This window comes from Girardinichthys multiradiatus, chromosome 1 (assembly GCF_021462225.1).
Source record: "Girardinichthys multiradiatus isolate DD_20200921_A chromosome 1, DD_fGirMul_XY1, whole genome shotgun sequence".
Lineage (NCBI taxonomy): Eukaryota > Metazoa > Chordata > Actinopteri > Cyprinodontiformes > Goodeidae > Girardinichthys > Girardinichthys multiradiatus.
The window spans coordinates 814,232-886,320 of NC_061794.1; the positions used below are offsets into that span (position 1 = coordinate 814,232).

Below are 72,089 nucleotides of genomic sequence, written 5' to 3' on the forward strand. Positions count from 1 at the left end.
TGTATTCTTTATTCATCATTAGAGAACCGCTCTTCCTATTTAATTAGGTTATCTTTATCTTTGTTATATTTGAAATATTTAAGTGTCATGAAAAAATAAGTATATAAAGTGACAAATACTTTTTAATGTCAGTTTAAGTGTAAGCTCATCTACTAAGTTTTATAAAGCCTTATATTGACCTTTTCGTTTGGCCTTATGCTCCATTTTTTTCCCCATTTCTTTACCATCTGTTTCAGTTTAAACGCATTTACTGTCTTTGTTGCAGTAAACGGAGCAGCTGTCTCATTTCCAGATATGACAGACGAACCTTCAGAGTGGGTCACTACAATCGGAGGTGATCAGCCGCTTCTTTAATCCCACACAGAACCACCCCTCAGTAATAACACATATGTATCTGCCATGTCTCCAGAGGACTCTGTAGTGTTCTGGCGTGCAGTGAAGGAGGCAGGGCTGCTAGAGGAAGTGGTGGAGGACTTTCAGAAAAATGTGCAGGAGGTGTTGAAGGGGCTACAGGAGAGAGTATGTGAGCCACGGGTAGAGGTCAAAGGTCAGAAGCACACATACCTACTCTTTGATCTTCTGGAATACGATTTGTAAGATGTTTCACCCTTCTCTGCTTTGTTCATCAGATGCTGTTCTGCTTAACAACATAGTGCAGAACTTCGGCATGCTGGATCTGGTGAAGAAGGTTCTGGCCAGTCACAAGAGCCAGATGGACCGGTACAGAGAGCAGTACACTCGCAGCCTTGCTGGTTAGTTATCTCTGTCCCTCTGTCATTCACACCAATCAGCCATAGCTGATTATGACCACCAGCTTCCTAATGTTTAGACCTCTTTCTTTGCCACTGCAACACCTGTCGACAGATGGGCTGCATTAGGTCTGCTGTGATATGTGGATCCAAGCAGTCAGCAGCAAGTTCTTTAACAACTGGGAACTGGCAGGTGATACCTTCAGGGATTGGGCTAGTTTTTCCAGAACAACCCACATTTGTTTCACTGGATTTAGATCCAGGGAATTTGATGTCAACCCCTTAAACGGGTTTTGTTCCAAATTGTTTTTGAAGTATTGTTGCAGTATCTGTGTTTTTTTTGTAAGTGCACTTCTTTGCTGAGCTTCTGGGAAAACTACACCGTGGGGTTGACCACAGTGGGAAAAATCCGCTGCTGATTTTAAAAGAATAGTCTCTGCTTTTTATAGTGGTTTCATTTTAATGTGCAGAAACAGAATGCTAACTAAAAATTACAAAGAACGTCCTCACATGACATAAAAAAATCAAAACTGGTTTACATACCATTGAGTGAAACAAGTATTTAATCCAACAGCAAAACATAGCTTAGACGTTGGTAGAGAAGCCTTTAATCATGAGCAGAATGATAAGACATGTTCTGAAGACGTTCACCAGGTTTTAAGGAGGGTTTTTGTCGCACGTCTTTACAGAAACTTTATATTCTTTTTAGGTTTTCACTCAAATCTTCAGCTCCTTCCACAGATCTATTGAAGAAATGAGGCCTGGAGACTGACTGGGCCACACACCATCTTGGTTTAGAAGTACATTTGGATCTTTGTCATGTAAGATTTTAGTCAGTTATGGTATATGGTGTTACAATTGGTGTTTTTGATGACTGGTCCAACTGCCTTCAGATATTTAGCAAGCTCCAGCAGCAGCTGTCACCTTTTCACCAAATTCTTACTGGTGGTTATGAAGCTCATTCCAGTCTTCTGCAGATCTACAGCTCTTTGGTCTTTCTCAAGGGCCGTGGAAAAATTGGAAATGAAGAAAATGATTCTGTGAAATGGTTTTTATATACCTTGTAGGCCAAACAGGACTACCTGTAATTTTCTGATTTCTATGCGACATGGAACCATAACTAATCTTTGGAAGCCCCAATTCTGGCTGGGTTGTAGAAGTTCAAATATGTATTTCTCCCGTTTAATGACTAGAATTTGTTTTTTATTCCTTGCATGTCAAAACATTACATTAATGAGCAAAGAGGAAAAGAGTTTGACCATCTACAGCCTTCATATCATACATTTCACACATGCATCCATCCATTGTCTGTACCTGGTCACAGTGGGGCTGGTACCTATCTCATTAGGTCATTAGGTGAGAGGTGGGGTACACCCTGGACAGGTCACCATTCCATGACAGGGCAACACAGGACAAATAACCGCGCGCGTGCACACACACACACACACACACAGATTCATACTTAAGGACAATTTAGAGAACAGTTAACCTAACAGTCATGTTTTTGGACCAAGGGATGAAGTGACTCCATGCAAGCATGGAGAGAGCACGCTCACCGTCTCCAGGAGACTCCAGGATTGAAACCCAGGATTTTACTACTGTGACGCCACAGTGCTCACAACTGGCCCCCTATACAGCTCAAATGATTTATAGAACAGCATGTTTAAGATGGAAGCATGCAGACAAAAACTCCCACTGGTAATCACAGTTGTTAAGGTGATTTGCAGCTAGTTTTATGTTATTTATTTCAGTATGGTCTGTAGATTAAAAAAAAATCTGCTAAAATCTTTCCTGACTGTGGGTTAGCTGCATGGACCTCTGCAGACTAGGAACATTTGATATGTGCTGAACGTTTGGAGTGGTTCTGACTCTGCAGTCTAACATTGCAGCTTGTTGGAGTATATGGTGTCTGCACATTGCTCATTGTTCTCTTCTTGCCTGATGGCTTCCACCCACTGTCAGGTACTATTTAACAAATGAATCTTCAGCTGCTGGTGGTCATATTGTTTTGGCTTGTCAGGTTGGTTCAGGTGTGTGATGGTGGCTTGTTTACCTCTGCAGCTCTGGAGCAGCAGTGTGATGAGCACAGGAAGCGAGCCAGAGAGCTGAAGAGTAAATCGCAGCACCTTAATAATGTCCTGATGAACCTGACCCCAATACCATCTCCAACAGCACCCAAACGACCCCGGCTGACCCGTGCCGTCTCTGGCCCAGCCGCGGTGAATGCCACGTCCACTCAGATTGCTCTCCCACTCAACCAACTGGGCAGCCTGCCGCTCGGAAAGGTGCTGACGGTGGCAGGAGCCCAGGCTGGCAACAACCTCAGTGGCTACACCCTCCTGACTTCACCGCTCTCTGGGTCTGAGCTTGGAGCCAATGGCTCCAATGTGACTGTCTTTTCCACGGCAGCAGGTCAGGGGGCTGCGGCAGGGTCTGGCACCTCGGGAGCCTTTGTTAAGGTGGTTGGGCCACAGTTTCAACTGTTGACGCTGCCACTGGCTGGCACACAGAACCCCATCGTACCACAGCAGGTCAGCACCGTCACTGTGTTTGATGCCACGGTAACCCCAGCTGATGAGTCGCAGGAGGGAAGCCAGGCTGATGGTTATGAAGGTCAGCCAGGGCAGGTGGCTGAGGATGAAGAGGATCGGCAGTGAGAGGAAGGACAGCTGCTCTGCTCCCAGCTTTAGATTGGAACTGGTTTTAGTAAGTTGTGATGACTAACAGCTGGAGCTGACTTTAACTTTTCCACATCTGATCATCTTCCTCCATCAGAAGGAAGCACACATTTCTGCATAAGCTGTGCAGAGTGGGCTTCTCATGTCTTACTGTGCTGTAAATCTTTTTTTTTTAACTATGTTTTTTTCATGCTGTTTATGAAAGCACAAGAATGCTCCTTTATTTGGGATTAAATGCTTAGGGTGTAAACAGCATCTCATTGTGTTTGTGCATTTATTCCAGGACTGACAAAAGATGTACAGCTCAGCAACTACTACTTAGAATTTCTTGGAAAGACAAAGAAAAAGGAGAAATACTCTTCGAACAATGAACAACAGTGGATTGATAAAATGCTACAAGCTTGATGGTGCAGGGATCCACTACCTTAATAGCTAAGTAAAGGAGCACCTTAACTTCTATAGCAATCATACAATTATTAATATAGAAATATGATTCACTTTATCATCCTCCTGGGGGGAAATTAAATAGTTTCAGCATCAGGTCAGATTAAAGGTTCACCTCTAATAAGGTAATATTAGGAAGGATAAATAAATAATAGAAACAATAATTAATAACCATTAATAAAAATTTAACAAAATTACAAACAATATTCTACAGAAATATAAAAAAATATTTACAGACTGTTAAATGCTTTCAGAAAAATTGGAAAAAGTTGAAAAAACCCCCAACTATATACACACACATACATAAATACATACACGGTCCATATTAAGTAAAATAGTCTAAGCACTACATACATAAAAGGAAAATGTAAATTATGTAGGACCAGGAGAGTCACTGAAAAAGAAATACAACCATTTCAAATTTAACATTTAAATGATACAATTGGAAATCCAATTTGAAAAGCATTTTGTAATTGCACATTTTAAATTGAATTATTAAAGAGGAATTGTAAATTGCATTTATTACTCCATTATTAAATACTGCAATTTGAAAATGTATTTTCAAATTATATTTCTAAATGGAGATTTAAAACACTAAATTCATAAATCTGATTATAAATACCTTTCCTTATCAAACATTTAAAAAGGGTAATTCCTTTTTCACTTTACATTTCAAATCCTTTTTACAATTGCATTTTCTTTTTCTTTTAGCATTTCCATGACCCTTTTGGTCTCCGAGCACACTGAAAACCAAATTAAACCAATCACAGTTGCTCCTCGGATGTAACTGGCTCTCTCATTGGTTAGACAGCCACACTTGGATCATATGGTGCCAAGAGTGAATGGAGCAGTAATCAAAGCAAAAGGTGGCTACTTTGAAGAACCTAGAATATAAGACATATTTTCAGTTACTTTTTTGTTCAGTATATAATTCCACGTGTTAATTCATAGTTTTGATGCCTTCAAGTGTGAAGCTACAATATTCATAGTCATGAAAATAAAGACAACTCTTTGAATGAGAAGGTGTGTCCAAACCTTTGGTCTGTACTGTATGTCTATGCTAAAGATTGAATTAGAGAAGAGCAGAGTTGCTACTTTAGCTGAAATGAATGCGCCTATCAACTCGATCTTAGAAGTGGTCCGTAACAAACTTGATGCATATGAGCCGCGGATGACGGAGATGGAAACATGCTTATCGGAGCATAGCGACAGGCTTGACCGCATGGAGAAGCGGGTGGGTACTCTGGAAAAGACGAAAGAGGAGCTTCTGGCAAAGGTGGAGGACCTGGAAAACAGAATAATCTGCTAGTCATTGGCTCACCAGAAGGAAGAGAAGGTCAGGGGGTCACAGCTTTTATATCGCGGTTCTTTGTGGACCTGCTGCAAGACGAGGCATTCACTGACCCACCGGACCTGGACAGAGCGCGCAGAGCTTTATGGGTCAAACCCACCGGGGATCAGAACTTAAGACCAGTTATTGTCCGCTTCTTACGCTTTCAGCAAAGGGAGCAAGTTCTGGCCATTGCGAGGAGGAAACGGCAGCAGTTGTTGCATTAAGGCCACCGGATCTTTATTTTTCCAGACATCAGCTCTGCTCTTGCTAGGAAGCGTTAATCAAGGTTCTTCCTCCAGTATCCCGCTGTGCTCCATCTCACACATCAGAAAAAAGACTAGAGATTTGAGTTTGTAGATGCTGCAGAGAGCTTCTTCAATGAACATCTTTCATCTGACTGAAGTAACTTAACTCCGTACTGAAAAAATGTATTCCAATATGTGCTGCTTCAACACCACTGATTACGAGGAACCTTTCTTTATAACTTTAGACTTGGTTAGCGAGTGGACAAGAGAGAGGAAAAGAGAAGAAATAAAGGGAAAGAGAAGGAAGGAATATACGGGATATGGTCAATATATTTTGTTTTTTTCCACTTTCTTTGGCCCCTCCAGCAAAGAGCTGGGGTTCAGTGTTGGATTTGTGAGTGTTCGTGGGTGTGCTGAAGGTGGATGAAAGTAGTTGGCTATTTTAGGTGATTTAAGAGGGCATTGGGGGCTGTGCGCATTTGACTTTTTATTTAATTTTTTTCCGACTTACTCCCATCTCGGTTCGATGTTTTTCTTACATGGTTACGCAGGTAAAACCTCTCCTGACTAATTATAACAGGTTATAACAGAATGGAGGACAAGGGGAGGTCAATTTAGATTGTTTCTGGGAATGATTAATGGAGCTACAAAGATAGCAAGAGTTCCTTCTCACATTAAAGAACTAAAAGGTGATATCATTTTCCTGCAAGAAACGCACCTATTACTAGGGACCAACAGCATTTGGATCAATCTTGGATACACCTAATTTTTTACTCTTGATTTAATACAAAAACAAGGGGGGAAGCCATAATAATTAGGAGAAATACTCCATTTGAGGTGTCTGAAACTATTCTTGACAATAATGGCACATTTGTTATTGTAGTTGGAAGCCTTTGCAGGCAACCTGTCATACTGGTGAGTTTATATTGACCTAATCACAATGATGAGGATTTCTCCAAAAAACTAGCTTCTTCAATACCAAAATTAGACTCCCATTGTCTGATATTAGGTGGCGATATTAATACGGGTCTTAACCCAATCCTTGAGAAAACCAACCCGAAAGATCCCAAACCTTCTATGATGGCAAAGGTTCTTTTACAATTTATGTCCCAAAATTAAATTGTTTTACAGATGTGTGGCGTCATCTGTACACAATAATAAAACAGTTTTGTTTTTACTCCCATTTTCACAAAACACTTTCACGAAGTTGATAATTTCAATTCAACTTCAGTTTATTTTTATGGCGCCAATTCACAACACATGTTGTCTCAAGGTTCTTCACAACAGTCAGGTTCATACATTCCAATTAATCCTAACAATTGAACAGTTCAGTCAGATTCAGTTATTTATTCAAATTAGATAAAACGTTTTTCTATCTAAGGAAACCCAGCAGATTGCATCCAGTCAGTGACTTGCAGCATTCACTCCTCCTGGATGAGCATGTAGAGACAGTGGACAGTCACTGGCGTTGACTTTGCAGCAATCCCTCATACTGAGCATGCATGTAGCGACAGTGGAGAGGAAAAACTCCCTTTTAACAGGAAGAAACCTCCAGCAGAACCAGAACCAGGCTCAGTGTGAGCAGCCATCTGCCATGACGGACTGGAGGTTAGAGAGAACAGAGCAGAGACACAAAGAGAACAAAGAAGTACTGATCCAGGAGTACTTTCTATGGGAAGGAAAAGTAAATGTTAATGGATGTAGCTCCTTTAGTCGTTCCATCTAGAAAGAAAGAACAGATAAACTCTGAGCCAGTTTTCAAGGTTAGAGTCTGAAAGAGAGAACATAGAGTTAGTCACAGTAGAAGCTCAGTCAGTAGCCATGTCTAGGAGAGAGAAAGGGTTAAGCACTGAAAGACAGGGCTATGTGGATCATCTGTAGAGGGTGAGCATTAAGTTGTTGCCAGCAGAAGCTCGGATGATTCCCCTCTCCAGAAAGGTGTCACAGGTAGACACAGAGTCAGGCCAGGTGTAGCTTCTAGTACGGTGGCCGGGGGGTGCAAAACACTTTTACAAGTACCAAAACAAATTTACATTTCAGAAAATCAACCAGAAAGGGAATGTACCAACGCCGAGGCTGACTTCCTTCGAAGGACGTATTTGTAGGCCGATTACGTTACAGCGCGGCGATGAAGGCTGTCCCAATTCATGAATCATTCCGAGCAAATGCTGCCGACAAAAGTGTCCTTATTTTGCCCGATTTGAAGGATGGGTCGTGAGGATCCTTCGCGGCCCATCATTTCCCATCAGTCATTGCGGGTCGAAGCGGATTGGTCAAGCAGGGGAAGTCATGGCGGACCATAGCAACAAAAGCTATGAGTAAATTGTGTAAAATTACACTTTCTGTGACACAAATTAACTTCTACAATGTTTTTAGTGCGGGAATATAACTATGTAGACGTGAAATATCTGCTTGATTTATCTAGACATCGCTTAATTTCAAATGTGCTCCGACGTGTTCGGAGTTTTCCGTTCCCGGCGTAGTAACCGGCTCGTCTCGCCAGTCCTACCGGCGGTGAGGTGAGCTAGCCCGGTAGAGATCTGACCGGACTATCGGCACTAAGCTCCCGCTGGCAGTCATCACAGTGAACGTTTAACACAAGTGATTTCTAACAATTTATGTTATTATTTTAATTGTTACTGAAAATCAATTTAATATTTCAGGTGATATTAAGGTTAACCAGAATAAATGGACAGTTTTATGTAATCTAACTGTATCACTGGAGAGTGTGATTGAGAATAAATAAACTTTTCAATATGAATTTTTAATGAAGAAATGTGCTATATGTTTTAAAAGTTATTTATAATTCAGTTAGCATTATAATTTCTGATTCCAGGTACAATCCAGAGACAATCATGTTCAGGTAAAAAAGATGTTTGATTTAACTAGCCAATAAACAAAGAGATAGCAACTTTATGGCTAATGTATGTTGACATATTATATATATATATATATATATTATATATATATATATATTATATATATATATATATTATATATATATATATATATATATTATAAACAACAACTTTAAATTTTAAGATAGATGGGAATTATAAAGTATTTGATCCCCTCTGGCTGTTCTTAGATAATTATATAATAATGCAGTGTTTTTGGTGTATTAGTATCTTCTTGCTTTGATCACTTAAAATATCCAGAAGCATGCCTTAAAAATAATGTGTTTTTCCATCTCCATTCTTCCCTTTTCTAGACCAGACCTCTTTACTGCAGGATCAACCTGAGTGTCCCAGTCCTGAAACGCTTCTCCAACCAGGAGGACACCAGGCCTGATTTTCAGCTGAGCAGGGAGTCTCTGGCATTGCTGCTTAATCTTTTGCACCAGGATAGGCAACATGGATGGGGTGCTACTATTGAGACCTTGGTTTTTCTTTTCTTGGTGGCAAGTGGCACATCCTACAGAGTGGTCTGCAGAGTGTTTGGGATGCCTCGCTCTACTGTCCATCGCATCGTCCACAGAGTTAAAGAGGAGATCGTGGCTATTCGTCACCAGGTCATCTACCTTCTAAAGACCCCTGAGGACTTAAGGCAGTGTCCCGTGAGTTTGCAGGGCTGGCACGCCACAGAGCCTTTCTTAAAGCTGTGGGTGCAATTGACGGCTGCCATATCCACTTCAGGTCTCCAAGCAGCCTTGATGGTCAGTGCTACAGGAACAGGAAACTCTTCCCTTCCATAATCCTGCAAGCAGTTTCTGACCATCGGAGCCATTTTATTGACACGTATGTGGGCTAGCCTGGGTCAGTGCATGACTCTAGGGTGCTCCACCACAGCCCACTGTACAGTTTATCCTCCTCCAGGGCATTTTACCCTTGCTGATGGAGGGTACCCATGCCTCCAATATCCACTCCCCCTCATCACTCCCTAGAAGAGGACAAGACAAGGTGTGGGAGCTCAGCGCTTTAACAGCCATCATTCCAGAAACACGCTCTATAATAGAGCGTGTTTTTGGAATGATGAAAACCAGATTCAGGGCCATCTTCCAGCAAGCGCTGGAGGTGCACGACACCTTTGTACCTCATGCACGTTTTGACCTAGATCCATTTTATATATACATTATACATAATATATACACATACACATATATGCACCCTCTTTTAAATTGTTTTCAGGTCATAACAGCATGCACCATCCTCCACATCTGCCTTGGTGCTGGGGATGTCATGGCCCCAGAGGATGACCCAGAGGAGGCTGTAGAAGAGGATGAGGGTGAGGTTTGGACTGAGGCAGTCAGCGTTGCTCTCTGGCAGGACCAGCTTTCAGCTGAGGTGTCTGCCCTGGAGGAGGTACCACCAGAACATGACTACTGTGTCAGCCAAGTATAATATTATAGATGTGATCAATGTTTGAGGGGAATAACTAATTGTAATATTTTGTGAGCACCATCTTCTAATTCTGCATTTTTCCGATTACCTCTTAGTGATGTGGCAGCCGTCAATTCAGCCAGTCCTTTAAACCCACTTGATGGACGATGACGTGGACAGCGGAAAGAGGCATCACAAACATCTGCAGACCACCTGTGTGATGCTTCACTCACCATCCAGAAAGACTAACCACAGATCTCAGTTGCAGCATCCATCCATGTCTCTGACCTTGTGAGAGATTTAACCACATCGTCAGACTTTCTGTTCAGAAAGACATCTGCCTCTTTGTTCTGTTCAAGAGGTTTTTCCAGGAATCAGTCACTCAGGTTGATCCTGCTGTCTCCATTGTAAATACTTGTACATAGTTTTATTTTATACCTTTTGTCTTGTAATCTTGATCTGTTTGAATGTTTTCTTCCCTCATTCTGTTTAAAATGCTGTTTGTATTTTTCATAATAAATTCTGTTTATAACTTTAAATGAAGTTGATGTATTGTTAGATCAAATGTAAATAACATTAGTGACAAAAACAATTTTGAAATTTATTAGAACACCTTAAAATTTTAAGAAACAATCTGAACAAAACTTAATATTTCTTTTATAGCACCTTATTTTGGTGTCATTCTTTGGAAAACAGTCTGTCCATTCTCTGTGCCCTCATGTCCTCCCTGATCAACTCCATTATCTCCTCATATCTGTCCCTCTTTCTTTTCTGACCCCTTCCTGATGGCTCACTGTCTTCTTTCTCCATCTGGTTGTCCACCACTCCGCTTGGCCCTGGAGTGTCCTCAGGGATGGAGGTAATCAGGACAGGAGGTGTTGTGGAAGACCTCTGTCCCAACACCTCATCCATAAGGACAAACCAGGTCCAAGTAGCAGCAGTGGGCTTTTCACTGACTCCCTCTCCTGACCCTGGATACTTGCAATCCTAAAATTAGATGGAATAAAAAAAAAGAGTTGACTAAACAGAGAAATCAACAAGACTTTTAGAAATATTTTTATTATTATTTCTGAACATAATCTAAATTCCTCTTCTTTTTTTTTCAAATTGTCCCACATTGTTTTGGCCTGCAAAGGGCTGACCTTCCCCTGTTGGTCCATCTTCTCCAGAATTGTCCTAAACTGAAAGAAGTATGTTAATCACTGGATGGATATTTATGAAAGTTAGAAAGATAGAAGTTATTAAAACTGGACAGAAACTGACTGTAAAGAATGTTATTGTACCTCCAAGCCACGGTGGCTGAGTTTTTAGCTCCAGTAAAAAGGTGGTGGTTCTCACCCCTGAGCTTCATAAACTGTCCCGTCTGCTCCTTTGTACCTAAAAAAAAAATATCTTGCTTAATATCAGAGCAAAAAGAAAGCCTTTTTTAATTTTACATTTGTCTTAATTTGAAGAAAATATAAAAAATATTTCTAAGCAAATGTCTAAAACAAGCTCTTTCAAACTTTTCACTTCTTTACTGAGATTCATTTACATTTGGAGGTTTATTCCTCGTCGGGTTTACCTGGAATCAGAAATTATAATGCTAACTGAATTATGAATAAACTTTTAAAACATATAGCACATTTCTTCATTAAAAATTAATATTGAAAAGCTTATTTATTCTCAATCACACTCTCCAGCGATACAGTTAGATTACATAAAACTGTCCATTTATTCTGGTTAACCTTAATATCACCTGAAATATTAAATCGATTTTCAGTAACAATTAAAATAATAACATAAACTGTTAGAAATCACTTGTGTTAAACGTTCACTGTGATGACTGCCAGCGGGAGCTTAGTGCCGATAGTCCGGTCAGATCTCTACCGGGTCTAGCTCACCTCACCGCCGGTAGGACTGGCGAGACGAGCCGGTTACTACGCCGGGAACGGAAAACTCCGAACACGTCGGAGCACATTTGAAATTAAGCGATGTCTAGATAAATCAAGCAGATATTTCACGTCTACATAGTTATATTCCCGCACTAAAAACATTGTAGAACTTAATTTGTGTCACAGAAAGTGTAATTTTACACAATTTACTCACAGCTTTTGTTGCTATGGTCCGCCATGGCTTCCCCTGCTTGACCAATCCGCTTCGACCCGCAATGAATGATGGGAAATGATGGGCCGCGAAGGATACTCACGACCCATCCTTCAAATCGGGCAAAATAAGGACACTTTTGTCGGCAGCATTTGCTCGGAATGATTCATGAATTGGGACAGCCTTCATCGCCGCGCTGTAACGTAATCGGCCTACAAATACGTCCTTCGAAGGATGCAGCCCTGAGGCTGACTTCCGGATCAGCCTCGGCGTTGGTACATTCCCTTTCCGGTTGATTTTCTGAAATGTCAATTTGTTTTCTGAAATGTCAATTTGTTTCGGTACTTGTAAAAGTGTTTTGCACCCCCCGGCCACCGTATTCTAGGAAGAGAAAAGAGAGAACAAAGTTAAAAGCTGAAATAACAGCAAAAAATGCAAAATTGGAGAGTAGCGTGAGAATGTAGCGAAGAAGGTGAAAGTGGTCGTTATGTCCTCCAGCAGCCTAAGCCTATAGCAGCATAACTACTGTGGCGATATATTATGTGTGTGCATTAATTATTATGTTCATAACCAGTGTGGGAAATAAAATGTATAAGTCTGTGTTAGTGGCTTGCAGCAGTGTTGTTGCACAAACTTGGCCTTGAGTGTGATGAAGCAGAAAATACTGAAGAACTGCATGTGTGGGAAGATTTGTGATAATGCAACTACAGAGTTACTCCCTGCTTATATCAGTAGATACGAGATGCAGCTGTGAGACCGGAACATGTCCTAATATGGTAGGCAGGAAAATGTGTGTAACGTGACTACATGTGTGAAAAAACTGTGGACAGGGCGCTGCCTATTTTCATGTGTGTTTCAATAAAAGCAATGGCCCCAGGGAGAAGCTCCGAAGTCGTCTCGGTGTGTGGTCAGATCACATGACAGAGAGCTTCCCCTGGCCAGGTATTTGAATAACATACAGCTGTCTCCCTGTGATTTATTATAATGTCTTGTGAATTCTTTCAGCTTACGGTGAATAAATGAACACGCAGAACACCCCTTGGGAGGGTGCTTCAACACTACACAGATAGTTTCATTTCAGATTATTTAGTTAAAGCGGCGCTTATTTACAACAATGTCGTCTCAAGGAACCCCACAACGGGTCCCTCTGATGGTCATTGTTATACTAAAAACCACAAGGATTGGGATACCTCTCTCTGTCAGACTGATTATAACCATTGGAAAAGAGAAGGGGTCATACAGGTAGCAGAAATGGAGGGTGTGTTTGCACCTCAACTATAACTGAGCCGGTTTAGGCTAAACCTGACTCCCCCTTACTCCAACCAACAGGGAGGGAGGAAGGCAGAGATAGAAAATAAGGAAGATAGCTCAGGATAAACTAAGCCACTCTAACTATAAGCTTTATCAAAAAGGAAAGTTTTAAGCCTAGCCTTAAAAGTAGACAGGGTGTCTGCCTCACGGACTAAAGCTGGGAGCTGGTTCCACAGGAGAGGAGCCTGATAATGTTGAGGTAGGAAAACTTTACTGGCCGTCAGTTAACTCTTACATTACTCCTCACCTCTCCCCGACTCTTTTTATTTGGCACCCAAAGGACAATCCTCAGTCAGAGATCAGTTGTACGTTTCCACAAGTTTATTAAAACCAATCTGAATTCAGAGAAGGGACACACACTTACACTGGTACCTGGAAACGTCTGTGTGTTGTCCGTTTTGGAGGGGCCACAATATACCCTTCGCTGCTATGCAGTACACATACACAATCATTCTGTCTGTAAATATCTCCCCAGCAACAATATAACCTCATGTCCTGTCTGGCTCCCGCCTTGTCTCCTTCCCCAATTTATGACCTTGCCCTCTCTGTGCGCTGTACTCCCCTGTCTTCTTCTCCCCCATCGGTGATTCCTTGTCCTTCACTAATTTATGACTTTGGACTCTCTACTTCCCTCCCTAAGGACCTTGCACTTTCTCCACATTCCAATTACACACATAAATAGTTTATATTCTACAATCCCTCTTTTGAACTCTAATAAAAGGGTTCACAATCTAAAATGTCCTTCTAAAAATAAGTAGAAATAAGTAAAACTAGTACTGTACTACTTGTAAAAGAGAAAATCATTAAAAAACATGCATACATCATATTATGTGTCCATGAATTCACACACTGAGTCCTCAACCACACAAAGTTAAATCATAACCTGAAAAAGATACAGAAACATCGAAATGTAACATAAAATATAAAATGTCTGCCAAACGGTGTCTTCTGGGATGGGAGGGAAGTTCCACCACTCCCAGTGAGAGAAACTCAATCATTCCGCCTCTTCTTCTGTCTTTGGGTTCAGTGTGGTGTCAACATTTACACACAGTATTTAAAGAGTATGTGGGTGTTATCTCAACTTAAAAGAGTTTGGGCTTTACGGCCCTGAACCGTCCTCGGGTCCGGGGTAACAACGTTATCTATGAGCAGACCCATCTGCTCCTGGTTTTGACAGCTTCCTCCACTAACCCAGATGTTCTGAAGAAAGAGAGGTAACCTAAAGGTCATATACTTTGGAACACCTTAGAGCACTTAATACAAGAATTTACATTAGAACTCCTTTCTTCTGGTACTGAAAACAAATTATAACAACGATGGACATGAACACATTTCAAATTTGTGCCATAATGATAAATATCAAGCAATAAACATGAAAGTTAGATAAAAGCATCCAAGATTTCCTCCTCAGAGTCAGTTTCGCTGTCAAAGTGGGAGAAAAGAATTTGGCTGACCCTCGCCGTCCAGGTAAAGGAGCGCCTAGTAGCCACCAAATATTAAGAAATTAAGGAGAATAAGCATCATGGCGCATGTTTGACTGTCTCTCTGTTGCAGACGTCACCAGTCCATCATCCAGAGAAAGGTTATGTGCAATGTGTAGAGGTCTTCCCTGTATGTATCCTATGTGTCTCTCACTGTGGTGTGTGTGCAGTGAGGCAAATGACCTTATGATTTCTAACTTTCAGGCAATGCGATGGCCTTAAGTAGATTCTGAAATAACGTTGCACTGCCCAAGAGATTATTGTGCCCTTGTAAGAACAGTGTTCTTCAACCACCTCTTCAATCACTCGCCAGTGATCCGCTTACAGTTCTTTGTCTTGTGGTGGTCCGCTGTCCTCACACCTTTCAGGCCGTGGATGATCCAGTTGGAAGATGACTTGTGTCCTGGAAGCCAGATGAAGATGGAGGAGCTGGAGCTTTCCTGCAGCTTTCCTGCAGCTTTCCTGGGTGTCTAGTAGGATCTGATATGGGCCTTTCCAGCGCCTGGACTTCCTGTGTTTTCTCCTAAATTCTCTGAGCAGAATCCAGTCGCCAGGAATAAAGGACTGGAGGGTGGAAGTGGCTGTTTCTGGTAATGCAGCCTTCACCATCTGTGAAACTTGAGAAAACACAGTGGACAAGTTTTGACAGTAAAACAACATCCTACCTTCACACAAAGATGTGGAAGAAAATGATCTTGGCAATAACTCCATGTTACTTTATTCTGACATTCCCCTCTTCTGGCGCAGGGTCCAACCCATGCGACAATCCAGCAAAAGGTGTAAACAAGAATGTTCTAGTAACCAAGATCACATTACATAGAACCAAAGAAATGAATTCTGACATAACTATGTGTCTCTTTGAATTTAACGAAAGCAGCATAAATAAAATCCAGATGTTTTTAACTGTAACTCAGTTCCATTAACAACAAAACACAAACTTCAGTCGTCGTACAGTTCATCAATGTCTCACTTAGAAATTAGTCACATATCATCCTGATTTGTCTTGTATGAAGATAAGTATTAGATTAATGGACATCTAATGTAATTCTGATGCATACACATTCAAATTAAATCTAATAAATAATTCCTTCTTTATCAGAAATATATTCCTTACTTTTGGCATATCTTGAACTGTCAGTTAGCTTAATGGCACCAGGGAAAACTTTCAATCTAATAAATCACCAATGATTCTGCATGCAAAACTAATTCTTCAAACTAGTTTAAACTATTTCATTAATCTTTTTATAGTAAAACACATAAATCTAAAAGTCATGCTACATCCTTAATTATTATACAAAAAAACAACATGTTTTTAAGGCAACAATCACTACAAGCATTTTGATTCTATTGTCTCTTAAACAGTGTTAAAACTCAGGAAGGGAGGTGCTGAGCGTTACCATGACAGCAAAGGTATGAACCAACCTGGTAGGTGGGCGGAGTCAGGCAGAACTAACCTCTGATTGACAGCCTATGGGCGGACCCACAGTTTCTTCATTCCAACCCATCTTAGTGAACCTTAAACTGCAAAACTGTTAACATTCACCTACCTCAGAAACAAGCTGCTTCTTAACTCTCCTGAAAACTCAAAGTTTTAATCAATCTGGGATTTAGAAACATTATTCTAAACATGGATTATTGTTTCATGCAACATATAAACAAACATTCATTCCATCAAAACAAAGACAAAACATCAAAGACAAACAAATGGCCAAATTTGAAGCTTCAAGAATTCAAATAAATTTTTAACAATCTCTTTTCAGAATATGTTTTCTTAACCATATCTTTTAATGCTATAATTGATCAATTGTGTTATGACAATCTTCAGGATTCTTTTTTTAAAAATGAGTGCACATAGTCCAAAAAATCTCAAACTATTTAGAAGCACAGTTTTCTCTGAAATGTATCCAAATTTACTGATGCTGAAACCTTTTGCTAATTCTTTGTACTGTAACTCTATAATAATAACTACAATCCTGAGAGTTATTGTTATAATTCTCTTTTTGTTTTGCTCAATTTGATCACAGCTGTATTGCAGAATTTCTCTGCTCAGGTTAAATGCAAAGAAGTATTTTAAGCCAGCGTTGACATTTTTATGGTATACCCAAACTAAACAAAACTGTAGTGTTTGACTTAATCAGAAATTAAGATAAGAAGCTTGACTCCAAACTGGACTTTGTTCCAACATAGTGTTTCAAAGGGAAGACATAATTTTCCTTAATTTGGCTATTTAAATTTTAATCCAAATGCTGAAATATGTTCCAATATTTTATCTCTTAGTAATCTGAAATCACCTTGTGTACCTTTGTATTCCTAGATATTCTTTTAATCTTTAAACCCTAAGAAATCAAACAAGGAGACTAGAGTTTGAGCCGACCATCTTCTTTAGTGTTGAGAGAGCCTTTATTTCTTTTTCTTTTCCTAAAATGAACAATGATGTTAACTTTCTTCAGATTGAAAAGAGGAGTGGCTAAATATTCCCAGACCTGTTAGTGTATTATTTCTGCTTGGACAATAATCAGATTTAAAATTATGAGTTCACAGCTCCTAATTTACCTCAGATCATATTTGCTCCTAACCCAGTTCATAAGAAGCTTCAGATAAACATTATGCTAAAAAGCTAAAAACAAAAAATACAGATCTGTTTTAAAATAAAGAAAAAGCATGCTTAAAAAACTTGGTACTGTGGTGGAAAATAACTCCTCAGTTCTGAAGGCCTTTTCTATGCAGAGTCTTTTAGGAAACATGAGATTAATTTAATTTTTGTGTGGTACCACTGTCCAATCAGAATCTTTCTTACTTTCAAAAATAACCCAATTTTTCCCATTCTCATTTTAAAGGTTTGTTTTACCAAGGAAAATGAGTTTAACAAAACCAATTACTCTCAAAAAGTTTAAAAGTTTTAGCTGGTGATATCTTAGAAAACAACAAGTGTTTAAATATTTCTGTGCAGCACAGAACTGATTAGGTTTCCTTTCCTTCCCCAAAAGGAAAGAACCTGCAGAACCAAACCTGTCATAGTTTTTGTCAGGACCTGATATAAGGTACAGTGTAAATCAACACGCTGCATGAATCAGAAGAGGGAAGAAAAAACCTAATATAACCTCTTCCCAGCAGCTGCTGTGAAAAACAATGAATTTGTAACTTCCATAAGCGTCAGTTAGCACCTGCGGACAAAAACTGCACCAAGGCGACCGTTTGTGCAGTACCTCTAGGCAGATCTTTGTGGCAGTATCCCGCACATCTTCTCTGTCCATTTCTTTAACGCCATAAAGCCTTAGATTCATTCTCCGAGAGTGGCTTTCCAAGTAGTCGATTCTTTATTGGCAAGTGTCCAGTCGATCTTCCCCATTAGTGACTTTTGTTTCCAAAACATGCACTTTTCCTTTAATTTCTTTGATTTCTTTGCATGCAAAGTCGATGGTCTTCTTTAGACCTTCAATCTGCAGTGTGAGCCAGTCTGCTCTATCATTTATAAGCTTTGAGAAGCTAGCGATTACGTCCATATTCCCTGATCCAGAAACGGCGTGAATAGGTTTTTTAGGTGCAGGAGAATTACACAGGCTGAGAGGAAGAAGGGGAAAGTTGTCCATAACCTCAGCTATCGGCAGCGGTAACGAGTCAGATGTAGAGGCATAATCATGGCAGTTATCAATGAGTGGGTTGCCTACCGGGACCACGTTAGCAATGCTCTCCTAGCTTGAGCTTTTCCATTGATCTTTTCCTGTCACGTGAAGGCGACATTTTGTCACTTTGTTCTGATTTTGCAGTCTTCAGTAATATTAGGCACGACACTGTAAGGAAGGGTTTACACTTTTGTTTCTACCATAGTTTAAGTTTGTTGAAGCAGAGCTCAGCAGTAAGCACCCTTACTCAGCCATCTTGGAACCGCCCTCATCCTGGCAGACTTTTTGTGAAGCGCGTATCGAGACTTGTGTCGACGACGCATGTGGTGATGATCAGGGCCTCGAAAGCGGGCCGTACCACATGACTGATTCAGGAACTGGTTCGCCAGTGTGAGCGTGATTCAAAGTATGAGGGACAGCACAATGCTGCTGATTTTCAGTCACATTTAGTTGTCTTGGGATCGTATTGCATGTGGATCAGCAATCTATTAGTGTCTTTTATTGCTTTGGAATCAGCGAGAAAGAAGAGAATATTCTTTCTCTTTGTTTATTGGCTAGTTAAATCAAACATCTTTTTTACCTGAACATGATTGTCTCTGGATTCGACCGCTTCGACCCGCGATGAATCATGGGAAATGATGGGCCGCAAAGGATACTCACGACCCATTCTTCAAATCGGGCAAAATAAGGACACATTTGTCGGCCGCATTTGAGGGAGTCTCGGAATGATTCATGAATTGGGACAGCCTTCGTCGGCGCGCTGTAACGTAATCGGCCTACAAATACGTCCTTCGAAGGATGCAGCCTCTGAGGCTGCCTCGGCCTCGGCGTTGGTACATTCCCTTTCCGGTTGATTTTCTGAAATGTAAAAGTGTTTTCTGAAATGTAAATTTGTTTCGCATCTTGTTAAATTTGTTTTCTGAAATGTAAATTTGTTTTCTGAAATGTAAATTTGTTTTGCATCTTGTTAAATTGTTTTTTGAAATGTAAATTTGTTTTTTGAAATGTAAATTTGTTTTTTGAAATGTAAATTTGTTTTTTGAAATGTAAATTTGTTTTGCATCTTGTTAAATTGTTTTCTGAAATGTAAATTTGTTTTTTGAAATGTAAATTTGTTTTTTGAAATGTAAATTTGTTTTTGAAATGTAAATTTGTTTTTTGAAATGTAAATTTGTTTTTTGAAATGTAAATTTGTTTTGCATCTTGTTAAATTGTTTTCTGAAATGTAAATTTGTTTTCTGAAATGTAAAAGTGTTTTGCACCCCCCGGCCACCATAGTATTAGTTATGCCTGTCACTACCCGATCTGTCCCAGAAGAACGAGCCATACCATCAGCTCATTTGCGCATGCGCAAACAAAATCCCTTCCGGATCGCTGTTGAATGTGCTTTAGTCATTTAAATAGTACTGGAAATAAGCATAACGGTGTTCTATATTATGGCCTGTAAATAGTTTTAATATAACATATGTAATACACATTTTGATTTTAAAATGTAGATCTATAAAGCGAACATATTTATGGTATTAAATTACTTGCTATAAAAAGGGTTTCCCAGGCATTGCTATAATTCACTTAATAATAATTGTCATTAATTTGTTCGAAAAATATATTTTAGTAGACAATTATTTATCAGGCTTATTGATCGACTACCTCTTGTGGAGACATCCGTTTTATTTTTTTCCTGAAATAAAAATCCACATCTTTTGAAAACGTTTCCTTTTCTAGAAAAGAATGCAGGTGACCAAAGACTGCGAACAGATCCATTCTGTGATCAACACTGTTGCGGTGTACAGTACAGAGAGAATCAAATGTTCAAACGAATTTAAATTTTCTCTCTGTAACGTAATCGTTGCGCATGCTCAGAACAGTCTAAATGGTCTGTCGAAATGAGCCATTTTGGTCTGTATTTCTGATATTCCCTTTATATCATGTACTATTTACAGGTCCTTCTCAAAATATTAGCATATTGTGATAAAGTTCATTATTTTCCATAATGTAATGATGAAAATTTAACATTCATATATTTTAGATTCATTGCACACTAACTGAAATATTTCAGGTCTTTTATTGTCTTAATACGGATGATTTTGGCATACAGCTCATGAAAACCCAAAATTCCTATCTCACAAAATTAGCATATTTCATCCGACCAATAAAAGAAAAGTGTTTTTAATACAAAAAACGTCAACCTTCCAATAATCATGTACAGTTATGCACTCAATACTTGGTCGGGAATCCTTTTGCAGAAATGACTGCTTCAATGCGGCGTGGCATGGAGGCAATCAGCCTGTGGCACTGCTGAGGTCTTATGGAGGCCCAGGATGCTTCGATAGCGGCCTTTAGCTCATCCAGAGTGTTGGGTCTTGAGTCTCTCAACGTTCTCTTCACAATATCCCACAGATTCTCTATGGGGTTCAGGTCAGGAGAGTTGGCAGGCCAATTGAGCACAGTGATACCATGGTCAGTAAACCATTTACCAGTGGTTTTGGCACTGTGAGCAGGTGCCAGGTCGTGCTGAAAAATGAAATCTTCATCTCCATAAAGCTTTTCAGCAGATGGAAGCATGAAGTGCTCCAAAATCTCCTGATAGCTAGCTGCATTGACCCTGCCCTTGATAAAACACAGTGGACCAACACCAGCAGCTGACACGGCACCCCAGACCATCACTGACTGTGGGTACTTGACACTGGACTTCTGGCATTTTGTCATTTCCTTCTCCCCAGTCTTCCTCCAGACTCTGGCACCTTGATTTCTGAATGACATGCAGAATTTGCTTTCATCCGAAAAAAGTACTTTGGACCACTGAGCAACAGTCCAGTGCTGCTTCTCTGTAGCCCAGGTCAGGCGCTTCTGCCGCTGTTTCTGGTTCAAAAGTGGCTTGACCTGGGGAATGCGGCACCTGTAGCCCATTTCCTGCACACGCCTGTGCACGGTGGCTCTGGATGTTTCTACTCCAGACTCAGTCCACTGCTTCCGCAAGTCCCCCAAGGTCTGGAATCGGCCCTTCTCCACAATCTTCTTCAGGGTCCGGTCACCTCTTCTCGTTGTGCAGCGTTTTCTGCCACACTTTTTCCTTCCCACAGACTTCCCACTGAGGTGACTTGATACAGCACTCTGGGAACAGCCTATTCGTTCAGAAATTTCTGTCTGTGTCTTACCCTCTTGCTTGAGGGTGTCAATAGTGGCCTTCTGGACAGCAGTCAGGTCGGCAGTCTTACCCATGATTGGGGTTTTGAGTGATGAACCAGGCTGGGAGTTTTAAAGGCCTCAGGAATCTTTTGCAGGTGTTTAGAGTTAACTTGTTGATTCAGATGATTAGGTTCATAGCTCGTTTAGAGACCCTTTTAATGATATGCTAATTTTGTGAGATAGGAATTTTGGGTTTTCATGAGCTGTATGCTAAAATCATCCGTATTAAGACAATAAAAGACCTGAAATATTTCAGTTAGTGTGCAATGAATCTAAAATATATGAATGTTAAATTTTCATCATGACATTATGGAAAATAATTAACTTTATCACAATATGCTAATATTTTGAGAAGGACCTGTATATGATTACAATAAAATACAAAAAGAAACCAAAAAATAAGATAAAAGAAAGAAAAAATAAGATAAAAGAAAAAATGCCTTCCTGGAAGTAATTTTGTTTGGGCATGCTCAAATGAGCTGATGGTATAGATCCAGTTTCCGGGACAGATCGGGTAGTGACAGTGACAATGTCGTTCACTAGCTCGGCGGTTCCGTGGAAGATGGCGATCTGGGCAGGTAGCTAATCCCAATACAACAGTTTATACCTCTGTTTTTGAGCATCAAACAGGTTACTGATATTACCTATTTACTTCTAAAAACCAAAGTCTTCATCTGAGATTAAAGGCCAGCATAAATTGTGGTCTAAAGAAAAAAGAAAAGATGAAGCGGGAGAAAGACGATGCTGCAGCTAAGCTAGCAGCAGCCTGTAAGTGCTCCCCGGTCTCCGACCATGGATATTTAATGGAGACTTCTACACTGTCAACCAAAAGAAAATCTCTGCCAACACCTATCAAAACACTGGCACCACTCAACAAGGTAAGGTAATGGTGTCCTCAAATGAGGAAACCAACAATCTGATTGTAGAAGCCATTAACAAGCTTACTAACAAGATTGATGACTTCAGTGTGCAGCTGTGTGACAACATGATAATAGTGGCTAACATTTCCAAGCTAGCTGAAATGAATGCAGCTGATATAAAGGACTGTAAAGCTAAATTGTCTGGTTTGGAAAAAGATGTACCTGCACTTATCAAAGAAAATGTGGAGCTGAAGGAAAGATTGTCGGAACTAGAACACTATGAATTTGAAAATCCAGGGCTTGAAAGAACAAAAAAATAATGAAGATACCTGCAAAGAAGTCCTTGAGGTCCTAGCCGTGATTGCATCACATTGGGCCTCATCAGTTGGGAGCGCAGTGGACACTGTGCACCATCTGGAGAAAAAAAAAGAGGGCAGACATCATCAGATAATAGTCCAGTTCAACATGAGACACCACGGAGATGCCTTCTGGAAAATGACCAAGGATTCCAAAACGTGGAAGGAGCTGGGCATTCACTTCAAAGAAAATTTCTGCAAACCAGACCTGGAGGCAAGAGCTGCAGTTTAACCCAAAATGGAGCATGCCAGGAGTGAGGGGAAAAACGTCTACTATTGAGAAAACGTTGTAGACACCCATGGAGTTCGGGTATTCCCTGGATGACTGTAAACCCAGTTAAAGAGTATCTCATTATCAGGAGGAACACAATGTGTTAACTTCTAATTTCATACCAGTTATATTCCTTATTTCTAAAATGCCTTATGTTTATATAAGCAAATTCAAAGTTCAAATGTTGGATAAAACCTATTTGATAAGTAACAATGATATTTTTGATTTAAAGGTCAATTGCTCTGTTCTAAATGCAGTTTTAGGGAGTTAGCGGCTCATCCTTACCGACCAAAACCTTCATCTGAGCACTTGAAGTTCAGTTAACTTGTGGTATTTTTGTTCTCTTTTTCTACCCTTTATGTCTGTGTTTCTTTCCAACTTTAACTGTATCTTTAAATATTAGGGGCTTGAGAAATAGTGTTAAAAGAAAATCAATTTTATACTGTTATACTGTATACTAATACTATACTAATGTAAGTGCTAATGTAAAAGCTAACTGCATAATGTTACAAGAAACACATTCTAATTAGGCCAATAAGGACTTCTGGTCTAATCAGTGGGGGATGGGGATTCTTTGTCATGGCACTAAAAAAATCCGCTGGTGTAGCTTTATTATTTAAAAACTTTAGGAACAGAATAGAAACTCATAGGAAAGACAACCTAGGTCACTGGATAATCTGTGTACTCAAAATGAAAAATTGCTTCTTAATTCTCTGTAATGTTTAGGGTTATCACAGTGTTACTCAGAACAAATTTTTACTGACTGAAATAAATAGTCACCTGAAGGAACTCAGATTTCAACATGGTGTATAATAATTGGCTTGATAGATCGGCATCTAAATTCCAATCCTATCATATAAATTTAGTTTTACATAACTTTTTTTTTAGATCTTAACCTAATAAATCCTTGGAGAGAAGCACATCCACTTGGAGAGTCCTTTTCCTGGTTTAAACCCGATGGCTTAGCTAAATCCCATTTTGACTTCTGGCTAGTCTCAGACAATAAGATGCAAAATAGTGTGGATGCTGGCATCTCACCAGCACCTTTATCACTGTCTGATACAACTTAATATCACAACTCAATTGCAAAAATCCCATAATAAAGGTTACTGGAAATTTAACTCAACACTGCTTACTAATGAAAAATTTAATAACAAAATTCTTGAAAGTTTGAATTTAATTTTTACTGATGAGAATATATTTGTACACAGAAAAATGGGAATTCTTTGAATTAGAAGTCTGCCAAATCTCAATCAAAAACAGTAAATTAATAGCTGTCCAAAAGGAGCAAAAATGATCAGAGAACTCAATCACATCTGCTCTAAACCCATTTTTAATGATGATAATAAACAGAGTTGAAAGATTTTACAATCTTACTTAGATGTAATTTATACTAAAAAAGCTAAAGGAGCATATCTAAGATCTCAAGTCAAGTGGATCGAGTATGGTGAGAAAAGTACTGCATATTTTGGTAGATTAGAAAAAATAAGGCAAGAAAGAAATGTGATTAATTGCATGAAAATTGATATCAAGCCATGTACAGATTATAAAATAATATCCAAAGAAATTTTTACTTTTTACAGCAACTTTTATTCTGCCTCTTATGATAAACCAATGGCTGAAATATGTTACCAATCTACTTAAAACTGATGTAAATTATAAGCAAGTATGTGAGGTCAAAATTACCATAGAAGAATTGGATAAAGCATTAGGTGCTTTGTCCAAAGCTAAAACTCCAGGCTGTGATGGCCTGAAAGGAAACTTTTACAATCAGTTTTGGATCCATATCAGAAGCCTTGTGTTTGGAATGCTCACAGAAATATTAGAAAACGGCTGCTTAACACACACTATGAAACAAGGCATAATCACTCATTCCTAAACCTGGAAAAGATCCAACTCTTCTTGATAATTTAAGACCTATAACACTGCTAAATAATGAATACAAGCTCCTCACTCACATTTTTGCCAAAAAGTTCAAATCAGGCATATCCCAAATAATTTCTGAAACTCAGTCTGTATTTAATTCTTCAAGTAGTTGAGGGGTTCTCAAAAGCTTCAGGACTTTATGTAAATGTAAACAGATTTTATATCTACTGCTTTAATATCCCTATTAAATACAATGTTTTATATTTGGGTATTTATATAGATAAAAATAAATCTGAAGTAGAAAATTTTAATATTTGGGAGAAACTGCAAAAATGTCAAATTCATTTAAATAAGTGGACACACAGAGATTTATCTGTTCTGGGAAGAATATTTCTAACAAAAATGGAAAGTATTTCCAGGCTTATATATCCCGCATACACATTAGGTATACCCAAATCACCTATCAAATCTATTAATTGGGTGAACTTTGACTTTATATGGAAGCAAAAAAAACACTATATTAGACAAGGCAATTCAATCAAAAAGTTTGAAGATGGAGAATTGCAAGCTATTAATTTTAACAGCCTGAATGGCACTCTTAAGATTAATTGGCTTCAACCATTTAAAAAAAATCAAAATACCCTATGGTTTCATATTCCAAATAAAATAATTTCAGATTTGGGTGGTATCAACTTCCTCCTTAAACGTGATTTTTACATCCAAAAACTCCCTATAAAACTTCCTTTTTCCACCAGTAAGTCTTATTATAATGGAGACTAATCTACAAACATAATTATAGCCCACACAATACTCCCTTGTGGAACTGCCGTTACATTAAAATTAGAAATAAATCAAAGTTGTTTCTTAAAAAGTAAACCGTCTTTCCCCACATTTCACAAGGAACTCTGCCAATTCTTATCTGTAAAGTTTATTGACAAATAACATGTGGATTTATTTTATATGTTTAACAATTTAAAACTTTTGGGAAACCCCTATTTATTTATTTATTTTTTCCCATATTCTTCAGTTACTAATCTTTTCCTCTCTTTATGTAAAATCTAATTTCTTCTCTAATTTGGTTTTGTTTCTTTCACCTCTGTCTTTGGAGGCAATCAATACTGGCATGCTTTGAAGTTTGGAAAATATTTGACAATAATGCCATATTCGCTGTATATATTTTTAATAACAAAAAAAAGTTTGTTAGCTCGGCTGATTGCTCTAGAACATAAAGACCGAAGAAGAAATATGTCACTGCTCCCTATGGGCAGACAAAGGAAACACTTACAGATGTCCTTCAAACTAATAGCCTTTTATACATTTCTGTTAATTACCTGCTCAATGTCTGTAACCCTGCCTGTGTGCCAAGTTTTGTTTTGGCCTGTTGTAAGTCATGCAGTTATCATTATTAAACTTTTCAACTCGCCATGCGGCTCCCACACTCTTGTCTGCACTTTGGTCCACCAACAATCCAGTCTTATTCAACAATACCTGGGTAGCAGGTTGAGGTGACCACCCCATGTAAATCCCAGTTTTTTAAATGTTCATTTTGTTCTTTTGGTTATTTAGGCTCTGTTTTATTGTTGTAATTCATTTAATTTTGCACAGCCGTCTTGTACTTTTTGCAAACTTGAGCCGGAAATTAAAAAAAACAACACATAAACACTCATTGAATTCTTTGGCTGTTGCGTCACCCTCCTTTTTATTCATGCAGGTTTTATAAAACTCATCGCCGGGGAACACAGAATATTTGTGACATAGTGTTTTTTTTTTGTTTTATTAGAGAAGTCTAAGGTTGTTCAAAATCCATTAATGGTGTTGGAAATGCTACAGTAGCTGTTTTGCAGATTCTGATGCAAAATAGTTTTTTTCTTTACATTTATATAAAAGTTATCATTTTAACCAGTTTGACTGTTAAATGAAACTTGTGTTTTAACTATAAACATTATTTTTCAATAAAAGTATAATGACATAGAAATGGTGACCGCAGATTCTTTTTTAACTACTGCTTACACATAGATTTAAAATTCAGAAGTTTGAACTTCGCTAAACAGTTTCAAGATCAACTGAGAGACTATTGGAACCTAATGAGCTCAGCTGATATTGGTTCATGTCAGGAGCTAACTGTTACTGCCTAATTAAATCTAAACAGATAAAATATTGAAACATTTTATAGATTCTTTCTAAAATAAACCAGTGATCAATGAAAGATGCAGATGTGAAGCAAACAGAGATCCCGAATAATAAACTATTAAAAGACTCATGTAGTGCAAGCCGGCTAACAGAACTGCTGTCCCCTTATCAAGCTATGGTTAGATCAAACTGAAGAATATTTCTTTATTTTTAGCATCAGCTGTAATGTTGTATGGAAAACATTTATGGCATCTTTCCCAATCCCTTTAATAGGATTAAAAACTAAAACTGTTTCATTCTGTTGCAGATCAGTTTCATGTTTACATCCACCTATAGCCTATAAAGTGCACACAAAAAAAAAATCACATGAACAAAAGATTTTATCTTCTGGTAATTTATTTCTTTTTACAACTTTTTGTCAGCTGGAAGTCTTAAACATATTTCAAAGCATTTTGGCAAACAAATGGTTACAGGAGTCAGAAACAGTTCAGTGAATTCATTCATTTCATTTGAAGCCTGATAAGAATTGTCCAAAATGGAACAAACGTTACGCTATTTTCCCACAAGGTAGCGCAAGAAGTATGCTTATTAAAAAAAAAACCTTTTCACCTTTTTATTATGTGATATATTTTGGACTGTAATGATTGTAAACACGATCATATTTCATTTCCTTTTTAAATTATCCAACCAAATTGCGGTGAGTTTTTCTGCTGCTGCATTACTCACCTAAGCTGTCATAGTATACAGTCAAATATTTTTACATTGTTACATTTTTATTTAACATAACAGAAAAAAATTCAAGTGAATTGCCTGCGTGAATTAAGAGACGCAGAATTCCTTCAAAATTGAGTAATTTCGGGAAAACTTTGGCACCACAATAAATGTTCTCACTTTATTTGAAAAGTTTCATTTTTCAGACCCATTAAATGATCTGTTTGCTCACCGGTTTCAATTCAAGCCTAACTAAACGGGCTGTTCAGCACTTTCTTTTTACTTTCTGATCCTGTTCTCATTCTTACCTCGGCTTGGTTTCCAAACTTCCAGTAAGTCTTGAAGGGAAACTGCTCAAACCGTGCGCTATGCGTGGTTTGAGCTGAGACAAACAGGAATGGTATAAACGGGACGTTAATAAATAGGCATTGGTCATTGACTGACAGACGGTGACACATGAGTGGAAGGCAGCCTGGAATGAGCAGATAGGGCAGGAACAGGAGATTTTTTGACATGTACCCGATGTGAGTTCTTATAGCTCCGCGGAAGAGGAGTAGGGCTCCTCTGCAGAGCGGACAGAGAATTTGAAGTGGCGCCGCAGGTACCCTCCGAAACGTTTGTCCCATTTCAGATTATTAAGCTTAGGCCGGACTCTCCGCATGAATCCCCCGTAGCGCTTCTGGAGCTCCTCTGGCTCCTGGGTGCCTTCTTCCACGGAACTCCTTCTCTTTGACTTTGGGCCGAATTTGCGTAAAAAGCCTCCGTAGCGCTTAACGTAACTGTGCGGCAAGGTCTCCTCCTCTGCGGACGCGCCTCTCACCTCCAGCTGCTTTAGCAGCTCTTCGTAGTTTGCAGGCAGCGCTGCGGCCTTCAGTACGGAGTTATCACGCCACGGGGAGGAGGTGAACACTTTGTTCTTGTTCTTGTCGATCCGCTTGATGAAACCGCCGTAGCGCTTGACCAGTTCTGCCTGTTGACTCTCCTCCGCCTCCGCCGCCTGGTCCTCGGTGAAGTCGGCCAGCCGTGGAGCCGGAGCGCATCTCTCCAGCTCATTCTCTTCACACTCCGCGCTGCACGACTGGGGATGATACAGACACAGGTGAGACACGGCATCTAAGCTTACCTTTGCTTCATTTTGAAGCGTTGAAACGCAAACATGACGCAGCTCATAGGTGATAATTATTTTCTAGATTAAAATAGTTTCACCACCATCACCTGTTCTAAACATTCAGACTTGGGCAATATATATATATATATATATATTGAATTAAGCAATTTTCTTTCAAAATTCTGTTTTTGTATTTAATTGTGCCTAAATAAATGTGTTCTCACTCCAATTCTAGTTTTAGCCTCTGTGGCTTTCATTTGAAGATAAAAAACAACCTCTAGCTATTTCTTTGTCTGTTTCACTCCGTAAAATGTCTCCTACCAGACTGCTGACAGCCGCGTCGGGACGCAGCATTTGTTCGGCGCATCTCTGGCACTGTGATGAACAGTCTGTATGGATAGAGGGCGGCAGGCTCAGCATCAACACCAAGACGTACCACTCCATTCTTCAGCAGAACCCGGGGCGCACCCAAACACAAGACAAGCCAGCAAACGGTTTACTTCCAGAATTTACAGACTCATGGAAAACAGTCGCCTGTAAAGATGAAGAACATGCCTACTTTAAAATAATACAAACATTTTCTTTTTAAACGATAAATGTATTTAGTACATTCTGGATTAGTGCGCTGTGCGTAATTGCGCGCCAACATCTTTTTTTTCTAGCTAATTGAATACATAAGTAAACAAGAGTGGCCTAAATAAAAGTTCCAATGATAAGTAAAACAAAGTGAAGAGTAGCTACCTCAGGAGTCGGACATATACTATAGCAGCTCTCCGTCCTCCGTTCAACACCTGCTCCTCAAAGCGTCGCCTTCCTTTTATCTGTGGAGCCTCGCCTGTGTCATCAGAGCAACTTTGTTCACCGACCAATAAGAAGCAAATGTGCTGCATAAGTGATTTCATCGCCTCCGTACTTTAGGAGTTTTCAACAACGCCCACACTTGAAAGGTAGGCTATAGAAGCGATAATCCCATCAGCAGCATCATCATCACTTCATCTCTGGCACGTCTGGATCAAACCATGGGCTGTAAATCACACTGACAACTTTATTTTTCACTCAAGAGACACAGATAAAAAAACTGATCCCTAAAATATGAACTGTTTGAAGACAGTGCTGCTTTGGCAATCATTTTGCAGCTGCTGTAGAAGATTGAAAATTCCAGGTTTAACCCTTAGCCCTTATCCCCATGTTTCCAATTGTTTCTGTGGAATAGGGGAAGAGCTAAGGGTATCCTTCCAACCCCTAAAACCAGATAATTTTCAGAGTCATACATGGAAAAGGTATGTAGTTGCAAACACACTCAAAAATCTATTTTCCCAGTTAACATCTTGTATAATAGCACGATAACCGCTGCCTAGTCTGAAATGTTCTAATATACCAAGTTTGATATCACGGTTTATTACAGTTAATCAGAATAAAGATATAGCAAAAATCCTTTTTTTCAATTAAAAATACAGTGCCTTGCGAAAGTACTCGGCCCCCCTGAACTTTTCAACCTTTTGCCACATTTCAGGCTTCAAACATAAAGGTATAAAATTAAATCTTTTTGTGAAGAATCAACAACAAATGGGACACAATCGTGAAGTGGAATGAAATTTATTGGATGTGTCAAACTTTTTTAACAAATAAAAAACTGAAAAGTGGGTCATGCAATATTATCCGGCCCTCTTGCGTTAATACTGTTGGGAGTTATGATTATTGATTGATTAATCTTGATCAATAATTATAATTAAAAATCATAATTTGACAAAATCAATTTCTTAACCAAAATCCTCATTTCTGAATCGAGACCAGAGATGTCTTCTGGTGTTGTAATTGTGGCTCAATGCCTTTGATAATTACAACCATTAAATACTCCGTAATAATTAATAACTATTACCAGAGATGTCACTGTTTAATCGACCGTTTCTGCTGAAACATGTGGAACTTTTAACCTTATCTTGACTGACAAATAACTCTTGCACAAAATAAACACAGAACGCCTTCTATTATCATCTATGTGAATATTTATTAAATCACCTACTCAACATGCAAAGTTCTACATAAAAGGGGTAAAATATCTAACTAAACAAAATAAAGCAAAAACAGCAGTGGGTGTGTATTGAATCAACCAGCAGTTATGGCAAAAATGAGAATATGACGAAGGGGTGTGGGGTGAGTGGAGGGTGGGGCGCAGCTCAAACTGTAACTCAGTTTATATTCAGTCATAAAACCTCCCCCAACTCTTGAGCAGACAAAGAGTTATAAAACTTTTGGCGGCAAGGTAGCAAGCAGTGAGGTTGAAGACAAAGAAAATGGGGAATTTCACCACGAGGTTATTTTAGCAGTCCAGTCTCACGGCGCACCTGCGCTGTGGCTCTCAGGTGGTAAATACCCCACAAAACACGCACAGAGCTGAGAGCGCAGCGGCTTCCAGATGTCAACACGGCACATCAAAGTTTCAATAACAAGGTTACATGCACATATCATTCAGAACACATTAGATTCTAACTGCACTAAAAATCTCCTATACCCTGCCCGGCTATTCCTAATAAAGAAATAAAAACATTAAAATAAAGGATGGGTTTTACTTGGTGAAGTTTCCTTCTAGGGCAGCGAGTGAGAGGGAAAAAGGGGGGTGAAGCGTGGCTTCGCGTCCGCAGTTAAACTCCAAGAAAGCGGTCAGTCTTTGTCCTTTGGCCTCCTTGGCGAAAAGGGAAAAACGTGATCTGACCATCAAAGTCAACTTAGGATGAAACACGGTGGCGATTTGTCTCCTCAAAACTCCGTGTTTTTAGTTACGTGTTAAACTCACGCCTTCGATCGGCAAAGTGAAATGTCTGGCCTTCTTAGTCCAGAAACCTCAGTTATGAATTGTTCGTTGGCCAACGAGAGAAAATAAATGAGATCCAAACGGGACTCTTCTCCAGGTGATGCTTCAGATGTTGGGGATCGGGTCACGATCTCCAGCTGAAGGTGGGGTGTTCAAAATGGAGGCCCTGTTATATGGCGTCTTGTGACGTCAGACTTGGGACGCCTTGTAATATCAGTCGTAGTGTTCGACGGGATATGTCGGAGCGGACTGTCCTGGATACAAAATGGCCGATGCCGTTGGAAAGGCATAGTGACGTCCGACAACATGCACATGGTCCAATATTCAGCAAACAAGTGGTCCAACAATACTTTGTAGTGTCACCCTTTGCTGCAATTACAGCTGCAAGTCGCTTGGGGTATGTCTCTAACAGTTTTGCACATCGAGAGACTGAAATTCTTGCCCATTCTTCCTTGCAAAACAGCTCTAGCTCAGTGAGGTTGGATGGAGAGCGTTTGTGAACAGCAGTCTTCAGCTCTTTCCACAGATTCTCGATTGGATTCAGGTCTGGACTTTGACTTGGCCATTCCAACACCTGGATACGTTTATTTGTGAACCATTCCATTGTAGATTTGGCTTTATGTTTTGGATCATTGTCTTGTTGGAAGATAAATCTCCGTCCCAGTCTCAGGTCTCTTGCAGACTCCAACAAGTTTTCTTCCAGAATGGTCTTGTATTTGGCCCCATCCATCTTCCCATCAATTTTGACCATCTTCCCTGTCCCTGCTGATGAAAAGCAGGCCCAAACCATGATGCTGCCACCACCATGTTTGACAGTGGGGGATGGTGTGTTCAGGGTGATGAGCTGTGTTGCTTTTACACCAAACATATCGTTTTGCATTGTGGCCAAACAGTTTGATTTTGGTTTCATCTGACCAGAGCACTTTCTTCCATGTGTTTGGTGTGTCTCCCAGGTGGCTTGTGGCAAACTTTAAACGAGACTTTTTATGGATATCTTTGAGAAATGGCTTTCTTCTTGCCACTCTTCCATAAAGGTCAGATTTGTGCAGTGTACGACTGATTGTTGTCCTATGGACAGACTCTGCCACCTCAGCTGTAGATCTCTGCAGTTCATCCAGAGTGATCATGGGCCTCTTGGCTGCATCTCTGATCAGTCTTCTCCTTGTTCGAGATGAAAGTTTAGAGGGACGGCCGGGTCTTGGTAGATTTGCAGTGGTCTGATACTCCTTCCATTTCAATATGATTGCTTGCACAGTGCTCCTTGGGATGTTTAAAGCTTGGGAAATCTTTTTGTATCCAAATCCGGCTTTAAATTTCTCCACAACAGTATCTCGGACCTGCCTGGTGTGTTCCTTGGTTTTCATGATGCTCTCTGCGCTTTGAACAGAACCCTGAGACTATCACAGAGCAGGTGCATTTATACGGAGACTCTATTACACACAGGTGGATTCTATTTATCATCATCAGTCATTTGGGACAACATTGGATCATTCAGAGATCCTCACTGAACTTCTGGAGTGAGTTTGCTGCACTGAAAGTAAAGGGGCCGAATAATATTGCACGCCCCACTTTTCAGTTTTTATTTGTTAGAAAAGTTTGACACATCCAATAAATTTCATTCCACTTCATGATTGTGTCCCACTTGTTGATTCTTCACAAAAAAATAGAATTTTATATCTTTATGTTTGAAGCCTGAAATGTGGCAAGAGGTTGACCAGTTCAAGGGTGCTGAGTACTTTCGTAAGGCACTGTACATTGCTATACAATCAGTATAATGTGTAGTTCTATGTACACCAATGTACATTAATATTCAATAAATTAGAATTTGTCATCGTTTTATTAACAAATTTGACCCACATGTAGAGAACACTCAGGAGCCAGAGGAGAAGCTAATGAATATATTTACAGAAGGTGAATGTGGACTGGGAACTGGAACTGGATACACCGACTGTATGGAGAGAAGGTTGGGTGAGTTGATGGAGAACAAAAATAGACTTTCTTAAGAAGGTATCTTCAGGCTTACTGAGTGTTGTTGATGATCTTGCATGGAGGGTGTCGGAGCTGGGATGGAAGATGACCACAGAGGTGCCTGAATTTATTTTCCTCTTGATCCTCAGTGTGCAGCGGTGAGTTTTCTCTGAAGGCAGCTCACTTACTGAGGTGGTGAGCTCCAGATGCCGGGCTTGGAGGGGAGTAAACGTTGGAGGGTGGACAGGGTTTGCTTGAGCTTGAAGCCAGGAGGTAGGAGAGCTAGTAGCAGCCAGCTGGAATGGAATCCAAAACTTTCCTTGAAATCTTGAAGCTTGGGAAGCAGTTCAAACAAGGAGTCCGTTGAACCACAACAGATCTGCAGCGGAGCCTAGAGAGGAACACAGAAACGACGAGGGTTACTATAGTTTTCTGAAGCATTGAAAAACTTATAGCTGGATGCAGTGGCGTTTTTGCATTAGGGGCCCGTGGGGCACGGCCCCACCAGTGGGGCTGTTTTGTACAAGAAGATATATGTTTTTTTAATAAATCAGATATAAGATATACATTTTCATAATTTCTTTTATAAATCAGACACAATAATGTGATTGAGCTTAAGGTAATATTGTAGCAGTGTGTGAATTTGTCTCTGTGCTTATGCTGCTCGCCAGTTTTCGCTCGGTGGGGCACAGCAGAGTTGGCCCTGTACGTGCACTGTTATGAGCTGGACAAACTGTTGCACGTGCGCATGCTCAACGTGCACTTTAATTTCGTAAGTAGGGGCTGGCGGCCAGGGCCCCTGAAGTGTTCCCATTGGTTGATACAAAAGGGCGGGCATGCCCTTTGCGATAGCTGTTCTTTAGCTAATGAGGGACTAATACGAAATATAAATACAGTAGGCTACTAATGATGAATCGTGTGGACTACTTAACGACCGTTCGATTTTGCATCTTGCCATTTGAGGAGAAATTGGAAATTAAACGTTTGGGACCACATCGACCAGATGACTTTACCATTTTTCAAGAAGGTAAAGATAAAACAAGATCCTTTAACCAGGAGTGGTTCAAAAGGAAAACGTGGCTAACGGCTAGCATTTTGAAAAAATCCCTGTTCTGCTTTCCATGTCTTCTCTTTGAAGGGCAAACCGGATGACAACCGGATTTAAAGATTTAAAAGATCTGTCAGAAAGGCTGGTAAAACACGAAAGTGGTGCATCGCATGTGGATAATGCGATCAAGTTAGCTTTACTAGGGACAACGAATGTTGCATCGCAGCTTGACAGGGCATACCAGCGTGGTATTGAACAACATAACCGACAGACTGAAGAAAACAGGTATGTTCTCGGCCGAATTATAACCTGTATAAAACTTTGCGGAAAGTGTGAGATTGCCCTGCGTGGACATGACGAGTCTGCTGGTTCCTTAAATCCCGGCATTTTTAGATGCATATTTGAGACGATGTGCGAGGGAGACTCCAGACTCAGGAGCCATTATGATGCTCAACCCTATTTTAAGGGCACCTCAGCAGTCATTCAAAATGAACTTTTGGATTGCATGTACAGTGTTTACAAGGATGAGGTTTTTCAGCAGGTGACAAATGCACCCTTTGTTGCTGTGGACGCAGATGAGACAACCGATGTGTTGTAAATCACAAATGGTCATCGTGGTGCGCTATATGGTAAACGGCACAGTGACAGAAAGGTTTTGGGAATTTATTGAGGTGAAAGACAAAACGGTTGCTGGTTTATCAAATGTCATATTTTCATCTCTTGAGCCTCTGAACCTGACTGACAAGCTCATAGTGCAAACATATGACGGGGCTGCAGTAATGAGTGGAGGTGTGCGTGGAGTTCAGACTCTTGTGAAGGAGCGATATCCAAACGCTCAGCAAGGATTTCTGAATTAAAAGTGTTTTTTGCTGATCTGTCAGCTTTCATCACCTTTTTCTCTTGTTCACCCAAGAGAACAGCTGGTCTTGCCGAAACATCAGATAGGCGCATCCCCAGACCTCCAACCACGCGGTGGAATTTCAAAAGCAGAACTGTTAATGCTGTGTGGGAATGCCGTGAAGAGATTAAGAAGTGTTTGGACCACATTCGCACAACAGAGGGATGGGACAGGGTGACCTTCAGCGAGGCCTATGGTCTGTCTATGCACCTGCAGGAACCAAAGTTCCTTCACTTCTTGCAGTTCTTTTCCGAGCTCATGCCAGAAGTGGACATATTTTACAGTGTACTGCAAAAATGGGACATTGATGCAGCTGGCATCAACCACGCGATGAAAACCTTCAACAGAAATGTAGGACGTCTTAGGGAACGAGCTGATGTGATTGTGCAAGAAAGTAATCCAGAAGGAAGTAAGAGGAGGAAAACCAACACGGCTACACGTCATGAAAGAGGCCTGCGACACTGTCATGAGTGAAGTGGAGGAGATGTTCTCTAGGCGTGACCATTTGATGGCAGCAAAACTCATTGATTGCACACTTTTCTCCAAGTTTGTGCAGTCATTTCCAGAATCTGAACTGGAATGTGCCATTAAATTATGGCCAATAACAAATAAGGCAAAGCTGAAAACCGAGTTGATGTCCTTATACCAGCACAGTGAACTCAGCAAAGACAACACCGCGCTTTCTTTATTGAAGTCCATTAATGAAAACAACCTCCAAGAGGCCTTATCTGAAACCGTGACACTTCTCCAAATCTTCATCACAACACCAATGACAAGCACTGAATCTGAGAGAAACTTCTCCACTCTAAAAAGGATAAAAACATTTACACGGATACAATGGGACAGCAAAGACTGGATGCCCTGGCAATGCTGTCCATTGAAAATGAACTTGGACAATCCATTGACTGTTTGACCTTAACAGCAAGGTCATAGAGAAGTTTGCACACATGAAGGACCGCCGGGCTTCCTTCCTCTTCTAGAAATGAACCTCACTGGTGAGTCTAATATATTGTTATGCTTAATTATCAACTGTTGACTGCTGCAGGGGTTAAAGTGATTTTTCAGAATATATAATGTTTTTTCTATCAGGGTCCTAATGTATCTTTAAAATACACATTACTTTGTTGCCGCTGGGTTTATTGTTTAATTCAGTTAATCAAATCTTCCAAATGATGCAGGTGATGCGTTCAGTTTCCGACAGCACAATGGACAGCAGCATTGTTTGTTGTGTGTGCTGTCAGTGTTCATATGACCACTTCATATGGTTCTGATTGAACAATCTGCTTGCAGTTGTTAGTTAGTAAAAAACGTGGATTCTTAAACACTTTGGTACTGTTGATAGAATAAATTTTGTCGTCACATCTTCATTATTGTGTGATTACGCACTTGTGCACAGCAAGTTGTATTTGTATTGAGGGTAAGGTTCAGTGTTATATGTTCATGTTTGGATTATATTATCAGATTTTCTGGTATGAATAGTCTGGGCCCCACCAGAATTTCCATACCAAAATCTCCACTGGCTGGATGGCTGGTATTTGTTACCACATTAGGCAAACACTCAGGCGTAGAAGTGCTGGCCAACTGCTCTCTTATACTCCTCCAGTTTGATGAAGATTGCGAACACCTGTCTGCCTCTCACCTCCGGAGCTCAGGCGGCACCTAGAGGTAGGGTAGTCTAAATAGCAGGCAAGAACAAACAGAAAATCCCAGACCCCAACATAATCCCCTCAACGGCCGCTGCCTGGCGGCCAGGAAGAAGAAGATGAAGAAAGAGAAGAATGATAATCTGTGATCAAAGATGGATTGCAGATAAAAGAGCGAGGAACCCAAGAACAGTCTTCCGGACCGTAGCCCTCCCTTTCGACGAGGTGGTGCCAGCTCCTACCCTGCCGACGGGAGTCCATGATCCGCCGAACCGTATAAACCGGGTGCCCCTGGAAGTCCCGGGCGGGTGGAGGGGGTTTGGCCACAGGGCAAAGCGAGCTGGAAAGCACTGGTTTTAACTGAGAGACATGGAAAGTGGGATGTATGCGAAAAGTGGGAGGAAGACAGAGTCTGACTGTGGTGGGACTGATCACAGATTCGATTTCATAAGGTCCAATGAATTTAGGTGAGAGTTTTCTAGTCATTGACTTAAAGGGTATGTTGCGAGAAGACAACCAGACCTTTTGACCCAGTTGATACTTGGGAGCTGGTGTGCGTGTTCCGTCAGCGAACCGCTTGTTTTGACTGGCGGTTCTCTGTAAGGCTCTGATTGTGGTGTTCCAAACCTGTTTAACACGACGAATGTGGTGGCTCACAGAAGTAACAGCTATATTTTTTTTCATAAGCAGGGAATAATGGAGGCTGGTAGCCCAGAGAGATTTTAAAGGGGGAGAAACCAGTTGCAGTGGAGACATGAGAATTATGAGAATACTCCACTCAGGGTAGATTCAAATTCAATTCAATTCAAAATACTTTATTAATCCCAAAGGGAAATTAAATGTTGTTGTAGCTCATATTATGAAGGTTTTTTCAAAGAGCCGTTGTAGATGCTGATGGCTGTGGGCAGGAAGGATCTCCTGTAGCGCTCTATCTTACAGCAGATCTGAAGAAGCCTCTGACTGAAGACACTCTGTTGTTGTAGGACAGTCTCATGAAGAGGATGCTCAGAGTTCTCCATAATGTTCATTTTATGAAGAATCCGTCTTTCCACAATGATCTCCAGAGGTTCCAGAGGAGTCCCCAGAACAGAGCCAGCCTTTTTTATTAGCTTGTTGAGCTTTTTTAAGTCCCTGGTTCTGATGCTGCTTCCCCAGGAGATGATGGTAGAAGAGATCACACTCTCCACAACAGACTTATAGAAGATATGCAGCATCTTGCTGCAAACACCAAAGGACCTAAGCTTCCTCAAGAAGTACAGTCTGCTCTGTCCCTTCTTGTAGATGGCTTCACAGTTGCATCTCCACTCTAGTCTGTTGTCCAGGTGAACACCGAGGTATTTCTACTCCTCCACCACCTCCACTTCTTCTCCCATGATGGAAATAGTTTTTGACTTATTCCTGTTTCTCTTAAAATCTACAATCATCTCCTTTGTTTTAGTCACGTTCAAAATGAGATGATTGTTTCCACACCATGCCACAAAGCGGTCCACCACCATCCTGTACTCAGCTTCTTGTCCATCTCTGATCCACCCCACGACTGCAGAATCATCCGAGTATTTCTGCAGTCTTCTGGAGTTTCTGACAAAGCAAATCAGGTTGGATTGTATTAAATGTTCTGGAGAAATCAAAGAACATGATCCTCACAGTGCTGCTGGCTTTGTCCAGATGACAGTGGGTTTGTTGAAGCAGGTGTATGATGGCATCTTCAACTCCAACTTCACAGCGATAAGCAAACTGAAGGAGGTCCTGATGCTTTACTGTTTGCTTACTCAGGTGGGCCAACAGGAGTCTCTCTAGGACCTTCATGATGTGGGATGTCAGGGCAACAGGTCTAGTCATTGAGGACTGATGGGTGAATTTTCTTTGGTACCGGAACAAGACAGGAGGTCTTCCACAACACCGGAACCTTCTTCTGGGCCAGGCTAAGGTTGAAGAGGTGCTGCAGAATCCCACAGAGCTGCTCTGCACAGGCCTTCAGGACTCTAGGACTGACATGATCTGGACCTGCAGCCTTATTCCTATTCAGTCTCTCCAGTTGTCTCTTCACCTGACTTCTTGTTCTTGAGACACACAGGTGGAAGGGGGAAGCAAAGGAAGCATCAGCATCTTCTGATATGGTTGATGGCAAACATGTAGAAGGGTCTAGGGCTGAGGTGGAAGATAAAAAATGTGAGGTGTTACTGGACAGCTGTGGGTCCTGTTCGTCAAAGGAGGGTGGGATGTCTGTTTGGCTGTGAGCAGGAGAGGAGGATGCGAAGCTTGTTTCTGAACTGAACCTATTGAAGAATAGGTTCAGTTCATTGGCTCTGTCCAGACCTCCATCGGTCTGATCATCCTTCTGCTTGAAGCCTGTGATCTTCTTCATCCCTGTCCACACATCTCTGATATTGTTTTGCTGGAGCTTGGTCTCCAGCTTCTTCTTGTACACCTCCTTGCTGTCTCTTATCTTGACTTTAAGTTGCTTCTGTAAACTCCTCAATAATTCTCTCTCTCTCTCTCTGAAGGCTCTTTTTTTCTTGTTAAGCAGGTCCTTCAGGTCACAGGTGATCCAAGGTTTGTTATTGGGGAAGCATCTCACGGTTCTGGTGGGGATGATGTTATCCACACAGAAGTTTATATAGTCGGTTACACACTCAGTCATGGCATTGATGTCCTCTCCATGTGGCTGGCACAGTGCGTCCCAGTCTGTAGCCTCAAAGCAACCTTGCAGAGCTTCTTCAGCTTCCTGTGACCATTTTCTCACAGTCCTCTTTATTACAGGTTGCCTCTGAACAAGGGGCTTATATTTCGAGCAGAGAAAAACAAGATTGTGATCTGATTTGCCTAGAGGAGGTTGTGCTGTAGAGATGTATGAGTCCTTGACATTTGCATAAAACAAATCCAATGTTTTGTTTTCTCTGGTAGAGCAGCTGACAAACTGTTGAAATGTTGGAAGTGTAGCAGAGAGTGAAGCATGGTTAAAATCACCAGAAATTGCCACAAAAGCATTGGGGTTTTAAACACTCCAATCAGAGGGATTGGATAATGTCAAACATCTGAGAGTGGCTTCTAGTTCCTGGTTGATTCTTTCAGTTTGTCAATTAGTTTGTGGATGGTAACCCGAGGTGAGAGATACTTTGGCTTTAAGAGCTGTACAAAACTGTTTCCATGCCTTAGAGATGAACTGGGGACAACGGTCAGAGAGGATGTCTTGGGGAATTCCATGTAGTCGGAAGACGTGTTTAATGAGTAGTTGAGCTGTTTGGAAAGCAGACGGAAATTTTCTGAGGGGAATTAGATGGCATGCTTTTGAAAAACGGTCAACAATAGTGTTAGGTATTATTTAGTCAACTCAGAGGTAAGAACGATACAGTCATAGTTACTTGCAGCAAGGGTAGCCCACTTTGCAGTGAAACTACAAAGTTTTGACACCCTATCTCTTTATTTATATGCACAGTTCAACAGACAGTTCAGACAGGGTGTATGTGTGTGAGACAGAAAGGAGGCTGGTTCACACAGAGATAACAATAATTCACACACACAGGGAGGAAGGCATAGTGCAGGTGCCTTGCAACACAAAGTTTTTACATGAGTGATAACAAGTTTTTGCACCCATCCAACAGTCCCTCCTTTTATCACAAGTAAAAACATTTAATATAAAAACGAGTAAGAAAAATACTTTGTATGAGCGAAAACCCACGGACGGTAAACAGATTATATTTTGTGGGAAATACTCATACGGCCCCGCCGCCCTCGGCGACCATTAAAAGTTAAATGTTGATTAATACTTGAAATCATAAAAATAAAAGAATGATACTTGAAATCATAAAAATAAAAGAATAATACTTGAAATCATAAAAATAAAAGAATGATACTTGAAATCATAAAAATAAAAGAATAATACTTGAAATCATAAAAATAAAAGAATAATACTTGAAATCATAAAAATAAAAGAACAATACTTGAAATCATAAAAATAAAAGAATAATACTTGAAATCATAAAAATAAAAGAACAATACTTGAAATCATAAAAATAAAAGAATAATACTTGAAATCATAAAAATAAAAGAATAATACTTGAAATCATAAAAATAAAAGAATAATACTTGAAATCATAAAAATAAAAGAATAATACTTAATGAAAACAGTGAAACATAATAAAGGAATTTAAAAATCTGCCCTGTTTATGTCATCATTGTACTTTTTCTCATTTCACTTAAGCAACAACTTCTTTCGATTTGCTGCTGTAAGGTCATTTTATGAAATACAATGTATGAGTACACTCAGGCTTTTGATGTGATTTATTTACAACATGTCATCATAATCGTTCCCTTCATTTTCGTGCATTTCTACCTGGTTCAGTGTTGCATATGCCACCGTGACTGACTGAGTTACTATGCTTTGTACCATGCATTTGCAACATGAGATAATACATATTGACAGGAGACACAGAAGGCCCATGCATGCTATTACTGCAACTAAGAGAACCTTAAAACAGATTTATCCATCCCCCTGTGAGCATCCAATCTAACCAAGAAGAGTTAGGATCTGGGTGGTCATGTGTCATGACATTTTGCAGATTCTGTAGGTTGTTTAATGCTCCCGTTATGTTTGCAGAGTGTAAATTATCTGGGATATATGTGCAACAGGTGTTATTCAATAGAACACAAACGCCCCCCGTTGATGCTGTTAGAATATCCAAAGCCATGCGGTTCTGAATTATCATGGCTCGCATAGCGCTCATTTCTGTGTTTTGACCCTCTTCTACTATTATGGAGTTATTTAGAAACAATCCAAATCGATAACTTAAAGTTTCCACGCGCAGCATTAATTTGCCCACACCTAACCAGGGTAAGAGAGATAATAATGTTTTATCATCTTTAGACCAAAGTTTAAATTCATCTGGGACATTTGTTCCCCAAATGGGGTCATGTGGTTTAACATCTATCTCCCTTTTTGATCTCCTATGTGGTATAACTATAGTCTGCTTACTAAGTATCACAGTGTGATCTGATGTGAAAACTGGGGCACATACACCATACCAACTGGGTGGAAGTACATAAGCGTTATTATCACATAATCATGCCACCCCTTCTATCCAGTATGTGCCGTTTCCGGGATTATTCCTGAAAGTGTAGAAGTAGTTACATTTTGTAGTATTCCCTACAAAATGAGTATGATTCCCTGTAATATTTTGTCTTATGCAGTGTCGATGGTTTCCGGGGTCTGTTACATATGCTTTGAATGGTTCTGATTTCCCTGTAATGTTGAGAGGTTGCCATTGTTCTCTGTCGCAAGTGCAGTTTTCTGGGTCACAACTGTAATTTAATCTCTGGTTACTGAAAAATTGGTCTGGCATAAGAAATAACTTTTTATTTGTATATCCTATCAGGCCCATTGATATGGCACAACTTGTCTCGGTGAGGTTTATAGCTTTGACATATATGGTGGGGCCTTGGGAATGCACGGGCATTATAGAACACACATAACAATCAGTTTTATTTTGAGTTTTAGCTGTGTCATACACATAACGATACCAGTAATTTTACAGAAATGGGTGTGTGTCATGTCCTTCCATCACTGTTCTGAGATGGGTCCCGTCTGATGTCCATCTCTTCTGGTTTGGTATCACCTCCTGTGGATCCTGCTTTAGATAGAGAAAGAGTCCTGCTACCAGAATTAAGCTCAGGCTTATCAGTCCTGTCCACATGTTACAGAGAGCCATTTTATAATTGGGCACAGATCAGTTGTTTGCAACAAATTATGCATGATCTGCAAAAATTCTTTGCATAGTCAGAAATATTTATAGTGTAGCATTAATGCTTTACCAGATGTGACATATCCCCCCCTTGACACGTGGGTCTTCCCAATGTGTCACTGTAGCCGCTGTGTTGTATAAATGTTTTTGGGAGGATTGGTTTATCTTCTATCTGATAGATGTCATCTTTTTTCTGTGCTCCTCTCTTTAGCCAGGCCTTTATTTCTGTCTTGGTTGCTGACTGTTGGGCGTCTTTCAGCACGTCTGTGTCTATAAATAGCAGATCTGACATTTTCTCTTTAATAGGTTGAAATGAGTTAGTTCTGTCACTGATGATGTTTTAAAACCTCTATTTTGCCAAATCTTAGCATGGTGATGTACTGATCCGAAAACGTATTGGCTGTCTGTGTATATAGTAAGTATTTGTCCCTCATGTAATTCACATGCTCTTACTACAGCATATAATTCTGCTGTTTGGGCTGAGCATGTATTGGGTAGAGATTTAGCTTCTATTATCCTATCGATGGTTGTTACTGCATAACCAACTCTATTCTTTCCATATTCATCTTTAGATGCTGAGCCATCTACAAACACAACACATGAATCTGGTATAAGGGTTTGAGAAATGTCTTGTCTGGGTTTTGTGTCTTCTTCAACTTTTGCTTTATAAGAATGTGGTTTTCCATCTTCTGCAGTAGGTATTAGAGTACTTGGATTTAAAGGGCACATCTTTTTAGAGTTATGTTTGGCTGTGATAATAATAGTGATGTCAGTGTGATATGCCTTGCATGTAGCGTCAGGTGCTTCTCTTAATATTCCTGACTTCAACATATCTTGTATTACTGGCTTAGTATCTTCTTCAGCTTCTGGCTTTAAGGGGTATTGACGGACTAATAGCCTTTTTTCAAATATTAGTTTAACCTTGTATGGTGGGAACCACTTTATAAGCCCTACATCAGTTGATGATTGGGACCACAGTTCAGGTGGGACAGCAGCTAAGGGCAGGATGTATGTTGCTCTCTTTGCTCTCAGCTAAGCCCTGTATTTGTCCCTCTGCCTCATCTAAATGTATCCTTGGATGGACTTTGACTGTCCACCCTAGAGTGAGCTTCCAGATTCCTGTATTAGGATCCACTTTTGACAGTGTCAGTGCTGTTCCTGCAGAGGTTTAAAGCCTCTGTTTTTCCAAATTCTTATTATTCTTTTTTATCATATTTTATAAAGTAAGTCCTTATTACATTTAAAAATGAGATCACTATTTTTGGTAGTTGCTATTATTATAAATAATGTTTGGTTTAGTTCTTATTAAAAATAAAAACTCACTCACTGATGAACACAAAAAATGAAGGGCATATTATATCTTATAATCTTAGTTTATCTTACCCAGTTTTATAGATACAACATCCAGTTTCAGTCAGCTTTGTATTTAGTTCAAGTAACTAAAGTTTGTTTCAATTAACTCAAGTTTTCTCTATTTCAGTCCAGTCCAGTAATTCTGTTAAGGTTCATTTCATCTTATGTTAAGTTTGAGTCTAATTCAATCATTTTGAACCTGACTGGAAAACGTCTAAACATCTGTTAAAATCTTTTTGTTTTACCATAGAGAACTGACCTAATATTATTATGGTAATGTTGAGGACTCTAATTTTTACATAACATGAAACAGACATTTATTTCACAAAAACAGAAAGTCAAATACAGACATTTGGCCACAAGAAAGTTTAAATACCCTGTTTGTAAAAGAATTATGAAAAATTGAAGACAGATCTATGAACTTTCTTATGGTTATCAGTATTTTCAATACAGATAGAACCTTTGCCATCTTTATATGATTTTTCGAAAAATATTCTGGAAACCTTACCAAGATATAAGTTTGGCAATGATCATCAGAACATCAGACCTTTATTAGCGCTTTTAAGGTCCCTCAAAGATGCATTACAATGAAATCAGTCATTCCCATTCACACACATTCACACACTACTTACTTATTTCTCTGTCAGAGTCATTTTATTTGCAAACATTTGAACATAATTTGACTTCTATTGTTCTTAAAATGCACATTGTTTCCTCATAACCCCTTTTGTTTCCACTAGGTCTGTTTTGAATGCTTCAATTCTTTTTTATTCACCAAGAATCAATAAGGTGGTCTTAGTGGGTCCACCTTAAAGGTGTTATCTGTTGGGTGTCATGTTATCATTGTCAGGTCAGTGAGGTTCATAAGTCAGTCAGAACCTTGGTCATTTGGTCTGTGCTCATAATGTTTCATAGATCCAGCCTATGATTAGTCAGCAAAACTTCCACCTATAGGAGAAAAATTGATTGTTAATGAATGAGCTGCATTTCCTAGGAACACTGTCTTCCTCCTGGATGAGCATCACCTGTTGAAAAACTTTCATCATTGTTTGTTTCACATATTCAATCAGATCTTTATATTATACCAGTAGGTGAAGTTGTTAGTATCTCATGTAGACTGACATATACTGTTGCATTTGGAGAGGATCTCAGATTAAATAAACTTAGTTAGAGCTTCAATCCAGGTTCATTTTGTGTCTGCAGACTTTAGCCAATTTTTCTTTTCTTTTTTTTTTTTATACATAAAGAGCAAGATTCAAAACATTTTCAAAAGGCAGATTGTGGCAGAATGTAGACAAAACTGCTTATTGATTGACAAAATAACATTCAAGCACACAATCACCATATTAAAAGGATCTACTTCTAGAGAATCACTAAACTTCTGAGGTCTGGTTTTGGCCCACGGACCTTGAGTTTGACACATGCAGAGGTAGAGTTACAATTTGTTTTCAGACCTTTCAGCAGAGACAGGCTTCTGCTGTTTGCAGAAGTTTTATCTTTGTTTTCAGGAAGCTGCATCTCTTTGTCAAGGTCGTTTCACAGAGCTGAAATTTAACTTCTCTCAAAGAGGAAAAATCAAGAATGCACACAATCTGAGCCAAATATGGAATTATTTTCCTGTAAAATGAATCTTTTGCATTTTATCATGATATTGTTGGTAGTATAACACCATAGAATGATTTTTAAAGCACCTGTTTCTCACTAATGCTTGCCTACAAAATCTTTTACTCTCAGATTACTTCTTTAACAACATTCTGTTCTTTCTTCTCTAGTCATTGTTCACTGGGTTGTCCAGTTGGACAGTTTCCATGTTGTCCACATTGTCACCTCCTCTTTTAACTTATTTTACCACGTCCTCTAAAACCATCTCTTAGTCTTTATAATTTGGGGCTACCTTGGTATTCTAAACTGGGATGGGTGGCAGTCCGCCCCCCTTTATTTGTTTTCAGTTAAGCTAAAAGTTTTTTCCTGTGCTTTTCTTAAAGCCTCAGTATTATGGCTATGTCAGTTAAAAGCTGCTCTTATTGTTGTTTTTTTAATTCATCTTTTTGTTTTAATCTGTTTATTAACTGTGTGCACTCAGGGACTGAAAAGTCCCCTTTGAAATTATAATCTGGCAAGGTTTTTTATTGTCTCTTGAGTCTTTTGAATGCATAATCTCCAGTTTAAGATCCCCGTGTAGTTTTAGGATTTCAGTGATAATTAAGTTACCTGAAAATCCGTATTTTTATGCCATCATGTACATATTTCTGTTAAATCAGAGCTTTTTCTCTGTTCTTTCCCCATTGTTCTTTGTTATTTTTCTCTTTTTAGTTTTCATTATTTCTAATTTTAGATCCCCTTGTAATTTTAAGACATCCTTTGTATCTAATTTGCCCAAAAACCCATGTTTTTTATTTTTTATTCCATCTATGACAGATCATACCTGCTCCTTTTACATAGTTCTCCATAAACTTTACCTCCCCTTCTAAGTCAATTAGTTTACTTTGTTTCTTCCCCATTATGTTTTATGTTAGTTTAATTATAGTATAAATGTCCCAGATAAAAGGTCACTGGCATGAGACTTTAAGGAGAGGACATTAACACGGCCTTCTACTGCGACTAATTCGCAGTGGTGTTAATTTTCTGGAATGAAATCCGACCTGAATCTCCAAAGTCACCAGTACGTAGTTTTAATCTGGGCAAAAGAAAACACAGGACTAGCAGAATCCTGCTATGATTCTATTAAAATGCTTAGTCCTCCATACACACACAACACAGTCACACAGTTAGTTTCAGGTACCTTGTAATTTTTCTAAGTTAACTTGGTGTTATTTTATGAGCTCAATTTACTCCGTTCTTTTTACTTTTACAGAGCTTATTCTATTCCCTCGCAGGGGAATAACCCTTAGTCGTTTTATTTGGCCCCCTTCTTGGCGGGGCCCTACCTTAATTTATCACTATTCCTTTCACGGTGGAATAAAACCATCCGAATGCAGCGTCCTTACCGGCGACGCACTACCAACGACTGTTAAGTACTTTTCTTCTTTTATTTATATAGCGCTTACTCTATTCCCTCGCAGGGGAATAATCCTCAGTCGTTTTCTTTAATCCCCTTCACGGCGGGATTGTACCAAATTTGTCACTATTCCTTTCACGGTGGAATAAAACCATCCGAATGCAGCGTCCTTACCGGCGACGCACTACCAACGACGGTTAAGTACTTTTCCTATGAACTGTATTTTAAAACTGTCTCACCTTGGAGTTGACTTCTTGGTGACTCTCTGGACCCTGTGAGAGTCACCCCGCGCCGAGGAAGGCGATAACCCACTGGCCAGGTGTGAATTCACACACACCGGGACTTTCAGCCACTCCGGCTAATGGAGGCTGTGCTGCGGTGCTTCGCTCGACGTCAGGCTTCCCCCACGGATCCCAGAGTCACTGTTAAAGCAAAGAGAAATAAGGTTATTGAATTAATCCGGCTACGAAGGACCAATAAATGTTAGGTATTATTTAGTCAACTCAGAGGTAAGAACGATACAGTCATAGTTACTTGCAGCAAGGGTAGCCCACTTTGCAGTGAAACTACAAAGTTTTGACACCCTATCTCTTTATTTATATGCACAGTTCAACAGACAGTTCAGACAAAGTGTATGTGTGTGAGACAGAAAGGAGGCTGGTTCACACAGAGATAACAATGATCTCACACACACAGGGAGGAAGGCATAGTGCAGGTGCCTTGCAACACAAAGTTTTTACATGAGTGATCACAAGTTTTTGCACCCATCCAACAAATAGTTAGGATGGAGGTCATACCTCTAAACACCTGCAAAAGATTCCTGAGGCCTTTAAAACTCCCAGCCTGGTTCATCACTCAAAACCCCAATCATGGGTAAGACTGCTGACCTGACTGCTGTCCAGAAGGCCACTATTGACACCCTCAAGCAAGAGGGTAAGACACAGAAAGAAATTTCTGAACGAATAGGCTGTTCCCAGAGTGCTGTATCAAGGCACCTCAGTGGGAAGTCTGTGGGAAGGAAAAAGTGTGGCAGAAAACGCTGCACAACGAGAAGAGGTGACCGGACCCTGAGGAAGATTGTGGAGAAGGGCCAATTCCAGACCTTGGGGGACCTACGGAAGCAGTGGACTGAGTCTGGAGTAGAAACATCCAGAGCCACCGTGCACAGGCGTGTGCAGGAAATGGGCTACAGGTGCCGCATTCCCCAGGTCAAGCCACTTTTGAACCAGAAACAGCGGCAGAAGCGCCTGACCTGGGCTACAGAGAAGCAGCACTGGACTGTTGCTCAGTGGTCCAAAGTACTTTTTTCGGATGAAAGCAAATTCTGCATGTCATTCAGAAATCAAGGTGCCAGAGTCTGGAGGAAGACTGGGGAGAAGGAAATGCCAAAATGCCAGAAGTCCAGTGTCAAGTACCCACAGTCAGTGATGGTCTGGGGTGCCATGTCAGCTGCTGGTGTTGGTCCACTGTGTTTTATCAAGGGCAGGGTCAATGCAGCTAGCTATCAGGAGATTTTGGAGCACTTCATGCTTCCATCTGCTGAAAAGCTTTATGGAGATGAAGATTTCGTTTTTCAGCACGACCTGGCACCTGGTCACAGTGCCAAAACCACTGGTAAATGGTTTACTGACCATGGTATCACTGTGCTCAATTGACCTGCCAACTCTCCTGACCTGAACCCCATAGAGAATCTGTGGGATATTGTGAAGAGAACGTTGAGAGACTCAAGACCCAACACTCTGGATGAGCTAAAGGCAGCTATCGAAGCATCCTGGGCCTCCATAAGACCTCAGCAGTGCCACAGGCTGATTGCCTCCATGCCACGCCGCATTGAAGCAGTCATTTCTGCAAAAGGATTCCCGACCAAGTATTGAGTGCATAACTGTACATGATTATTTGAAGGTTGACGTTTTTTGTATTAAAAACACTTTTCTTTTATTGGTCGGATGAAATATGCTAATTTTGTGAGATAGGAATTTTGGGTTTTCATGAGCTGTATGCCAAAATCATCCGTATTAAGACAATAAAAGACCTGAAATATTTCAGTTAGTGTGCAATGAATCTAAAATATATGAATATTAAATTTTCATCATTACATTATAGAAAATAATGAACTTTATCACAATATGCTAATTTTTTGAGAAGGACCTGTACACACTGAACTGTGATATCATTGCATCATCACTTTTGTTAGTTCCCTTTTTCCTTTATTTGTACATAGTTTATTAGTTTTCCTTATTCTTTCATTTTGCTTGGTAGTATTAATTGAATTGTTCTAGCCTAGTAAGTAGTTGTTAAGTGAAATATGTTTAACTTCAAACTGAATTGTTTTTGTTAATAAATTATTATATTTTTAGAGAGATGTTGTGAATCTTTTCCTCATGTGTGCAGAGTTTGCAGTTTTGAGAATGCCACCGCCATACTGGGCTGGTATTCAATGGACAATACTTGACAGACCAAAAGTTATATAATTAAATATCAACCTAAACATATAATCGCACAACACTGGGTTACGTCAAATGGAGTGCACTTTCTCCAAACCTGAATCCCGCAAAAAAAACCTATTGCTTAGTCGCCGTTTAGTGGCTCATAATTCTGTACCCCATGACCTCAATGACCTGAGGGCCATTCTCCAAGAAGAGTGGCATGCAATTCATCAGCAGACAATAAGTCGAGTTGTGAATAGTATGAGATGTCGTTGTCAAGCTATAATTGATGCTCAAGGGCACATTAAACGTTATTGAGACATCGACATTTCTTGTTGTGGTATACCCACCACTATTGTTGGCTTTTGTTTCAATAAATTGTCTGATTTGAGGAAATTACAATGGCATGCTTCTACTTATAGGCCCTGCTTTAATGATACACTGTAGGGTGAATGCTTTCTATAAATTTCACCCAAAAGCCAAATAGACCTAACCTTTTGTGAGTAGTGTATGTATACTTGTTACTGTTAATCACACAATAATGTGAAGTTTGTCCTAATTTGTAATCTTCTACCTTTTCTATCCAACTCATTTCTCCTTTTTACATAAAAGGAACAGAATTTAAACTACTCAAGTCTCTTCCACTGACATAAGCTTCTGTGCTCCACATGGCTCAGCAGTTTTACAACATTTACATCTTAAGATGGTGTCTTGCATGCGTTCTATAAAAATGGGCATAGAAAAACTGATTAAAATAAAGAAGTTAAATATAACACTGGGATAATGTTCTGCCTCAACCCAACAGCTTCTTTGGAACAGAGACTGCAGGCTCTTAGGTAGATTTACACATTTATTTTTGGTGAAAAGGAACCGGCCCTGCCAAACAATAAGTAAATCAATAATTGTTTCAAACCAGAGGGAATCTGTAATAAAATATTTAGTTTTTTATTTAAGTTTTTTTTGTTCTTGTTTAAACTATTACTAATTTATTTTTAGCCTGGTATGCCCTATTCACAGATGAAATACTTTCCAACAACAATTCAGCATGTAAACTATTATAAGGTTGTTTTAACATCAGTTCACAGTGTATCATGTGATAAACACAACCAGTGAAACAGTTATTGTAGAAGCTACAAATCATTTCAGCTTGGAACAACAATAGAACATGCCTGGTAACGTTATTTAGCTCAACGGTAACTTTTGGAACATGTTGGAGAGGTTATCATTCACTCGCAGACACTGCAAATTCATTTAAATATTTCATCACCTACTTACCTTGGATAAGCTTACTGTGTAGTTTATGTTCAATTTCACTTTTTGGGTCATGTGACTGACAGTGGTGGGACGAACAGCAGCAGCAGGAGGGAATGGGTTGTCATTTATACTTTCTGAATATTTATTTTAGATACAGAGTATGGGCTACACATTGCTGCTGTTTCATTCTAGTTTATTTTGATTAGTTGTTGCAGCAGTGCCTACTACAGTAGTTGGGACCCTAGGCAACCGTCTCTCTGGCTTATGCCCAGCTGTTGTTCTAACAATGTCATGATTTGAGGGTGTTTGGTTTTTTGTTGGGGCACAAAACCAGAAAAAAAAAAAAAAAAGAAAGAAAATTTTCAAAGTCTTTATTATTTATTTATTCTTTTTTTCCAGTTTGGGTTTGGATCCTGCTTCTGTTTATTATTTTCCTGGTTGTGCTTAAGTTTGTTTTCTAGTTTATGTTCTGTACATTATGTTTTCTTCCAATTAGTTTGTATCATTGCATTTCTGTTTTGCCCAGTCACAGTTTGTTCTCCCTGCCTCTGTCAGCCATTGTAATTAACTTCATTCGGTCCACCTGCGCTAAGCAATCAGTCTCCAGGTTTCACCTGCACCACACTCTTTTTATTTACTGCCTTGTTGTCTACTCTTCGTGGAAACATTGTCAAGTCCTTTGTTCATGCTGTTTTGAACATGCCTGTTCTGCCGCTGATCATGCCAAGCCATCATTTACAGCCACCTACCTGCCTGCCAGTTTGTTTCTTTTTGATTATTAAAACTTTTCACTGGTCACAGTTCCTTCTCGTCTGCATTCTGTGGTCCACTTCCAAGATCTAACCTGACAGACGATCTACCTCATCAAATATGGGTATCAAACAAACTTTCAAACAAAAGTATGACCAGAAAAGATACATCTGTGCTCATAATGATGTGAGATGTTAATAAAAAAAACTAGCAATTGAAAATCAGAGTTACCTAAAACTCTGGATGAAATTTTGCTTTTGATGGCCACTCAAAACATGCTGGCCATGATGAAACCAAAACAAGGGAAATTTCCTTGAGATCATAGATTTTTAGGAGCAAACACACAGCCTTAGTGAAAAGATTACCGTCATAAGGTCCCAGAAATGCAAAAAAACTCCAGCAAAACCACTCAAAACGAAATTCTGAGATGTTTAGCTGAAATGGTGAAAAAGGAAATCCTCAAGGAGCTTAAAGAAAGTGAGTATTGTTATATTTTGGCAGACTAAACATAAAAATAGAATGAATGGTTGTCTCTAGTTCTAAGGTATTTTTATGATGGTGTGGTACAGGGGAGCTTCCTTGAATACTAGAGAGCAGGAGACTTGGATGCTGCCAGTTTAACAGAGAAAAGCATTTCATGTCCGGAGAAGCATGGGCTATAAAGGCAATGCTGGGACTGCAGTGGCGAGTGGCAGGTCCTCTGGTGTCCAAACGAGTTAAGTTGCCAAATTTGCAGTTTATGTTCACTGCAGTGCTCACTGTTTAAATCTTCAGTGTCATTGTTGACGCTCTGAAAAATGTCCTGGAAACTGTATGTTTTTTCTTTCGCTTTGCTGGGAAGACTGTATACATTCATGTCAGGTTCACATGTTCAAAATAAGTCAATTGATGTTGAACAACATAATACTTGTTAGTGTTGTTGTAACAAGAAATGTTCAATGGACATTGAAACACTGAGACAGGCCACTCAGGCAGTTAAGAAGACACTTTGACATGGTAGTATGTCAAAGTGTCTTCTTAACCCCCTCCAAAGTCCCATGGGCTTTGGGTTAAGGGCTGCATCCTTCGAAGGCCGCATTTTAGGCCGATTATGCCATAGCAAGGCGATGAAGGCTGTCCAAATTTGAAGGCTCTTCCAAATGTGGCAGAGAAATGAGCCTTTCCTTTCCCCAGATTTGAAGGATGACTGTATCCTTCGTGGCCTACCCTATCCCATGATTCATTGTGGGTCGTAGTGGATTGTTCAAACAGAAGTAGTAATGGCATATGAGAAAGAGAAACTGTGAATAATGCTGGCAACAACTTAATGCTCACCCTCTACCAATGATCCACATAGCCCTGTCTTTTAGTGTTTAACCCTTTCTCTCTCCTAGACATGGCTACTGACTGAGCTTCTACTGTAACTAACTCTATGTGCTCTCTTTCAGACTCTAACCTTGAAAACTGGCTCAGAGTTTATCTGTTCTTTCTTTCTAGATGAAACGACTAAAGGAGCTACATCCATTAACATTTACTTTTCCTTCCCACAGAAAGTACTTCTGGATCAGTGCTTCTGTGTTCTTTTTGTGTCTCTGCTCTGTTCTCTCAAACCCCCAGTCAGTCGTGGCAGATGGCCGCTCACACTGAGCCTGGTTCTGGTTCTGCTGGAGGTTTCTTCCTGTTAAAAAGGAGTTTTTCCTCTCCGCTGTCGTTACATGCATGCTCAGTATGAGGGATTGCTGCAAAGTCACTGAATGGATGCAATCTGCTGGGTTTCCTTAGATAGAAAAACTTTTTATCCAATTTGAATAAAAATCTAACTCTGACTGCACTGTTCAGTTGTTAGGATTAATAGGAATGTATGAACCTGACTGTTGTGAAGTGCCTTGAGACGACATGTGTTGTGAATTGGCGCTATATAAATAAAACTGAATTGAATTGAATTGAATAAAGCTTGATATATTACCTTTTCTGTGAAACAAAATTACATTTTACAATGTTTTCAGGTGAGAATGTAACTGTGTTAACCCACTGCGCTAACAGCCATCTTGCCTCGCCAGCTGTCAGCTGACCTGTCTCCCGGCCCATGATTTTCATACTTCCTCTGGTTTTCACCAATGAGTGGAATTTAAACACAGATATAATGGAGGGTTTTCGCATGATGTCGCGGTCACGGACTGCACTTTGCGATGGCCATCTTGGGTGGCAGCTGCAGCCTGTTTTCGTTGTTTTAGCGTGATCAGTGAAGCAAAACTCCAGACCATTCATTTAACTATGGGGAAAAGTTGCTTAATTGTGGGTTGTGGTGCGCGTGGTGGTCAAGACCAACGTTCATTCTATTGTCTGCCAGCCATGATAGAAATCAGTATGAGAAAACGAAAGCACTGAGTACACAACGTCGACTACTGTGGTTGAATCGGATATCCAGGGTGGATTTAGACGGCTTGTACCTCACTCACGCCTGATTTGCGATGGACATTTTGTGACAGGTAAATGAATAATGTTCGTCTACATTAATTGTAATAATATTCTGGAAAGTAGTCTGCCAAGACGGTAAGCTGATCAGCAGCACTCAGCACTGCCACCCAGCACTCAGCGCGGTGACCTACTTCAGCAAGCTGTGTTCTCACGCCTTAACCAGCTAGATGTTGTCAGAGTCTGAGTCTGTGTGTGTGTGTGTGTGTGTGTGTGTTTGGTGTACTTGTCTTCATATCCTTCAGTGTTTCTCAGTTTGTGCTGGAGTTCTCAGGTGCGCTGGATGTCTCCTATCTGCTGATTGCATGGAGGAGTACTTAAGCAGGAGGCTGCCAGCACTTCGACGCCAGAGTGTTTGCCTTAGTGTTAACAAGCTCAGCCTCTACTGATTTGTGCTTTGCTCATGTGCTTCTAGTAACTTTTGTATTTGCTCCCTCGCAGGTTGTTACCTGAGGCTTTGTTTACCTTGCTTAGACCCGACTTCGTTCCAGAGGTACTCTGAGCAATCTGGATAATCATCTACTGAGCATTGGATCTACCTTCTTGTGGATTTCTCTCACTACCGTCTGTACTTTTTGGGCACGGACCAGGCTGGCGGCTTCCCGCTTTCTTCAACTACAGGGCCAAGGCATAAGCGTACCCTGTTCCACCCTCCATCGCAAGCATTGGCACTTGAGCTTCCTCTGGTTTGCACCAAGACAGCAGCTGAGAAGACAACTGAGCAACCTGACTTCGCAAGCTAAGACTCTGAATCTCTCTACCTCTGGTGGTTCAAGCAACAGCAATTTAGTAACCCATTTCTCAGATCTCATTAATCGGTTACTCAGTATTGTACGTTTGTTCATCAGTCCCCTCTTCTTTCTTCCCGTGCAGTTGGCGTTTCCAGTCCTCGTTCCTGATTACTTTGCTGACAATAAAACACGTTACATTTTACTTCTGAATGTTTTCTGTATGTGGGTCAAAACTGTGTTGAAAATGACAGATATAGGCTGCAATTTACCTTTACTGTTAAACTGTAAATGTATTATCTAGTAATATAACTATTATGTAATTATCCAATAAAAGGCAATATTGTTGCCTTGTTAAATTATGGATTTTTGCCTATGTTGTGGCTATGAAAGAATAGTTGTGTGGCCAATCGTCCGGATTTGTGCTAAATAAACCAACAGGCAGTAGATATGGATCCTTCTTGTTGATGATCGCAATTTCCTTGAGGTATGTGGCCTCATCAGGAGGCTGTAACAACTCTAGATACTTATCCATGGTCGAAAAAGTATGCAGTGGTGCAATGTTGTGAAATGCGTGAAGCAATATGGAGACACCCAAGATGGAGGACTGGAAGTGAGGCTGCAACTTTAGTGACGTCACTGAAAACCCCCCATTCAGTCAGATTATATCTGATGTTAACTTTTGGTTTATTTGTTATTATAATTTACAAATAAATTAAATTAAACTTGGTTTAGAATGTTATGTTGGTGTTTAAGTTGTTCAAAGTTTTCCTAATAAATTAAGTGGTACTTGTCAGTAATATTCTTTATTTAGTATTAGTTTTACATATCTATGAACATGAAGGTTATTTTAAACATTTTAAATGGCTGATTATTGAGCGCTAATAAAATTAAAAGATAATAAAACAAGAATATTTTGAAGAAAACAAGCTTATATGCCATTAAGAATATACTGTAACCGCCCTACCACAGTTCATTTATTCCAGACATAGAGCTTCGGCTTTCCCTTTATAACTTCAAATATAATACTACATTTCCATAAGTAAGCTTTTTATATAATTAAAGCAGAGAAATAGTACAACTTGGTACTGGGGCCCAATCCTTCTCCTCTCGTGGATGAAGTAGAACACTTAACAGCAATGAACACTCATCTTTATATACTCTAGGCTCCGTCTTGTTACATTTGACAGAACACAAACCTCAGTTTATCAGTTAATTTATGTGTCAGCCTGGAGCGGCTTTAACTATATTGAGCAGTGTGGTCAGTGGGTGTGATGAAACCTAATCTTGTGTCCGTGCAGAAATAAAACATCTAATAAGACATTTAATAAGCAGGTTACATATATTTCTTCCTATGTTCCATTAAGCAGACATAGGTAATTTTAAGAAAACTCTAACAAGTCTCCCTGTTGAGGTGACCTAGTACACCTCACTAACCTGGTGTTTGGATGTATCTATTTTAACCTATATGTGCTTAGGAGACTCCATTTGGCAGTCATGTGGATCTGCCCCCCAACAGATTGCCATCTCTCCGGTAGTCTACAAGTGTGGTGCAGCAGATTGTAGACAATTCTAACATTCATATGGTATATGTGTAATGTTAAATAAGTATAGCCACAGAACTTATAACTAAATAAGAACAGCGTTATTCTATTCTGACATTATGTGAATCAGTTATTGTAGATCCTACTCATATGGTTTCCTCTTCATCCTAGGGCTTCTTCCTCTTCCAACAGAGAAACACCTTCGAGGACCACAGACATCTGATAGGCCAGGGGTGCTCTTAATCCTTTTGTGTTCAACGATCCCACAACACTATCTCCGTCATTGTCAGTTAGTGAGGAAAGACAGTCTGAACCTCAATCAAAGTTCTCTGCGTGAGGTCATAGTGTGTTTTGTGAACCCAGTTAGTCTGTAGTCGGTCAATCAAACTTTTACAGAAAACCAATTAAGTTTAGTGACATTCTTTAGAAACCAGCTTCCCACTTAAACAGTTGAGTTTCATTTTTCAGTTGTTTCACGTACTCACTCAGATCTTTATATTATAACAAAACAGGTGATGTATCACTAGGTGCAGCGGTAAAAAGAGAGGAGAAAATGTAAGCAACATTTCAACAAACACTGGTTGAGAGCTGAATTACCGAGACTTTTGAGGAAAAAGAATAAATCCTTCAAGAAGTATATAACAGATCCCACCCCTCTTTTTATGATTCACATGCTGATAATGTTTCATTATTTTAATTATTAGAAATGTGAAATTACCTTTTGTGCTTATTTGAAAAAAAAAAAACGTTTTGTAGTACTATTATTCTTAGTAGAATTTTACCATTTATTTTTAATGTATCCTTGTGCAATTAAATGGCATACATTTATTGATTTATTTAAATTTATTTAACCACAAGTTAAGGACCACTGCTTTGAACAACGCCAGCTTTCTGCAGAGATTAAAGATGGATACCTGAAATAACTCAAGAGTGTATTATTTTCTGTCATGTTGAATAATCAGATTTAGAGGTTGCAATCACCAGTTCACAGCCTATAATTAGCCCCACAACACACTTTGCTTTTATTCCAGATGTCATAAGAAGCTTCAAACAACATTATAAACAAAACACAGATCTGTTTTATATTAAAAAGTAAAGCATGCCTCAAAATTTGGTACTCTGGTGGGAAATAGCTCCACAGTTCTGGAAGAAGGGCCCCTCCATGCAGAAAGTGTTTGAGAGTCCTTGGGTTCTATGTAATGTTAATGTAAATGCATTGGAGTTGAGGAATGCTTTACACAAATAGAAGGACCTATTTCAACTATCCAGCTTTGAACTGTAATACAATTTTCTATCTATTAGGTTCCCACTGCCCTCCCTGTTGAAAAATAACAGCATTTAAAAATCTGCTCTTTTCATCAACATCAAGATGAAATGACTCAGAATAGTTGGGTCTGTGCAGATTACATGCTGTAGAGAGTGCTGGTTTAGTATTCACCAATACTTTTCCAGCTTTTATGATCCATTGTAGGGGAGAGGTACAATTTTTATAACCTACTTGTATGATTAGAGTTCTCAGCGGAGACACTAGATTAGGGAGGAGGTCATCTGGAGAGCAGAAGAGCAGATATCACAACCAAGGCTATTATCGTTAACGAAAACTAATGAAATAATGACTAGAAATAAAAAAACATTTTCGTTAACTGAAATAAAAATAAAAACGAGACTTTGCAAAAAAAGGAAGACTAACTGAAACTGTAATGAGTGTACACAAAACTAACTAAAATTAACTGAATTTATAGAGATAATGTGCTTAGTTTTCGTTTGTGTGTCTTATACATTAGTATGAAGTCTCTTTTCCGGTTGTTGTTTTTTTTCTTGCAGTGCTGCATTACGCCAGCAGATGGCGGGTACGTCAGTCAAGTCGTCTCTGCGGTCCATCCACACCTAGCGTCATAACAGCAAAACTTGGGATAAAGCGCCAGAGTCAAATTTGGGATTACTTTGAAGATGACTGCGATAACTGCAAGTGTCTTGTAGTGTTTGGTGACCAGACGTCCCCAATTTAGTCGACCTGTCCCCGGCTAAAGCTGTCCCTGGTCCCCGATTTTAGCGTTTTGTGAATGAGAAAAAGAAATCTTGAGTGTAGACTTATAACGTTAGGTAGACGGGGACAGAAAGCGTGAGTGAGCATGTTGCGAGCCACAACTGCTGTTAGGATAGCTGGACGCGTTGCTGTTAACGTCACAGACAGTAGAAGAAGAGCTGAGCACGCCGCCTTGGACTGGGCTTATCCTTGGACTGGGCTTATCCTGACCGTGATAAAGGTTTGGTTTGTGGTAGAAAACGTTACTAGTTTTGACAATATTCACTGTGTCCAGGTTAAAAACAAAAATGAGGCTTGGATGTGTTTTGTTTCACTAGAGTCGAGGTTTGAAATGCATGCAAACCAAGTTTTTTATAAACGAACAGAGCAGCAAATAGGAAGACAGGGATTAGCTGCAGCTGAGTGAGAGATAGAGCAATAAAAACAGAATGATTTGGGAAAGTGGACCTACTGTATCAACAAGGATTCGTCCGAAGTAAGATGTTTTAGAACTGATTGGTAACCTTTAGTTTATATTTTCTGAGTTAGTTATGAGTTGTTTTGCTAATTTATTTTAGCGATTTGTGAACTCCGATTTGCGCATACTTGACTCCGCGCACTACGCACGGACTCAAGGCTGAGGGGTGTTTTCAACTCACTTTGGACATTCAGTATGAAAGTTAGAATGATGAGGGAGAGATAATCACCTGGTTAAATGTGCATATCTTTTGCTGAATGAGCTTGTAGCTCCAAGTGAAAATAGTTGGGTTTTTGTTTGCTAAACATGGCAATTTTGGTATTTTATCAACTGAGGGAAATAGTTAAAGTAAAGTTAATATTTATTGAATATATATCAGGATTATCCTAGTTTCTCATCTAAAAATAACCCTTTCTCTCTCCTAGACATGGCTACTGACTGAGCTTCTACTGTAACTAACTCTATGTGCTCTCTTTCAGACTCTAACCTTGAAAACTGGCTCAGAGTTTATCTGTTCTTTCTTTCTAGATGAAACGACTAAAGGAGCTACATCCATTAACATTTACTTTTCCTTCCCACAGAAAGTACTCCTGGATCAGTGCTTCTGTGTTCTTTTTGTGTCTCTGCTCTGTTCTCTCAAACCCCCAGTCGGTCGTGGCAGATGGCCGCTCACGCTCTTCCTCTTGAGTGCTTCTTTCCAGATATTGTCACCTTTTAAAAATTCCTGTCTCTTCTTGCAGAGATCATTGTAGTTGTCTGTTTAAGAAACGTAGTCAAATAAAAAGCTTGACTGGGATTATAAAAGCCTATCAAAACATGCAAAAACTGAAAGAAATCCCCCAAAACTACAGGCTAAAGGGCAAAACATAGTCGCAGGTACTTGACTCCCCGCACTACATGCGGACTCAAAGTGGATGTCCGCCGGACATGTCAGCTCAATTAAAATTTTTACACGTACACAGTGTCACATATGGAAGCAAATGTGCCCCAATATTCAAATTAAAACGTATTAATAAAGTACAGCAATTAATGAATAAAATGCCTTTCATTTTCAAAATGAAACTGCACTTTTTGACTCATAAATAAAATTGCTAATAGATAATCCAAACTGCATTTTCATTTTCTTCTTCAAAACCGCTTATTCTGTTACTTAATTAAAATGATTAATAAAATAACGTTTAACATTTCATTTTCAAAACCTGTCCCTGCAAAAAGTGACCAAATTCATTTTGAAATGTCAAATTTGAAAATATAAATTTATTAACAGAAATGCTTTTTCACTTTAAAATCATAGCTGCATTTTTGTACTCATAACTGAAATTGCTAACAGATCTTTCAAACCCCATTTTTATTTTCTTCTTCAAAACTGCTCATTGTGTAACACAACTAAAGAGCTTTTTCATTTTCATGCCCGCGTCCGGAAAAAGTGTTCCATAAAGCAATTTGACTTTACAATTCGAAGCGGCGCAGGAGAGTGATGTCAGTGGCAACTCTTCTTCTCCTGCCCCAGACCCCAACATTATGCATCTTGTACGTTAGGTGGCGGAGACTGCATGCAACATGGCGCTTCCTCATACCATCGCACAAGCCTTGTGTTTGTGGTTGATTTTGTGAGAAGCATGTGTGCAGACTCAAAGACCACAGTGTCAGACCTGCAGTTCTAGATCTCTTCTGCAACAGCACCATCTATTTCCTTGTCCAAGTTAACGTGGATGGAGAACAGAAAGTAAGTATTAAACATGAATCAAATTGGTTATTTAATACTGTCAAACTATTGTTGCGTGTGTATATATATATATATATATATATATATAGTAAGTCAGTCATTTTCTACCGCTTATTCCATAGTGGGTTGCGGGGAGCCGGTGCCTATCTCCAGCAGTCTATGGGCAAGAGGCGGGGTCCACCCTGGACAGATCACCAGTCCATCGCAGGGCAACACACAAACAACCATGCACACACTCATTCATACACCTAAGGGCAATTTAGATTAACCAATTAACCTAACAGGCATGTCTTTGGACTGTGGGAGGAAGCTGGAGTTCCCAGTGAGAACCCACACATGCACAGGGAGAACATGCGAACTCCATGCAGAAAGACCCCCAGCCGGGAATCGAACCCAGGACCTTCTTGCAGCAAGGCAACAGTGCTACCAACTGCGCCACCATGCATACAGGCACACTACCATTCAAAAGTTTTAGATACACTTTCTCACTTAATCTACATTGTAGATTCTCACCATAAGCAACAAAACTGTGAATGAACACATATGGAATTACAAAGTTAACAAAAAGTGTGAAGTTACTCTTAACATTTTTATATTTTAGATTCTTCAAAATAGCCACCCTTTCCTTTGATTAATAATAATAATAATTTAGACTTTATCGATCTCACAATGGAAAAATCAACATCTGCATCTGCATTTTAACCCATCACTTTAGGGAGCGGTGGGCTGCCACTGTGCGGCCCCGGGGAACTGACAAGGCTCTCTCTTTTTCAGTTGCATATAACTGTTTGAGTCATCCATTTTGGTCGGACAGACTAGGCTGCGCAGGTCAACATGCAGCTCAACAAACGTTGCAGCTCTGACGTCACCCGGGATTACAAAACCCGCAGAAAATAAACTTTCGTTGCCATTTCCATTCCAGTTTGTAACGGGACGACGCAACGGAGGCGCATATCTAGAGAGACAAAAGCTCGCAGGCGAACTTATTCTTCACACGGCCATTCCCGGAAGAGCTTGAAAGCTGGAAATCTGTCTGATACAAGAAGGTCAGAAGATTCATATACCGATCGAAGACCACGCCGACACCCGGCGCAGGTGAAAAACCACAGAGGTTTTATTTCCAAGGAGATGAGTTTTCCTCCTTGTTGAATCAGTCGACTTAACGGTTCTCTATATTTTCCCCTCCTGGACAGATGAGGAGTTTACCGTTTTTCTTTTGAGTTGATCACGGATGCGTGACTTCCCCCCCCCGTTGATCTTCAGACCTGACCCATCATCAACCGATGGAGAGAAGAAATCAAGTAATTTCGTTCTTTTTATATTAAATCTGATAGGTGCATTTAGAGGTCTGGGCAGGATGAAGCATAGTTAAGGTGATTTAGAATCAGCAGTAGTTAATCCAAGGTATCATCTTGTTGCATGCAATACTGATTGAAGTGTTTTATGCTGAGCTGTTTTGATATGCTGTGCAAGGGCTGCTGAATCGTGCGTGTTCATGTTTTGTCCGGCTGATTCCAAATCAGCCAGGAGTTAGAAGTTGGACTTTTAAAGTTTCCTTTCAAAGCAACTGTGGTCTGGGCCTCGCCTGACCATTGCTTTGTTCCAGTTTTATTACTGGAGTTTTTCCACTGAGTTCCTGCCTCAGAGTTTTATGACTCTTTGAGATTTGGGGCAATCAGCTGTTAATGGCTAAAGGGGCGTGGCCCCGGCGTTTTATCAGCTTATTGCCGCAATCCAGACATCAGCACACCAGGAGGACTTCTCTTTCCAAGTTAACCCAAGTTGCACCTCATAAAACCACTGGTTTGATCTTCACAGACACTCAATGCGCATATATACACTGCTCAAAAAAATAAAGGGAAGACTTAAACAACACAATATAACTCCAAGTAAATCAAACTTCTGTGAAATCAAACTGTCCACTTAAGAAGCAACACGGATTGACAATCAATTTCACAGCTGTTGTTCAAATGGAAAAGACAACAGGGGGATATCATTGGTGATTAGCAAGACACGCTCAATAAAGGAGTGGTTCTGCAGGTGGGGATCACAGACCACTTCTCAGTACCTATGCTTTCTGGCTGATGTTTTGGTCTTTTGAATGTTGGTGGTGCTTTCACACTCGTGGTAGCATGAGACGGACTCTACCACCCACACAAGGGGCTCAGGTAGTGCAGCTCATCCAGGATGGCACATCAATGCCAGCTGTGGCAAGAAGGTTTGCTGTCTGTCAGCGTAGTGTCCAGAGCCTGGAGAAGCTACCAGGAGACAGGCCAGTACACCAGAAGACGTAGAGGAGACTGTAGGAGGGCAACAACGCAGCAGCAGGACTGCTACCTCCGCCTTTGTGCAAGGAGGAACAGGAGGAGCACTGCCATAGCCCTGCAAAATGACCTCCAGCAGGCCTAACCCTAACTAACCCAACAGGAAAAACAATGTTTTTGTTTTTCTATGGCTATACGGCAAATGATAGCTGTCTCCTTGTCCGATGATGCCATGGCAAATAGTGTAGAAAATGTAGGAATTTGTCACCAGAATTAGGAAATTGTACGCTTGACTATGAAACCTCAAACGTCCACGCTGCTGACAATACGCCCGAATATGCTCTGCCCTTAAGCCTGTAGGTCAGCCATTATTGAAATGGAGTTTAAAATTTTAATATTAAATTATATCTATATTTATTCAGCTAATTTAAATACCTATTTTGTCATCTGGACTAACCTTTTGAAAAAAAAAACAGTCAAACTTCACGCATGCTAGCTTGTAGATTAGCTTTTCTCAAATCTATACAGTATCTGTCTGACTTTTTTCTGCCTTTAATGTCCCACTTTACCTTCATCCATCTTCTTCCGGATTGGGGTATTGGGTGATTAATTTTGGACATTGTTACTGGTCATCGGTACTTATCCACGAAGTTTTCCCGACTTCCACAGTCTTGTCCTTGAAATAATAAATGGCAAATGACATGGTGTTATCTCAGAAAATTACGTTTTAGGTATGTCTTTTTCTCCTTGTGTTGAGAACAGGAGCAGGCTTTTTTTTTTTTTTTTGGAGAATGAGCCGGTTAACTGCTGCGGTGGGCGGGAATTTGAAATGGGGCTTCATATTGGCTGTCAGGTACAGAGGCGGGAACATGAAAGGGAAGTGCAACATTCTCACGAGATTGTGGCGGCTAGAAGACTTCTGGAATAGCTCACTAGAGCTAACATGGTGAAACATCGAGGACCTTATCAAAGTACAGATGGAAAATAAAAGTAACAGAAAAAAATTAAGACTGCTAAAATTTCTTTTTAAATGCATACTACAACAACACCACATTTGAGTGGGCGGAGGTAGGCTTGGGGTCTTTTCACACCCCCGTTTGCTGTTTGCCGTCTGGGGTCGGAGGCCGGGAAAGGGAGCGGGCCTTCTGGTCGGGATCTGGGTTGGGGTTGGGGGTGTCTGGTGCTGGTTCTGGCTTTTCGACCCTCTTAGGATTGTTTTTGGATTGCCTTGGATCTTGTTCTCTGGCTTCGGTGCCCGGTCCGTCAGTTGGGGGGGCGCCAGACTCCGGCGTGGGGGTCTTGGCCGGGCAGTGTGCAGTGTTGATTGAGATGTGGCTTCGCTTTGGTGGAGGGTCTGGCCAGCCTGCTCGGGGCGGCGAGGTGTGCTGTGCGGGAGAGCGGTAAGGGTCCAAGGATGGACCGCTTCTCATCCAAGTTCCTGAGTTCCAGGAGGGGTCCGAGGGTGGACCGCCTCTAACCCACGTTCCAGAGGGATCTGAGGATGGACCGCCTTTGATCTTAGTTCCAGTGTTTCGAGAGGGGTTTGAGGACGAACCACCTCTACTGCCTGTGCCAGAGGGGTTCGAGGATGGTCCGCCTCTAATTTAAGCTCCAGAGTTTCCAGAGGGGTCCGAGGATGGACTGCCTCTGATCCATGATCCAGGCCTGACTGTGTTCCAGACCTGACTGACGTTTTGCCTACGACTCCCGACTTACAGCCCGACTCTATGGCTCCCGACTTACAGCCCGACTCCAAGGCTGTAGACTCACTACCTGACTACAACCCAGACTACAAGGTGCCAGACTACAACTCTTGTTCTCAGCCCAACGCCGAGGCTATCAACTCACAGTCTGACCCTAAGGCTGCAGACTCAGTCAAATCCCATGTCTGTAGTGTTTCAACCAGACTTCCAGCTTGACTCTGACCCCAAGACTACTGACTGCTACCAAGACTGCAGACTGACTCTTTGTTTCCAGAGTTCCTGCAGAGTCCCGGGCTCCCTTAGTTCCAGCTCCAGGCCTTCAAGCCTCCAGAGTTCCTGCTCAGCCACTTCCGACCTCCAGACAACCCTCTTCGTGGGTTCTCCTGTTTAAGGCGTCGACCCCCAGACCACCCGCTCCGAGGCTCCTCCACGCTCCACCTCAAATCACTTGACCATCTGCACAGCGGCCGCAGACCTCCTAGACTCCGGCTATCACTTCGTGGGTTCACCTGGCCTCGCCGCAGGCCTCCTAGACTCGAGGCCCCCTCTGCCTGCCCTGGTCGGGTCGTTTTGTGTTTGTTTATTGGACTATGGTCGTCTGGAAGCTGACATTGAAGGCATTGGGGGAGGGGTACTGTCATGATGTAGGATCATATCTGCCACTTTTTTTTTTTTTTTTGAAGGACCAGCAAAGGCCTCGTTAACTACCAGGATTCTCAGCAGCTGGCAAGTAGCAAAATGGCTCCAAGCTTAACAAAAGATATGGAAGAACTTAAGCTGTCATTGAATGTAATGTCAGAAGAACTGAGTAAGGTGGAGAAGCAACAAACAAGCCTGATGCGTTTGATTGGAGAGATTCAACAACTAAAAGCAATCATTAAAGAAAAGGATGAGAAGATAGAAGAGTTGGAAAAAAGAGTGGAGGACTTGGAACAGTTTGCAAGAAAGGAGGACGTGGTGATATCTGGACTCAAAACAACACACCGCACATACGCAAGGACAACAGCAGAAAATAATAAAGGGGAAGATGCACCACCAGATGAATTACTTTCTCTTGAGCAGCAAGTTATCAAGTTCTTCAGCAGCAAAGGGATTTTGCTGGACAGTAAAACTATTGCTGCCTGTGATACAAAGCCTCAAAAACCAAATACAAATCTGGATAAAAGAAGAAAAAGACTAAATATCATTCCTTCGATTCGTGAGTACAAAATACAAAACTGAACTGCTAAAAGTTGTAAAAAAACTAAAGGGAACAGATGTGTTTGTGAATGAACATCTTACAAAGAAGAATGCAGAGATTTCTTACCAAGCCAGGATATTGAAGAAGGAGAAAAAATTACAGGCAACATGGACTAGGAATTGTAAGATACTGAACAAGCTAAGGTTCTAACCATTAAAAATGTTACTGAGTTGGAGAAATATAGGTGAACAGAACAACATTGACTTAGTACCGTTGGGGTTACTGTTTTCTATGTTTGTATTTTTTTTTTTTTTTTGGTTTTGGATATGCTGATGGAATGAAAGAATATACCATTTAGTCATGAGTCAAAGAACGGAATTCAAGTGTTTTGATCCTATGGATCATAAATTTTATGATATAGAAACTGATATAGACCCAGAGACCAATTTAAGTCATACCATACCGCATTGTGACTATTATTCTGAAGACAGTATTAATGTGGGGTCAGGGGGCTTTTCAATGATTAATTTTAATAGTAGGAGTATGCATAGCAACATTTCTCAGATAAAAAGGTACCTTGGGAAATTTGATGAGAAATTTTGTGTGGTAGCAATCTCAGAAACCTGTATTACTGAGGGAAACAATCTGATGGATGGTCTGGATGGATATCAAATGTTTAGTCAGAATAGGTTAAACAAAAGAGGAGGTGGTGTTGTACTGTTTGTTAGGTGTGGATTGAGATGTACGGTTATTGCTAAAATGACATTTTCAGTTGATAACTTGATGGAATGTTTATCTGTTAAAATTGAGGGTAATAGACCTGGACATATGTTAATTAGTTGTGTTTATCGAACTCCTGGGTCATCCATAGATGAGTTTAGTAAGAGAATATTAGAGACGTATGAAAGGCACAATGAAAAGTTTACTTTTATTTGTGGAGAAATTAACGTTCTTTAACGAGAATATTAAAACGACAGAATTCATGAATACAATGTCTGGTTTAGGTTTCTATCCATTAATTTTAAGACCTACACAAATAACTAAAGACAGTGCGTCATTGATTGATAATATTTTTATAAACAAGCTCAATGTGAAAACAAAAAGTGGATTGCTGGTTACTGATATAACTGATCATTTGCCAGTGTTCACTATGTTGGATATTAGTAATCAGTTTAACTTAAGTATGACAGAGCAAATTACTAATCTAGTTAGAGTAAAATCACCTGAAGCTGTGGAAGAAATGAAAGTAGAATTATTAAATTATAATTGGAAAAATGTTTATGTTGAAAGAATTTACAATCGTTATTGTCCCTTCAAAGAATATAAACAAACACCTAAAAATAGATTGACTCCCTGGATGACAAAGAGTTTGGAGAAGGCATGTAAAAAGAAAGATAAGTTATATAAGGATTTCATTAAATGCCCAACTCAGGAAAAAGAAGAAAAATATAAAATATATAAAAAGAAATTAACATCAGTGCTGAGAAAGCAAAAGCAGGATTATTATGATAGGTTGCTGCAAAAATACCACAATAACATTAAAGGTACTTGGAATATAATTAATAGTATTATTAAAAATAATAAAGATAGCGATTTCACAATAGGTATTAAACACAACAACACTACAGTAGAAAAAAAAGAGGATATGGTTGAAGTTTTTAACAAGTACTTTAATATCGGTCCTAATTTAGTTTAATATCGGTCCTAATTTAGTTAATAAATTGCCAAAGGTTACAGATGGAAGGCATAATTATAAATTTAACAATATTAATACAATGTTTCTGGGAATAGTGAGTGAAAGTGAGGTAATAGACGTAGTTAAAAAAAAAAAAAAAAAAGAAATCCAAAGATTGTAATGAAATAGATATGGTTATTGTGAAAGAGGTAATTTATAGTATTATTAAACCTCTCACCTATATTTGTAACAGATCATTTTTAACTGGAATCTTTCCTGACAAAATGAAGATAGCAAAGGTTTTTCCGGTTCATAAAAGTGGAGACAAGCAAATATTAACAAATTACAGGCCAATATCATTGCTACCACAATTTTAAAAGATTTTGGAAAAAATATTCATAAAAAGGCTGGACTCCTTTCTTAATAAATATAATATACTGAACGAACACCAGTACGGCTTCAGGAACAACTGCTCCACAACTTTAGCTGAGATGGAGTTTGTTGAGCACATTGTTGCAGCAGTTGACCTGAAGCTTAATACCGTAGGTGTGTTTATTGACCTATTTGATACTATTGGCCACGCACGACTATTAGGTAAATGTGAATTGTATGGCTTACATATCAGTGGTTAAAGAGTTACTTGAGTAATCGATTACAATATGTACGAATTAACAACACAAAGTCACAAACAGACAAAGTAAAATGTGGTCTTCCTCAAGGCTCAGTTCTAGGACCTAAATTATTTATACTTTATTTATACTTTATTTAAATGATATTTTTGCAGTATCCAGTATTTCAAAGTTTATAATGTTTGCAGACGATACAAATTTCTTTTTTTCTGGAACAAATATGGATGAAATAATAAAAACAGTACAAAAAGAATTAGCTAAGTTGAAAACATGGTTTGATTACAATAAGTTGTCGTTAAATGAAGGAAAAACTAAATTCATGGTATTCTCTGGGAATTGGATTTATAATAATGTACAGTTATGTATAAATGGAGTTGAAATCGAAAGAGTATATGAGACAAAATATTTAGGGGTTAGTATAGACAATAAATTTAGTTGGAAGACTCACAGAGAATATATTAGATATATATTCCTCTTTGGTTATGTCTTATTTGTCTTACTGCTCAGAAATCTGGGGAAATGCAAATAAAACAATTATTGATAAATTAGTTAAGTTGCAAAAAAAAGCTATAAGACTTATTAATAAGGTGGGATACCGTGAACCAACTGATAAACTCTTTATTCAAAGTAATACATTAAAATTTAAAGACATTGTTTATATAAAAATACTGGACATAATGTACAAAGCATTGAACAAAAGCCTTCCTTCTGGTATTCAGAGATTATTTAAGCTAAGGGAGAATAAATATAATTTGCGAGGTTGGTTTATATTTGAATGTGCAAAAGAGAAGAGCCAGATAAAGTCTAGATGTGTTTCAGTTATCAGTGTGAAATTGTGGAATGAATTGAATGATGAGTTTAAGGTATGTTCTTTCTTGGTGAACTTTAAAAGAGCTTTCAAATGTAAACTGATAAAATCATACGCTGTTATGTAGATTTATATTGTGAAGACATCCTGGTAGGTTGTAAGGTAAAAGAAAAAATAGGGTAGGCAAGAATAAGCTTTGCTTCAGCCTATTCCTTTTTTGGTAAACTGTGGCTTTGTTTATTGTTATATATTTTTTTCTCCTTTGTTTGGTGTGGACAATTTACCAAATTAAAGTAAAAGTGAGTAAAAAGAAAGTAAGTATGTGCCATTTTTGTTTACGTTTTGTCAGACGGATGTTTTCTTCTGTTCCTTCTAGTCTCTCTAGTTTACTTCAGTTATTGATTATTCTAATGTCTTCTGCTTTATGTTTGTTTGTCTTTGCTTAGTTTTGCTTAGATCTGCCTTCCCCTGGATTTGTTTTGTCCTGCCCAGCTCCTCGTGTTCCTGTTAAGTAGTTTCTCCTGTCCTTCAGCCTCCCTGCTAGCCATGTCACACCTGTCTCTTGTTCAATTGATTACCTGCCTATTGTTCCACACTCACTTCCCTCTGTATGTTAGTTGGTTTGTTTTCTTTGTTCCCGCTTGTTTTGTCAACTTCCCTGTTCATCTTGTTACTCTGTCAGACCTGGACACCTGTATACACTTTGTTACACCCTGCATGCCTGCCTTCTGTTGAGCCAGAGTTTGACTTAAATAAATCATTGTTCTACTCGCCATGCCGTCTTCTCGCCTGCCTCTGCACTTTGGTCCACAACAACCTCAGACAATTCAATTTAATTCAGTTTATTTCTATAGCGCCAATTCACAACACATGTTGTCTCAAGGCACTTCACAAAGTCAGGTTCATACATTCCAATTAATCGTAACCAACAGTGCAGTCAGATTCAGTTATTTATTCAAATTGGATACAAAGTTTTTCTATCTAAGGAAACTCAGCAGATTGCATCCAGTCAGTGACAATGACAACACCATTGCCAAACCCTTATGAGAGGGACTAGAACTTGATCAGTAAAGTAAAGTCTAATGTTTCCCTGTTTCTGTGTATGTTTTTAAGGCACATAAAGATAATGCAATTGAGCACACATAATATTTACCGTTACTAAAACTCCAGCAGAATATGGTCTTAAACATGTTAGTTTATAATGGAGCAAATGTGTGTAGTAAAAAATGTAAATGTAAGCATGAGTCAATGACTTCAGCTTATTCTGTACTTTGATCAAATACTCTAAATATCAGTACTTTGTGGCAGAAATAAAAGATATACAAAGTACAAGCTTCAGTTTTTTATGTTTAAGTCTTATTAATGTACTTCTCTTTATACTTTTCAGTAGAAGCCAAGTATACTTCACTATACTTTTAAGTATATAAAATATAGTAGACTTCCAAGTACACTGCCTCATTTTCAGTATAAAATAAGTATACTCATAGTACATTTGAATAAATTACTTTTTGCTAAGGGTGGCTAGATTCTTATAATAAAAAGATATGTGACAAAAACTGATTCAGGTATTTTATTTGAATTGTCCTTTTTCCTCTTTGCCACTTGACACTTGACACACTAAGGACTGTTAAAGTATATACTGAGACTGTAGCCAAGAACTGTGCTCTTTGTGGGTGCTTCAGTGTTGCCACAAACTTCAAGATAATACTGCAAGAGTGAGCTCTGCTTCTTCCTTTCCTGGGGTTGGAGGAACTACTGGTAGAAGCTGAGTGGGACCACTGAGTGGTGTCTCAGGGTTCTCACATCTGCAGTAGCAGAGATTACCGAAACAGCTACAACAGCCAATGTAGCTCCCTTTTCTACATCTGAGCACATTGGTCCTCTCTCCAAGACAGCCCCAGAGCCCGCCCCGTGCCGTTAGAGAGCCCCAGAGGCGACTGACCCTCAACATGCAGAATTCTGTTTTACCACATCTCAGTCATCCGTATCATCTTTCACCATCTGCAGCTTTGGCATCATTGTCATCTTCCAAACTCCTAGCTTTACCATCTACACTTCTGGCTCAGTCCTTATCATCGCCATCACCCTTGCCCTCACCATTTCCTGCTCAGTCTTCATCTTGTTGTGGAATTTTCTTATCAAAGTGGGTAGAAGTTGACTCATAACAAGAGAAAATCTGGACTTTGTCTTTATAAGTTTTATTCAAAGGCATTCAGCGTTTGAAGACCCTGACACTGAGGTTAGTCAGTGAAACAGAGCCCCGATCAACATTTACACACAGTATTTATACCAGAACATGACAGTGTTATTTCAACTTCACAGAGTCTGTGTTTTACGACCTCAGACCCTTCTCGGGTTCATAGGTGACAAGGTCACCTAGGAACAACCATCTACTCTCCCCGAGGCATCACCGTAACAAATGCCCTTAACCATTAAACTTCTGATAATGGCTTTTACAGCTTCCTCCTCTAACACAGATGTTCACTGGAGTGAGGTAAACCAAAGGTCATACACTGTGGAATGCCTACTGCAAGAATTTCCATCACAATCTTTATGATCACCATCGATACACCTGGTTCAGTTCTGCCATCTTGACCACCCTCATCTACACTCCTGGCTCAGTCTTGTCTGTACAGTAACTTAAGTTATTTTTCTGAATTTGTCTTTTGTATTTATTTATTTCTGTATTTATATTGTTTTTTTATACCTAAATGAAAAAACAATTTTCATCTTAGAGACAATAATGATGCAATAGTAGTTTTTTTTGTTGTTGCACGTTTTGTGGTGCTCTCTGCCACCATTTGGTGGTCTCTTTCAGCAGAGAGGAACTTGTGAACATCCGAAAGTCCTCTCTTGGCATTTTTTCATCATAATATATCGACGTCCACTTCTCTGAGATCCTGGCCAGCGGAGCAGCAGCTCTCTATATACCACCGGACACCACCGGAGGGGCCATCGGACATACCGGGCTGTATACTAGGCTGATGGTGATTTTGGGCCGGGCTGTTTTTTTCAGTTTTTTTCTCCAGTTATGATGCTTATTGGTACACAAAAGTGGTAGATTGGCCCATTAGTCATGAATGGTTCTACGCTGGACCAATTACAGCAGCCGAGGGCCGATGCCCCCTCTCTCTTGGGCAATGGCTGTCAATTTCAATCATACACAGAGAGAGGAGAACGGAGAACCACATGGAGAGTGGAGGCAAATGAAGGAGCCAAAAAAAATA

The 72,089-nt window shown here is 39.8% G+C and overlaps 2 protein-coding genes across 4 annotated transcripts in view; one reads left to right on the plus strand and one right to left on the minus strand.

The window, feature by feature from the left end:
* Positions 1–3,682, plus strand: part of LOC124870816 (glucocorticoid modulatory element-binding protein 2-like) — a 17,979-nt gene extending 14,297 nt beyond the window's left edge. For both annotated transcript variants that reach the window (XM_047369639.1, XM_047369630.1), the window contains exons 7-10: positions 266–334; positions 410–547; positions 630–752; positions 2,811–3,682. In XM_047369639.1, the coding sequence (XP_047225595.1) occupies positions 266–334; positions 410–547; positions 630–752; positions 2,811–3,406 (926 nt within the window). In that variant the 3' untranslated portion in view covers positions 3,407–3,682. The remainder of the gene's footprint in view (positions 1–265; positions 335–409; positions 548–629; positions 753–2,810) is intronic.
* A 23,636-nt stretch (positions 3,683–27,318) lies between these two features.
* Positions 27,319–29,700, minus strand: pdyn (prodynorphin). 2 transcript variants are annotated; one of them, XM_047357501.1, is made up of 3 exons: positions 29,501–29,700; positions 29,081–29,204; positions 27,319–28,729 (listed from the first exon to the last, which is right to left on the minus strand). In XM_047357501.1, exons 1-3 carry the CDS (start codon positions 29,659–29,661, stop codon positions 28,184–28,186), a joined length of 831 nt encoding a protein of 276 aa, XP_047213457.1. In that variant the 5' UTR covers positions 29,662–29,700; the 3' UTR covers positions 27,319–28,183. The 2 variants fall into 2 exon arrangements, with proteins under 2 accessions (XP_047213457.1, XP_047213532.1); XM_047357576.1 differs by having other exon boundaries at positions 29,081–29,293; positions 29,501–29,616.
* Positions 29,701–72,089: the final 42,389 nt, after the last annotated feature.

What these genes read in the sequence shown, in the direction of transcription:
- pdyn (XM_047357501.1), bottom strand. Translation starts at nt 29,661, where the DNA reads ATGAAATCACTTATGCAGCACATTTGCTTCTTATTGGTCGGTGAACAA. An exon ending in GTATATGTCCGACTCCTGAG is followed by an intron (nt 29,205 to 29,500) that starts GTAGCTACTCTT and finishes GTTCTGCTGAAG; the next exon opens with AATGGAGTGGTACGTCTTGG. An exon ending in ACGCGGCTGTCAGCAGTCTG is followed by an intron (nt 28,730 to 29,080) that starts GTAGGAGACATT and finishes TATCATCCCCAG; the next exon opens with TCGTGCAGCGCGGAGTGTGA.